Below are 71,663 nucleotides of genomic sequence, written 5' to 3'. Positions count from 1 at the left end.
TGAGGAGAAAATAAGCCTTGATCCTTACATCAAACCATACATAAAAATTAGTTTGAATGTGTCAGAGACCTAAACAAAAAGCCCAAACCATACAATTCTAGAAGAAAATATAGGAGAAAATCTTTGCGATCTCGCCTTAAGATAGGCAAAGATTTTTTAATATAAAAAGCATGAACAGTCAAGGAAATGTTTCAATAAAACTGGATGCTGTGGCAATTGGAAACCTTGTCTCTTTGGAAGGTACCATTAAGAAAATGGAAATACAAGCCATGAGCACCACAAACCCTTCCACGTTGCTGGTGGTAATGTGACTAGTACGACCACCTTGAGAAACAATGTGACAGCCTCCTACAAAATAAAAAAAAAAAAAATAACACCTCCCCATACAATGCATTCCCACCCACTTCCAGGCATTTTACTCAAGAGAAATGAAAACATGTCCACACAAAGAGTTTTATAGGAATGTTGAAGTCAGTTTTACTCACAATGCTCCCAAGCTGGCAACAACCCACATGTCCCCCTGTGGGGTCCTGAGAGGGTACCTCTCAGCCCAGCGTGGCCTCCTTCAGTCCATCCATCAACATCCAAACAGACAACCTGCGGTTTTCCATACACCGGCACACTACTCAACAGTGATCAGGAGGGAACTACTGACACACATTCTAGTGAATTCCTGAAATTTGATCTTGTCTCGGCATCCATTTTGAGTGTAGGGTTAACCGTCTGATACTATAATCGAAGCAGGGCTTAGTCGCTTTTGATGGTTTCCTGCTCTCTGCCTCCTCCCAGTTCCTCAATGCAGCCCATCCGGATGTCCCACCCTCTATCACCTCCTGGTAACCACTTCCCTATGGGACATATACATACAGCCCACCAGATTCACCTCACTGACCCCCATGGACTGCATAGACATGCCACAGTGACCGCTCCTAAGTCATGGCGTGGCCCTATGGAATCCAGTCTGCTTGCTCTAAACGAACCAGTTAGAACCCCCTTGGGCACACTGTTTGAGTAATGCCCTGGGATCCCATAAGGGCCTCAGCCCACAGGCTTCTCTCTCTGGCTCTCCACTGGCCGGCTGGGTACAACGCCCCCAAGTCCTTCTCCATGGCCCTCACTGGTAGTCCTCTGAGGATCTGTAAGTAATACAACATTGCTGTTAGTTTGTGTGTTTAGTCGTGTTGCCTACTCTGTGCCTCACCTGACACACCCAAACCTAACGTTTCCCGGGCCAGGGCTCTCCCAGGGAGTGGCCATCTTGGTGGGAATGAACTGGACACCCGTCAGACAAGAACCACAAGGTCATCTGCCACTATAAATACGTTTCCTGTGAGAGGGACGCCTGCTTATAGTGGGACACTTAGGCATTAGGTAGTCTGCCAGGATGAAGAAGTGCGGGTGAAAGGTGCACTGTAATCACCTGCCCAAACCCCCAAGTGCGGTCAGGGCAAAGCTGGAGTTTATAGCCTGGTCCAGACAGAGACCTCGGTCAGGATCAAATTAGAGAAAATATAACACACACGACCACATGGATGAATCTCAAAGGCATTGTGCTAAGTAAAAGAAGCTGGGCACAAAACATCATATACTGTATGGCTCTGTTCATGTGAAATTCTGGGATGGACAGAGTATAGTGACGGAAATCAGATGGGGAGTGTCTGGAGCCAGAGGAAAGGGGGGCATGAAGGACTGACTGCAAAGGGCCGGGAGGGAACTTTTGGGGGGAGTGAAATTGTGCTTCCTGCATGGGAGCAGTGGTCCGCCTAATTTCATTTGTCAAAAGTCATGGAACTCTGGCTGGGCGCGGTGGCTCACGCATGTAATCCTAGCACTCTGGGAGGCTGAGGCGGGAGGATCGCTCGAGGTCAGGATTCGAGCCCAGCCTGAGCAAGAGCGAGACCCCATCTCTACTAAAAATAGAAAGAAATTATCTGGACAACTAAAAAAATATATATAGAAAAAATTAGCCAGGCATGGTGGCGCATGCCTGTAGTCCCAGCTACTCTGGAGGCTGAGGCAGGAGGATCGCTTGAGCCCAGGAGTTTGAGCTTGCTGTGAGCTAGGCTGACGCCACGGCACTCTAGCCTGGGCAACAGAGGGAGATTCTGTCTCAAAAAAAAAAAAAAAAGTCGTGAAACTCCATACTTCCATGGAGAGTATTTATAACTTCTGGTTATTTATTTGTTAAGTAAATAATATCTCAATAAAGTAGTTTTGTTTTGTTTTCATGTAGAGGTTGCTGTGACGCATGGCGGGCAACACAGGTGCAGGGATTCTGCTCAGGGCTTTATAGAAAAGTATTTGGTTTGGAGGAGGGGGCAGGGCTGTCTTCACGCCAGCGCCGCCTCCCCCGGAGCCCGCCAGGGGGCAGCGTCGGGCCCGCCGGCCACGCGCTAGTCCAAGTCCCAGGCGGGGATCGCCGGAGGAGGGTGCCTGGCCGGGCGGAGGGACTCGGACCCCTGTGTGCGCCGGGCGCCCCGTGGATCGGGCCACCGCTCCCGCCCGGCCCTCCCGGGGCAGGGCCGCGGGCTCCGAACCCCGCCTCCCGCACGCGTCGCCCCGCCGCTCCCCGGGCCTGGCGTCCGAGGAGGGAGCCTGGACTCCAGGGCACTGTGGACAGTGACCTCCCTCCAGCCCTGCGGCCGCCTAGGGCCAGGCGTTCGTCCTACCCGCGGAACGCGGAGAGGGGCGGCAGGACCCCCGCGGGCTGCTTCCAGGATGGAAGGCGCTGTCGCCCGCGGGTGCCCGAGAGAGCAGCGCCCCGGGGGACACAGGAACTGCTCCGGGCGCCACTTCTCAAGGCCCGCAGAGCGAGTTGCCGCAGCGCCTGTCCCCCCACTGCCCTTCCACGCAGTGAAGCCCGTCGTCTCGGCCCTAGGAAATCCCCGCCCACAGGAAGCTCAGAAATGCTCATTTCGAACGACGAAAGAACTATGGCCTAGAAATGTGTTTTAATTGCCCCTCGTGCTAAGAAGGCTGTTCGCCGGGCGTGGCTGGCCAAGGAGGGCGCTGCTGGGGCAGTGAGCGCGAATGCGGGCGGGGCGAGATCGGCCACTGCCCGGCGTTCCACGGCCCGGGGGACACCGGGCGCCTCGTGATCCCTCTGCGGTGGCCACAGCTCGCCGCGGGCTACACAGGGCGGCCCCGCCCGCCCCGGTGCTCGTTCCCATCCCTCTCGGCCCCGCCTAGCGCACAGAGAGGTCTGCCTAATTTTCTGGACACAGCGGAGAGGCGACCGATCCCCTCCGTCTCCTCCCGCCGCCACCGGGGCCGCCTCGGATGCGGGCCGGACGCTGGCGACGCTGCAGGTGCAGCCCAGAGGCGGCGCGCGGGTGAGTCGGCCCCGCCGCTCGAAAATGCTGATGGAGGAGGGGGGAGCAGGGGGGACGGCGATTAGAGACCAGCAGGTGCCAGAGAACGCGAGGAAGGCAGGGGAGCTACGGGGCCGCATTCTCATCCGCAGCTTTGCCTAAACCGGGGTCCGCCGGCTCTGAGCACTGGCCTGCTCCGGGCCCAGGGGAGACTGGAGGGTCGCGCTGACATTTTCCCCGAAAGGGAAGCCGTGGGTATACTCCAATTTTACAGCACTGGCTCTGGGCCCAGACAGAGGCCTGGAGTTGAATTCTCTTCTCCTACAGGCAGGTGTTCTTAGGTGGTTGTATAACCGTGCTGAGTCAGTTTCCCCATCTGTACAGTAAGAGTACAGGCCGGGCGCGGTGGCTCACGCCTGCAATCCTAGCACTCTGGGAGGCCAAGGCGGGTGGATTGTTTGAGCTCAGGAGTTTGAGACCAGCCTGAGCAAGAGTGAGACCCCCGTCTCTACTAAAAATAGAAAAATTAACCGGACATGGTGGCACACGCCTGTAGTGCCAGCTACTAGGGAGGCTGAGGCAGGAGGATTGCTTGAGCCCAGGAGTTTGAGGTTGCTGTGAACCAGGCTGACACCATGGCACTCTAGCCCGGGCTACAGAGTGAGACTCTGTCTCAAACAAACAAACAAAAATCCTATACTGCTACCTCACAGGGTGTGAGGTTGAAACCAAAGATCCTGCAGAGCACTGAGCGGGAAGCCTGTGAGCTTGGATAGATCGGTGTAATTTTAGGCGAGACGAATCTCCGCTTCCAGCCTTGGGGCTGCACTTCAGGCTGCATCCCCAGGATGACAGGATGGCCTTCTGGCCCAGAAGTTGCAAGGGGGCATGGACAAGGCAAAGGTGACCCTGCAGGCAAGCACTGAGCCTGCCGGTTAGTGGCTGTCAGGGCCTTTGCGTGAGACACAGTGTGGCCAGCACAGTTGCTGCTTTTCTTGACGAGGACATTCCTCACCATTCCTTCTCAAACGTCATTCTTCACCCCCAGATACCTTCTCCTCAGAAAACTGGGAACCACTGTTCTAATCATGAACATCTCTAAACTTGCTGCTACAGAGCAGTTTCCATTTTGTAGACGCGAACTTCGAGGTCATGGATGGTTAAATGACGTGCGCCAGTTGAGGAACATACCTTGCCCTCTTCCGCTTTCCTTGGTGTGCGTTTAATGCTGCGTGTTGCAATCTCTGTCCAGCAAAGGATAAACGTATACCTGTTTGTGCAACCAGAGAAAGGAGGCCTCAGATCTTCCAGAGCGTCCTGCAGGGCTTACTGCAGGCCTCAGGGCCAAGGTGAGGATGAAATACGACACCAAACGGGCAAATGGACTTGGGGAGCCCTCTCACCCTCTACTCCTGGGATGGACCCTGAAGACTGGAACAAGATCTTGGCCTTGGGGAACATGGCTCTTGCACGTTTCAGTCCGGAGGAGCAGCCTTTGGTTGTTGGGCCCCCTCCTCTTTTCTCCTCCTGAAGTCTTAAAACCTGCTCCACCTGCCAGATCTGGAGAAGGGGCTGAACCTTGGACCCCCTGCCCTCTGCCATAAGCGCCAACCCCGCATCTTTGTCAGGACTAAGTTTAAATCTGAAGATAAGGACATTCCTTGGAATGAGCCACACCCACTGGCGGCCGTGCTGGACCGTGCTTGTTCACTGCTGTCCCCAGAACAGACACAGTGCTGCGCGCACCTTGAGCGCCGAAGAAACATGGGGCACCAGAAGCCGGCCCGGTGGGCCGGACAAGTGTCTCTGCTCACCCGTGGCTGGCCCGAGCCGTCTCTCTCTTCGTCCCCTCCCCTCCTGTCGCCCCACTGACGTGATCCCTTCCCCAGCGTCCCCGCGCGCCCGGCGCTATGGTTTCTGCTTGGCTGTTCCCTTGTCTCCCTGCTGCCTGCCCTGCACCTTCGCCGGCACACGCGCGGGATGCCTCTATCTCGGTGGTTACCAGCGCCCGCTCCCCTGCCCCGTAGTCTCCGCGACCTGGAGCTGTCTGTCCCTTCATCCTGACGCCTTCCGCTGCCCTGTCTTCCGGAGACCCACACCCGGGGGACTGCAGGGTTCCGACCCGCGCGTGGCCGGCCCCAGGGCAGAGCCCTATTTGCATAAGTGGGCAGGCCCGCATCCTGATTGGGTTTAGGTGTGGATTCGCCCCGCCCGTTAGCGCTGGCTCCTCCCCTAGGATGTGGGGCAAGATGGGGCCACGAGCGCGGCTCCTCCAGCCTGGCCTGGGCCCTAGGAGCCGTGGGGCGGGCGGCCGGCGGGTCTCGCGCCGTAGAACTCCCGCACTTGCTCTGGTCAATGCCCCACTATGTTGCCACCTACTCGGGGGAACCTCCTACTCTGTCCTTGACAGACGGGCTGCAGTGGGCCCGTCCATGCTGGACTCGAGGGCCTCAGATGGACCCGAATGGATCCCAGCCCCCGGGAACCTCAGCCAGGCGGGGCAGAGAAGTAATCAGTGCCCAGCTCTGCACCGAGTCCTTCGGAAACGGGGTTAGGGAAGGCTCCTTGGGGGTCAAGGCAATTGAGCAAAATGGATGATGAAAGCAACCACTTATAATGTCTGCATTATTTTTAATTTTTTTTTTTGCATTTCATCTTCACAACAGCCCGAGATAGGTACTTATTTTACAGATGAAATATAAACTGTGGTTCAAAGAGATTAAACGTTCTTTCACCATGGGCAAATGACAGAGCAAGGACTTGAACCTGCTTTACTGGATGCCCCAGCTGGTTTTAACTCCATGTTATAAGCACAATGGCAAGGGAAACAACGCGAGCAAGGAGGCTGCGGTGAGAAACAGCACAGAATAGAGGAGGAGACTACGGAAAAATTATGATTACAGAAAAATGATGTTTCTGGAGCACAGAGTTCCACTCACAAAGTCTTGAGAGTGGAGGCTGGGGAGGACAGTGGGGCCATGGAGGGCCTTGTCAGCCACAACCAGGCGTTTGGACCTGGCCCTGAGTGTGGTGAGGGGCTAGTCCCCACCCGGAGGTTTTACAAAGGGGAGCGATGCACCCTGTCTGCCGCAGTTAGGAGGAAGGATGCAGGTGGGAAAGGCAGTGCAGAGAGCTGGGTGCAGTCTACTCCAGATCTTGCTTTTTGACATCTTTTTCATCATGCACAATGGGAAAATGATTCCCATTGCCAGGCATGCTGGATAACATAGGAGGGGACTGTTGGTATCCGGCAGCAACCAACCCAAGGACTTCGGCCATCTGAAGTCCCAGCATAGCCATCCCTAGGGCTGAGGAATCCCAGGCACATGTACCCAGTCACAGCATACCCAGACTCAGATAATGACAGCAGAGAATGAAGAACAAGAGCTGGATTCAAGGAATGGCAAGAAAGCAAAGTTGGTATCACATGGTGAAGGGGCAAAGGAGGAGGAAGATGACTCCTGGGTTTCTGGACTAAACAGCTGGACAGACTCTGGGCTTGAGGTAGGTGCAAGAAGCCCAGCAGGCAGTGGAGTTGGGCTCTGGATCAGACAGACTGGGTCCAACTTCCAGTTTCACCAACTTAGTAGCTCTGTTACCTTGAACAAAAAGCCTGTTCATTCATCTGTAATACAGGGATATTAATAGGATTATAGGGTCCTTGTGAGAATGAAATGAGATAATGTGCAATGTCTGGAACATAGTAATGTATCGAATAAATGGCAATGCTAGTACTCTTGTCATATTATTATTTATTATTGTTATCAATAAGTCTGAAGCTCAGCAAAGAAGCAATTTCAGAAGCCATCGAGTGGGAATTGAAACCATGAGAATAAATGAGATGATCCAAAAAAAAGTGTATATGGTGAGAAGGGAGGACGTCGAACACCAGAAACTCTGACACTGACGGGGTGGACAGAGGAAGCAGAGCCTAGGGACAAAGGAACAGAGGAGGAGATAAGCCATGAGACCCTGGTATCACGGAAGCCACATGTAACAGCCACACAGTTGGTCCTCTGCCTCACTTCCTCTTCCTAACAGAACCAGATGTTGCTCGAGGAAGCACCCCCTCTCAGCAGCACTTCAGAGGGGGCAGCCCACAGTCCCAGCTCCAGCCCAGGAGGTGAGTCCTCCTGGTAACTCCATTCCCCTTGCCAATGCTTAGTCTAGGAAGGTGCATCCAATACAGTTCTGTTCAATGGGATTTGATGGAAAATCTGCTGGGGGACTTCTGGAAAAGATGTCCTTGATCTTATAAAGAGATGCACATGCAAATCAAAGTCACAATGAGATACCACTTCACACTCACTAGGATGGCTAGAATTTAAAAAGTCTGAGATAATGGCAAGTATTGCTAAGGATGTGGAGAAATCAGAACCCTCATATACTTCTGGTGGGAATGTAAAATGATACAGCCACTTGACAAACAATCTGGAAGTTTCGTCAAATGATTACACATAGAGTTACCATATGATCCAGCAATTCCACTCCTAAGTATATACCAAGAGAAATGAAAACATATGTTCACACAGAAACTTGTACACAAATGCTTATAGCAGCATTATTCACAATAGCCAAAAAGTGGAAACAACTCAGATGTTCATCAGCAGACAAGTGGATACATAAAAGGTGGTATATCCATACAAGGGAATATTATTTGGTCATAAAAAAGAGAAGTGCTGATACATGCTACGACATGAATGAAACTTGAAGACATTCTGCTAAATGAAAGCAGCAGAAGCAAAAGACCACATACTTTATGGTTCCATTCATACAAAAGTCCAGAAGAGGGAAATCTATAGAAAGAAAGTAAACTAGTGGTTACCAGAGGCTGGGGTGGTGGAGGGGGATGGGAGGTGATAACTAAAGGATACGAGGTTCTTCTTGAGGTGACAAAAATGTTCTAAAATTGACTATGGTGACAGTTGCTCCTATGAATGAATATACTAAAAACCACTGAATTGTACACTTTAAATGAGTGAACTGTATGGCATGTAAGTTATATCTCAATAAAACTGTTTTAAAAACAGATATCCCCCAAATCCAGACACTTCTCAATGTTGTCATGTCTGGATGGGATGGCTGGAACTGCTCCAGCCATCTTGCCACGAGCACAAGGGTGATGTCCTCATGACGACAAACCTGTGATTCCAGAACTTTGGGAGGCTGAGGTGGGAGGATCACTTGAGCCCAGGAGTTTGAGGTTGCTGTGAGCTGTGATGACGCCACTGCACTCCAACCCACTGACAGCAAGACCCTGTTTCTAAAAACTGCAAAAATATGGTTTGTCTCACATCTGCTTTCTAAATTCCGAAAACCTAATTTGAATAACCAACTTCAAGGGAATCCACAAAATGTAACTGTTTCCTAGCTTTTGTACAGTAAGACACTCTAGAAGGAGACAGGAATAGTGGAAGGGAATCCCTGTTGTCAGATGGCGGGCAATGTAGGGGCCTGCAGTGGCCAATGGCTTTGACAGCATGAAAGCCAAGGAGGCTCTTGGGAAGGCTGTGTCGGTGCAGTGGTGGGAAAGGCCGGATTATATTGGGTAGGTGGTAAACAAGAAGTGAGGTGTGGATTCGGTGAGTGCAGATGGTTTGAGGGCTCCTGTGAAGAGGAGAGAGAGAGGCAGAGAGAGAGGGTACATGCAGTTTCAAAGGGAGTTTTGGTTGGTTGTTTTTCTAAGAGTGGTAGAGAATCAAACGTGTTTCTGAGTGGGAGGAGAAGTGTGAGCCCAAGATAACAGAGGGAGGGAGTGGATACACGATGGATGGAGAGCTCGCAGCTGGTGGGAGAGGTGCTTGTGATCTGTGGAAAGATGGTCATGATATTTTGCTAAGTGGCAAAAGCACATTTGAAAGCAAACATTGTATGATCCCTTTCCTGTTTTAAAAATATATCAAATACATTGAAAATGCTCACTGAGTTGCCATCCCTCATAGAGACAAAACTCAACGTCACGGTTGCGAGGCCACACCTCTGAGATGGAGCAGCCCCAGCCAATGGCACCTGCTTGGGCAGGATAAGAGTGGGAGGGGGTGGGGTGGAGGCCAACAGCCCCATACGCAGCCACGTGCCATGAGACTGGCTTGTCCATGGGTCTCATGCCGAAGTCATGATCCCCGCTTGCCCACCCTCCCATACACTGAGGCGCAGCCTGCTGTCAGTTCTTCTGGAACCAAACTTCAGAGACCGAGGCATAGCATCCCCCCACCCCACCCACCCTCAGTAGATGTCTTTAACAATTGTGGAGACATCCAAGTTCGCCATACTCATCTTGGGGCACATCCTAAAAAGCACTGATGTAACTACAACACAGTCCCCTCACGTTTCCTGTTCCCCACATCCTAACCAGAAATATCCACTGACCAAGCTGTCATTTAAGTATACAACTTCCTTAAATTTAACTTGATGTGGCTTATACTAACTAAGCTTTTCTCGATCCCTGTCCAAATCTCTCAACATGGCTATTTCTTATGCCAAGCTTATGTCAAAGTGTATATATATAAGAATAATCAGAAATATAAATCTGTATTTTACAAGAAAATCACATATCAAAATGTTAACAGTGTTTTCCTGAATACTGATTCAGAACTGAGTGCAATTTCTATTTTCTCCTTTTTGCTTATTGTATTTTCTACTTTTTCTACAACAAACTTGTATTACATTTATAAATAGAAAAAAAGCAATGAAGGTTGTTATAATAAAAGGGATACAAGTGGAAAGTTGTGCCTGAATTACAAAAGGAATGAATTGCTGAAAATAACTAAAATGCCGAACAAAATAATATAAACAAAATAACAAAATGCCGAACAAAATAATATGTGAACTGAATAAAAAGTAGGTTAAACTCAGGCATGAAGGCAGGGACTTGGGTATGCAAAGCTCTGAAGCCAGAGTTGGACTCAAGGACATATGAAAACTGAATGACTCTGAGCATCTGTTTTTGTAGCCTCAGGACAAGCAGGACGGAAGATAAAGCCTTCTGCCCACCCAAAAAGAAAGCCCAACCGGAGACTCCCTCAAAGCTGGGACTCAAGAGGGCTGCATTCTCAGTGTAAAGATGGCCTAGAAATAAACTCATCCATCCCCAGAGGAAGGCAAGGAAAACTGCCTTTGTTAGACCCCGATGCTAACCAAATTGGGGTGGGGGATCTCCCTTGAGAATTTGTAACCATAGCCTGCCTTCATATAGGCTTTCAGTCTGAATTCACATGACCAGGCACTATCCCTCTCCCCAGAAGAAAAACAAAAAACAAAACCCTGGAGCCAATAATTCAATTAAAAATGGTCCTAGTCTGCCAGGAATTCCCCAGCAGACAGGGCCGAAAACAGGGTGTCACATAGCAGTAAGAAAAGAGACAGTAGAAAAGAAAGAGTGGGGTCAGGGGACTCAAGACTTCCCAGACCAAGAGTCCGGAGAGTAATTCCTCACTCGTATTTATTCATCCCAAGAACAAAGGATCATCGTAAATCGTTACATCCGCAGAGGTTCTTATGCCGGCAATATCCCTAGGTTGCCCTGACGTTTCTAAGCTACCCCAACACTAGACTTGTAATGCCCAGAGGTGCCTGACAGAAGCAAGTGTAAATCCTTTCCAGTGGAACTCAGAAATGTGCCTTCATCCCTGTCCTCAAAGAATACCCACAAGTAATGTTCCAAAGAGAATGAGAAGCCCCCAAATAAAATAATTCACTAAATATACAAGCAAACAGAGCACTATGAGTGAGAACCAGCAGACACAAGGCAGCAGATTTAGACCCAAACTTTAGATGCTGGAGTTATTAGACCTCGTATATCAAATAAGTATGTGTGATGCAATTTAATAAATAAAAAGAGAGCTCTTGAAAATACCACAAAAGAGCTAGCAGATGTGGAAAAATCAAACAACCTAAGGAAATGAAAAATATGGCCAGGCGAGGTGGCTCACACCTGTAATCCTAGCATTTGGGAAGGCCGAGGCAGGAGGATTGCTTGAGGTCAGGAGTTCAAAACCAGCCTGAGCAAGAGCAAGATGGTCTTTACAAAAAATAGAAAAGTTAGCTGTGCGTGGTGGCGCGTGCCAGTAGTCCCAGTTAATTGGGAGGCTGAGGCAGGAGGATCAGTGATTAGATACAGCTGAAGGAATGATTAGACATGAAAGATAAAATAGAACTTAACTTACCTGAAATATAGCCCAGAGAGATAGAGATATGGAAAATATAAAATAGAAGTTTTAAAGACATAGAAAATAGACTGAGACTATCTACCACACATTTATAATTTGAGAGAGAGTAAATAAAGAAGGGAAAGAGATAACATTTGAAGCAATAATGTAGGATTACTTTCTATAAATGACAAAGGACCCCAATCCACAGGTTCAAGAAGCCAAAAAAAATTTCAACTATGATAAATAAAAAGAAATGTACACCTAGAATCATGATAATGAAAACCTAAACCATAGTATATTAAATATTAAAACATTAAATAATACATTGTATTTTATAACATAATGGAAATCCAGTATGTAACTTTCAAACTGTTCGGAAGAGAAAGGAGTGAGAAAGAAAATCAACCCAAAAGAGGCAAGAAAGGATAGAAAAACAAATATTTAAAAAGCAAGGAAAGGCCGGGCGCGGTGGCTCATGCCTGTAATCCTAGCACTCTGGGAGGCCGAGATGGGTGGATCACTCAAGGTCAGGAGTTCGAGACCAGCCTGAGCAAGAGCGAGACCCCGTCTCTACTAAAAAAAATAGAAAGAAATGATCTGGACAACTGAAAAAAAATATATATAGAAAAAATTAGCCAGGCATGGTGGCGCATGCCCGTAGTCCCAGCTACTCGGGAGGCTGAGGCAGTAGGATTGCTTGAGCCCAGGAGTTTGAGGTTGCTGTGAGCTAGGCTGATGCCACAGCACTCACTCTAGCCAGGGCAACAAAGCAAGACTCTCAAAAAAAAAAAAAAAAAAAAGGGAAAAAAGAAAGAAAATAACATGGTAGAAATTAATATATCAATAATTACACTAAACTTAAATATTTCAAAAGCTGCATGTTTGTCATATGGCCTTTCTTTTCTTTTTTCTGTTTTTTATTTCAAAATATTAAGGGGGTACAAATGGGTTTTTTTACATGCATAGCTTTTATAATGCTTTAGTCAGGGCTGTAAGTGTGCCCATCATCTGAATAGCGTTCATTGTATCTGTTAGGTTTTTACCCCTCCCTCCTTCTTGACTTCCAAAGATTTTTACTTCTTTCTGTGCCCATGTGTGCTCATCAATTAGTTCCAAATTATTAGAGAGTACATGTGGTGTTTGTTTTCCCATTCTTGAGATACTTCACTTAGGATAATGGTTCCATCCAGATTGCTGCAAAAGACATTAATTCATCTCTTTTTATGGCTGAGTAGTATTCCATGGTGTGTGTGTGTATATATACACACACACACACACACACACATTTTGTTAATCCACTCATGAATTGATGGGTACTTGGGTTGATCCCACATTCTTTGCAATTGTGGATTGTGCTGCAATAAATATTCAAGTGCAGGTGCCTTTTTGATAAAATGACCAAAAGCTGCATTTTGAAGACAAATATTGTCAGACTAGATAAGCAAAATCCAGGTATTGGCTCTCTACAAGACATATAAAAGCAGGTCAGGCAAGGTGGCTCACACCTGTAATCCCAGCACTTTGGGAGGCCAACGGGGGGAGGATCGCTTGAGGCCCGAAGTTCGAGACCAGCCTGGGCAACATAGTGAGAACCCTGTCTCTTATTAAAAAAAAGAAAGAAAGAAAGAGACATATAAAAACATAAATATACAGAAAGGTTGAAAGTAGAAGGGTAGAAAATGATCTGCCAGGTAAATCCTAAATTTTTTAAAAGTGCCTATAGCTGTATTAATATTAGAAAAAATATATTTCAGGGCAAAAACATTATTAGAGATGAAAAGGTATATATACCTAGATAATGGCAAGACATTCAATTTTCCAATACAGTATAACAATTGTAAACTTTTACAAATATAATAACATAACTTCAAAAATGAGCAAAAATGGACAGAATTACAAGGAAAATTAGACCAATCCACTATTTCATGAGCTATATCAACACACATTTCTGTGATTGATAAAATAAGCAGTACAGTGCCCACTGATGTATGCAGTGAAACTTTGGAGTGGGAAGTGGGAAAATATTTAAGAATTATTAAATTTTTATTGTGATGTATAGTGTAAGCCCCTCCTCTTCATCCCTGAGAAGCTTTCCATGTGTTCTTTAATGAAAAAAATAAGCATGGAAAATCAATAAGGATATAAAAGATTTGAGCAACACAACTGACCAGTTTGATTTAATCAACATATATCATATTTATATCAACATACATCGAATAAGTATAGAAGACATGGTGTTTTCAAGCATCCAAGGAATACCTTGGATGGATCATTAAAAATTAAATACTTCAACCATAAAGCATTAGTTGAAGAAGAAATTACAATGGGAATTAGAAATATTTAGAATCAAAAGTTGATAAAACTATTAGACAGCAAAACTTGTAAGATGCAGTTAATACTGTAGAGGAAAATGTATAACCTTTAATACTTCTCATAGAAAACAAACAAGGTTCAAAATTAATGAGCTGTGTTCATATCAAAAGATTTGAAATAAAACAGTAAAATAAATCACCAAAAAAGCAAAAAGAAAAAATAAAGATGAGAAAAGAAATTAATTGAAAGAACAAAGCCAGAATTTGATTTTTTGAAGAGATTCATAAAATCAACAAAATTCTGGTGAGAATGATTTAAAAAAAAAGAAGAAGAAGACACAAGTAACCCAACATAAGGAATAAAAATGAGCTAATACAAAGCCACAGTACAAACACACAGTTAGATAGAAGATATAAATTCTAGCCAAGCTCATGCCTGTAGTCCCAACTATGGGGGACTCTGAGGTGGGAGGATTGCTTGAGGTCAGGAGTTAAAGATCAGCCTGGACAATATCGCAAGACCCTGTCTAAAAATAGACAAATTAGCCAGGCATTGTGGCACACACCTATAGTCCCAGCTACTCTGGAGGCTGAGGCAGGAGGATTGCTTGAGCCCAGGAGCTTGAGGTTACAGTGAGCTACATTATGCCATTGCACTTCAACCTGGGTGACAGAGGGAGACCCTGTCTCTAAAAAAAATTTTTTATTTAACCGAGAAAAGGAAGAAGCCTGCCTAATGTTCTATAGCAGAGTAAAGTGACTATAGTTAGCAAAAATATATTGTATATTTCAAAGTAGGTTGAAGAGAGAACTTTAAATGTTCCCCACACATAGAAATGATAAATATTCAAGGTGTTGGATACCCTGAATATCCTGACTTAATCATTACACATTCTATGCATGTGACAAAATATCACTTATATGCCATAAATATGTAAACCATTATGTGTCAACAAAAAAAGAAAGGGAAATGAGAGTTTACCATAAAAAAAGAATACAAGCCACAAATTGGAAAAAGGTATTAGCTATGCAATAAACATAAAGAATTCCTACACATAGTAAGAAGAAGGCAGACAACCCAATAAAAAAGGGCAAAAGGAACTCCATAGAAGAAAGAAAAATGTTCCACAAACATTTGAAAAGGTGTTCAATCCCATTAGTAATCAGAGAAATGCATGCTAATGCCCACAAGATTTACAAAATCAAAATGTCAGCCACTAGCAGGCACAAATGAGCCCATGAAGCGATGGGCGCTGTGACATTGTACATAACCAGCTGGCGGGAACCTCTGGGAAACAGCTTGGCATAGTCCAGTGAAGTTGAAAGTGTGCCTCACCGTGACTCAGGATTTCCACTGCTGAGTTTGTACCTCAGAGAACTCTTGTACAAGAATATTTATAGCAGCATTGTTAGGAACAAAAAAAAATTGTAAATACCTGGAGCTAACCCAGCTGATGTAAAAGGATAAACAAGTTTTAGTCTATTCACGCAATGGAACATGATGGCTACAGCTAACAGAATGTTAAGCTAAAGAAGCAAGTCATTGATGAGTTACATAAAGAATTATTCCATTGATCTAAAATTCAGACACAGTTACAAACACGGAATTATTTAGGGTGTGGTGGTCAGTTTCTTCTGTCAACTTGACTAGGCTATAGTCCCCATGTTCAGTCAACACCAATCGAAGGATTGCTGTGAAGGTATTTTATAGAAGTGATGAAAGTACATAATCGATTGACTTTAAGGGAGATTATCCTACATAATCTGTACAGGCCGATGTAATCAATTAAAAAGTCTGAAGAGCAGAGCTGAGGCGTCCCTGGATAAGAAGATACTATCCCCGTGGACGAAGCTTCATGCCTGCCCAAGCGCACAGCCAGCCCTTCCCGATCGCTTGCCCCACAGACTGCAGACTCGGCAGCACCCCAGCCCCCAGTGCACAGCTAATTCTTTGCAGTAAATCGTATCATACATCTCCTACTAGTTCTCTTTCTCTGGTTTAACCCTGACATATAACAGATTTGGGGACTGGAAGTGGTTCTAGAGGAACTGGATTTTAAGGATGCATTTTCTGAATAGGTTCTGGGTTTTCTGGGATTGGTTCTCTCTCCAGTCCGACTAGATTTAAAGGCACAAATGACTCTATTTCCAGTGGTAAAGAGAACACTGGTAGTCCATGGAGTGACGTGGCATTAGAGGTGCGCAAAATATCGCCATTGGAGACTCCAGACAACGTCCTGGGTAACCGTGTATGTAACACCTGGGAACCTTTTAGTCAAATTCATGAGTAGGACGAGACTAGCTGGTTGCTCCTAAACGTGAACAAAGTAAGAAAAGGAAAAAATGAGCTCAGGGCTTCGAGTTCTTGGTGTAAGTCACAAAATGCTTCTTTGCCTCCTGAGAAGGGACCGCTTAGCTCCTGAAACTTGAGCGCTGAGATTGCTAAAAACCAGACTCCATCTCATCCTGAAAACCAAGTCTCATCCTGCAACGGAATGACAACATAACTGAATTCCCAGCCTGCCAGGGTGTCTACTGTTAACGTGTGGGTCCTGACTGAGAAGGAATGAGGTCCTGAAGGTCACAATGCGGGTGTGTGGCAGACCCCGATGGAACTGGAGACGCTGAGCAAGGGGTGACCCGCCTCTACCAGCCTTTCCCTAGCTCCTCCGATTGCACCGGTGTGAGTCACGTGCCCGACCCTGAGACGATCAGCGTGATCAATGGGATGGGAAAGCTATTTGGCTTAAACCATTCAGAGACTATACTTGGATTTGGGAATGGATCAAATCCCAAGCCATGTGGCTGAACATTGGTGGCAAGGAGTGAAGGATGCAGTTCTCAGGGGAAATTCTGAGCACCGTCACCTGGGAAAGGGGGAATAGATCCTGGTGTCCTCTTGTTGAATTTCTTCCTTTGCTGCAGAGGGAAAACAGCGGACCAGGATCCAGGCTGTGTTCTGTAACTGCTTGCATTAGTGCAGGGCAGCCTGGGTTTCTCAATCGGGTATGATGAATTTGGTATTTTATTCTTTAATCTTAATCATGTAGTAAAAGTTCTGTACTTAGAGAAAAGCTTCAAACATAGCATAAATGTATCTTGACAATTGGACTAAATCAAATCCTGTTTATTGTCATGGCCAGTAGAAGTGCTGATGTTGAGGATCTCCTAGAGTGTCTGGGGTAGCCTGGATTTTATTACTCGTGCCTCAACTGAAAGTATTAATAGTAAGAATGACTTTTCATTGATCACTTAGATGTGCGAGCTCTGTGTACTAAGTGCCTTCCATGCATCACTCTCTAAATCGCCCTTAGCCCTAGGAGGTTGATGCTATCATCTGACTTAACGACGAGGAACCCGAGGTTTAGGGATATAAGCAACTTGTCCAAGGTAACACAGCTAATAATGGCAGACTCCAGATTTGAACCAGGCCTGCAGGACCCCAAAGTTTGTGCCTCTCTGATGGATACTGTGCCTCCCCTCTCCACCCACGCCTGTCTTGTAGTATCATATTGGCTGTTGATGAGGAAAACTATTCTGATTTGACCCTTTGCATCCTGGCACTGTTTGACCTTATCATTTTTTAATTTTAACTTTTACTTGATAAATAGTAATTGCATATATTTATGGGGTACAATGTTATGTTTTGACATGTGTATACATTGTTGGCCTCACCTTCTATCTGAAAACTCTACTCTAAAAGCCAGGATTTTCACTGGCTCTGGAAAAATACAATTCAGTTAGAACATTCGAGCAGAGGCTGCAAAACTTATTAATAACTTTCAAGCTCTGTGAGGTTTTAATGAGCATCCGGAGGCTCCCTGCCACCACCTGCCAGGTTCTGTTCTGTTGCTTTACTTCATCTTGTTGACAAGATGTCTGGTCTTGATGACATTATGACATTACCCCTGAGAGCAATAACTATTCAAGATCAGGGTTTACAATACCAAGGTCAGGAAGTCAGGGCATAGTCACTATTTCTGGAGGAGTGACAAACAGGTTGTCAAACTTGTCCTCCTGTTCACCAGAGATGCTACTCCTGCATTCAATGGGCTCAGATTCTCACTGATCTTTGAGTTGAGGGAGTCGGAATTCTCATCATGGGGAGTTACATAAGTCCCCATCACCTTCCAAAAGACAGGTTCCAGCATATGTGAAAGTTGCACAGACTCTTAGCAAATATGATTAGCAAGTAACCAGATTACTCAACAGAAGCCTCAGTTTTCCCATCTGTAAAATGGGGATAGTAAGTCCCCAGATTGTGGAAATGTTTAAATGAGACATGCATATAAAGTGCCTGGCACTTAGCAGACATTTAATAAAAAGTAGCCATTATTATTATCACCACTTTTATTAAATGTAGATCCATTTTGAGTTTGTTCAGATAGTTGAACATATTGTAATTTACATTATGATAGCTAACAAATCTTATCCCCAACAGATGCAGATCTGTGGATCCAGAGTAGCATCTGTAGCAGCTGGGAAGTCATTCCAGGCTCTTGGCCCAGCGTTTTGGCAACAATTTGACTGGAAGATGGCAGCCAGGGTGCTTTGGAGCGGCCTCAGCCTGCTCCGCGTGCTGTGGTGCCTCCTTCCGCAGACAGGCTACGTGCACCCAGATGAGTTCTTCCAGTCACCTGAGGTCATGGCAGGTAAAGCTCCCCATGTGTGGTTAAGATAAATTGCAGCAGAGTTTGGTTGAGGTGCTGATTGGATATTTCATGGAGAGGGAGAAGCATGTCTGTGCAGATGAGCAGTAAATCCATAAGCAAAGTAGCAGCAGCCTTTCTGGGATAAGAACTTAGAAGTGGGGACTTCATATCTCCTTCCTGACCTTCGGAATGATACTAGTAACAAACCTCTTTGATGTTTTCCTTCTTGGACCAATAGCACAGGTCATTTAGAATGAAAGCTGTGTTGGACATCTCAGTCGAACAGTTTTAGAGTTGGGCTTCTCCAGTGGTTGGGGAAGCTTACACAGGGCTGTGAGCTGAGATAATGAAATGTTTCTTCTGCAGCTTCAAGTGAGGGGTGAGGGAACACAGACCTAGGATGCCTGCTTGTTAGAACTTATCTGCTAGGTGGTATAGGACACATCATGAGGATGGTTGCCGGGAGCCTTGAGGCTTTTCAGATGCTGTGAGCTTGTGGCTTCTTCCTCATGGTTCCAAATGGCTGCTTAAGCTCCAGCTATCAAGTCTAAAAACCACCTTTCCAGCCAACAGAGGAGATGGGCATGCTTACTGTCATTAAGGTCAAATTTGAAAGTCACATACTTTTTGCCCATTTTCATCCCACTGGTGAGAATGTATCATATGACCACACCTAGCTGCAAAGAAAGCTGGGAAATGTAGTCTTTATATCTGACCAAGCACTCAGCTAAAAAGACTAAGGAAGAAGGGGGAAATAGATAAATAGATAATGGGGAGAAATCCAGCTATCTTTGCTCAATAAGTGGATTTGTTTTTTAAGTTGAAAGGTTCAGTCTTCTTTCCCACATTTTTTTTCAAAGCCTGAATCAGGCTGGGCGCAGTGGCTCATGCCTGTAATCCCAGCACTTTGGGAGGCTGAGATGGGAGGATCCTCTGAGGCCAGGAGTTTCAGACCAGCCTGGGCAACACAGCAAGACTCCATCTCTAAAATATTGTTTAAAAAATTAGCTGGGCATGGTGGTGCACACCTGTAGTCCCAGCTACTCCGGAGGCTGAGGTGGGAGAATCTTTTGAGCCCAGGACATTTGAGGCTGCAGTGAGCTATGATCACGCCACTGCACTCTACCCTGGGCAACAGAGCAAGACCTTGTCTCTAAAAAATAATAATAAAAAACAAAAGCTAAGCCAGTAAAGAGCCACCAGATTGATCTGATCCTGGATTTGCTGTTTCCCTTTCACCGTCTGACATAGATACATAACGTGCCAGAGGATTAGGTAGCAGAAGCAAAGAGCCCGAATGACCCCCAGGCCACATAAGCAGCTTTACACAAACAGCAAGGTTATCAAGCATGAAATGCTGTGTACACGGAGTTGGAGTGGAGTTGCAGAGATTAAGAGTTTGATCCCTCACCCCCACCCCTCAGAGCTTTGGGGCATCAGGGCACAGGGTCACACACCAGGCAACAAGTTTTTTTTTTTAACTTTTTAAATTATTTATTTTTTTAGAGATGAGGTCTCACGATATTGCCCAGGCTGGTCTCAAGCTCCTGGGTTTAAGCAATCTTCCCGCCTCAGCCTTCTGAGTAGCTGGGACCACAGGCCAACAACCACCACACTTGAATTATTTTTTTAATAAGTACTACTCGGATATATTCTTCTTATAAAAAATTTAAGTATCATACACAAAATTAAATCACTTTTGACCATAATCCTGATGGCTCATCCCCTCCGCCCATTGCTGCGTCCCCTCCCCTGGAGAACAATCACAGAGACGAGTTTCTCACTGACTTGTGAGATCTTGGAACTCCAAGAAGAGGAAAAAGCCCCTCTCACTGCTCCCCACAACCCTTTCCCAGGGTTCATTGTCACCCCATCTCCCAGGCATGTTCCTTCTGCCCCCTTCACGAGGGGGGGGCCTCCCCTTGAGCTCCCGTTTGTTTCTATTGCTGCATAACAACATTACAAACCCAGCAGCTTAAAAGCGTACCCATTTGTGTTCACAGTTCTGAAGGTCGGAAGTCCTGCATGGTCTGTCTGCTTGGGGTATCATGAGGTTGAAATCAAGGTCTGGACCAAGGTCTGAGATTTTGTCTGGAACTCTCTAATTCCAGCAGAATTTAGTTCATTTCAGCTACGGGACTGTGGTCCCCGTTTTCTTGCTCTCAGCTTCTACAGACTACCCACATTCCTAGCCAGTAGCCGCTTCCATCTTTAAGCCAGCAGCGGCACGTCAGATCCTTCTCGTGCTCTGAACCTCTGACTGCCTCTTCTGCATTCAGCTGGAGGAAACTCTGCTTTTAAAGGGCTGCTGTTACCAGGTTAGGCCCACTCAGCAATCTCCCCATTTTACAGTCAGGCTCCCGTATAACACAACCTAATCACAGGAGTAATCCCAGGGCCAGGGATTATGCAGGCTGTGCACACTAGGGGGTGGGAAATCTTGGGTGCCATCCTAGAATTTTGCCCACCACACCCCTGAGCTTGGAACTGGCTCACCCCTGCCTCTCTCTCTGCAGAGGACATCCTGGGCGTGCAGGCCACCCGGCCCTGGGAGTTTTACCCTAGCAACTCCTGCCGCACGGTGGTCTTCCCTCTGCTCACCTCTGGCTCTACCTTCTGGCTGCTCAGGCTCTGGGAAGAGCTGGGGCTGTGGCCTGGCCTAGTGAGTGGCTACACGCTGCTGGTGGGGCCCCGGCTGCTCGTCACCGCCTTCTCCTTTTCTCTGGATGCAGCTGTGTACCACCTGGCCCCACTGTGGGGGGCGAACCGCTGGAGCGCCCTGGTCCTGCTGTCTGGCTCCTACGTCACCCTGGTCTTCTACACAAGGACCTTCTCCAACAACATCGAGGGACTGCTCTTCGCGTGGCTGCTGGTGCTGGTGTCCCCCCGTGTAATACAGAGCCCCACACCCAATAAGTCTGCTCCAAGGCCATGGTGGCACAGCTGGCTTCTTGGGGGCATCGTGGCTGCTGGCTTCTTCAACCGCCCCACCTTTCTGGCCTTTGCTCTGGTCCCCCTCTTCCTCTGGGGCACTCGTGGAACCACAAACCCTGGTTTCAAGTCCCTTGTCCGAAAGGCCCTGTCACTCCTCCCGGGGGCAGCCTTTGCAGCAGCGGTGTTTGTGGCCACGGACAGCTGGTACTTCTCCAGCCCCTCTAGGTCCAGTTCCCTTGTTCTCACTCCCGTCAACTTCTTACACTACAACCTCAATCCCCAAAACCTGGCACGGCATGGCACACACGCACGGCTCACTCACCTGGCAGTCAATGGCTTTCTGCTCTTCGGGGTGCTGCATGCTCAGGCCTTGCAGGCTGCGTGGCAACAGCTCCGAGTCTGCCTCCAGGCCTTTGCACGCACGGGCTTCCGGAGGGCGCCGGGTGCCTGGAGCCTGCTGTCCAGCCCTAGGTCTTACCTCCTTCTGCTCTACTTCATGCCCCTGGCCTTGCTGTCTGCCTTCAGCCACCAGGAGGCTCGGTTCCTAATTCCCCTCCTGGTCCCCGTAGTCCTGCTTTGCAGCCCACAGACCCACCCTGTGCCCTGGAAGGGCACCCTGTTTCTCTTCAATGTCTTAGGTGCCTTCTTCTTCGGCTGCCTGCACCAGGGGGGCCTGCTGCCAGGCCTGGAGTACCTGGAGCAGGTGGTCCACACGCCGGTGCTCCCAGGCACACCTACCCACTACACACTCCTCTTCACCCACACCTACATGCCCCCCCAGCACCTCCTCCACCTCCCAGGCCTGGGGTCACCTGTGGAGGTGGTGGACATGGGTGGGACTGAGGACTGGGTCCTGTGCCAAGCCCTGAAAAGCTTCACCAAACAACCAGCCTGCCAAGTGGCCGGTGGGCCGTGGCTCTGCCGCCTCTTTGTGGTGACCCCTGGCACCACCAGGCGTGCTGTGGAAAGGTGCCACTTCCACCTCAAAAATGAGACACTCATGTTCCCCCATTTGACCCTGGAGGACCCCCCAGCCCTGTCCTCCCTGCTGAGTGGGGCTTGGAGAGACCACCTCAGTCTTCACATCATGGAGCTTGGGGCTGAAACCTGACAGTATGACAGACCAGCCACTGCCCAAGATTCAGCCATAGAAGGTGCCACTCCACCTTCTACTTGGGTAGCTGGGCTGGGACCCTGGAACAGGGCTCTGGCTCACCTTCAGGATTCCCATTGTGGCCTTTCCTGGGCACAGCTGTTGGCTGTTCTGCCTTCTGGGTGAGCTGGCACCTTCCCTCAGAGACTAAAGATCTGACCTGTCACAGTCCTGGTGCCAAGGTCCCCAAAGAAGCCTGGTGTAACCAATGGCAACTGATGTCTGTTCCTGCCCTATTCCTTCCAGCCACTGTGATGTTTTAAATATATAACAGCACCTGGTTGTGAAAAAAGACAACAAATTGCTAATGACATTCCTCAATGACCTCTCCCAAACTTTCCCTGGTGCCTTACTTCTTGCTGTCATGACAACCCTTTGGCTTCCTAAGGCCAATCTGGCCTTCCAAATACACGCAAGGCAGTGTGGTAGAGGGAACAGGTGGTTCAGATGTCCCCTGTAGTGTTGTAGTTAATGGCAGTTTGGTACCTGCTGTCTCCGCATCTGGTTATTACCCACACAAATCATTCTGGAGATTTTCTCCCCACGCTCTTCTACTCCTGTCCCTGACAGACAGTAGGAAACTCTCCAGCCATTCCTGCACCTTGCCCTTAAGAATCATTCTCTCTGATTAGGGAGGCCAGATGTTCTATCCTCTCAGTAATGCTGTGGGTCTTGGGCCTCCCATCCCACCCCAGTGGGAAAAGAGAACATACAATGCTCAATCACTATCTGGTTACCAGCCTAAAAGCTTCTCCTATGGCTTCAAGCTTCCTAGATTGCATAATTAACTTTGTAGCCTAATTAGAAATGATCAGAAATTTAGCTAGGAGCCTCAAATGACAGGGCATTTCTGTATACAACAGGCTTTTAAATCAAAGGAGCATTAGATGGACCAAAGTCTTCGTTTGTATCCTAGGCCCTCTAAAATGGGGAATAGGAACCCAGGCAGCTTGTTCCATGGTACACAGTAGTCTTTTTTTTTTTTTTTTTTTTTTGAGACAGAGTCTCGCTTTTGTTGCCTGGGCTAGAGTGAGTGCCGTGGGGTCAGCCTAGCTCACAGCAACCTCAAACTCCTGGGCTCAAGCGATCTTTCTGCCTCAGCCTCCCGAGTAGCTGGGACTACAGGCATGCGCCAGCATGCCTGGCTAATTTTTTCTATATATTTTTTAGTTGTCCAATTAATTTCTTTCTAGTTTTAGTAGAGACGGGGTCTCACTCTTGCTCAGGCTGGTTTCGAACTTCTGAGCTCAAACAATCCGCCCACCTCGGCCTCCCAGAGAGCTAGGATTACAGGCGTGAGCCACTGCGCCTGGCCAAATACACAGTAGTCTTAATGCCTGGTGGTGATGGCAGGGGAAGACAGGCATTGAGGGTCAGGGTAAATGCTACAGAGAGCTGTGATTAAAGACTTAGGCCCTGAAGTCAAATGACTCTGCTCACATCCCACTCTGTAAGGCTTTGGACAACTTAAGAAGTAGCTTTCAATTCCTCATATGAATGTGGTTGTGAGTGAGGGGGCCTACATAGAGTGCAATTAGCAAGTGCCAGCACAGAATAACCACTCAATATATGTCAACTATTATTACCATGGGCCTATATCCCCCAAGATCCATCTTGTCTTAAAAGTACCACACTCACGCCTATTAGTCAGCTCACACATTTAATTAGAGGATTTGGGTAGCTGCAGGGTGTCTCTCCATCCATGATCTTCCCTGAAATTAAGTGTCCTGTTATAGCAGTGCAGATGCAGCAGCATCCATCGAGAGTTTTAGTCCCATCTGCGGACGGAAGGCTCTCTTTCTGGCCGTGGTTCGTTCTGTGTCCGGGCCCAGCCTATCTCTCTCTCTGCAGGCTTCGGGATCTTTCTCCACACTATGCCCTGTTCAATCACAGGACTTCAACGGGGATGTCGGTTTGGCCTAGGTTCTTATGCGTGGGACGTCCACGGACCAACAATCTGAGTCGGGATTCGAAGCCGTGCGCACTGCCCGGGATGATTCCTTAACGCCGAGGCCGCTGTAGAACCCAGAAGGAAAAGTAAACGACCTCAGCCACGCCAGGGGTTGGTTAAGTGTTCGTACCAGGGCCCCTCTGGCTACCTGGTGGGGACCCCGGCCGGTCCCGGAGGCCGCGACGTAGCTCCTGGGTGAAGGTATCTTTGAATCTCTCAGCCCGGCGGCTCAGGGATTCCGCGGGCCCGGCCGCGAGACCCCGCAGGCGGCGAGCCGCGTCCTGGCCGCGCAGCTGGGCCTGCAGCAATGCGAAGGCGGTGAGCTGCGCCGCACGTCGGATGGGCCGCGACTCGGACAGACGCTCCACCAGCTGCGGGCTGTGCAGCAGGGCTGCCAGCAGCCGCCGGAGAACCATCTTCCTCCGAGCGCCCCGGAACCGGGAGCACGCCGCTCCCACCTTCTGACCGGCGACGCCCCGCGCCGTCTGATGACGACACTGCCGCACTCGGATTGGGCATGACGAGTCCCACTTTCGGCCGCCGCTTTCGCGCGTTTCCGCTTCCGCCGACGCTACTTGGTTGTTCCAGGAGTCGCTGCGTCCTTGTCCACCTGTCTGCACTATGTCTGGTGGCCTGAAGGCGCTGCGCAGCGACTCCTACGTGGAGCTGAGCCAGTACCGGGACCAGCACTTCCGGGTGAGGGGGGCCGGGCCGCGAGAGGGGAAGGCCCTGGGCTAGAACGCTGAGAAACGTTTTGCGTTTTTCTTTGTGTCGTATCCCATTCTGCTTGTGTCTCCAAAGGCCAAATGGGGCCCCAGTGCCTGCTGGGGAGGCAGGGAATGGATGCTGGAAGGGCGTTTGGATATCACTGACGCCAGTTTCTCTTGAAGAAAGGAAGTTCGAGGCTCGCTTTTGCATTCCCTTGCAGCCGCTCTCTACTTGGCCAATGCAGAGAGGTTTGAGCGGCGGTAGTAGTGGTGGCTCCCATTTTCATGGGCTTTGCCTCGGCGGAGTGACTATGTGATGAGGGGAAGGGTGTCCTTTTCACCTCTGGAATATGTGGAGGTGAGGTGCCTTCCTGACCCAGATACAGGGGCTTTTTTTTCTTAATCAGCCAAACAGTGCCGTTAGGCAATTCAGGTCCTTTCCCTCTCTGATGGGATGGTACTACGAAGTTCTGCGCGGTGGTTACGAGAGGCAGAGTTAAGTCCTGACTCCGCTGTCGGTGAGGCTACGGAGTAGGGAGGTGGACCAGCCAAGCTAAGCACGTTGAAGGTGTTTGGATAGCAAGGTCAGAGAATTGCTGGATTTCAGAAGAGAAATTTTAGTCTAGGCTATGTCACAATGTATTTTGCGGAAAGGGGTAACGCTGCAGATATTCAAGGTGGGCTTTTTAGTATCAAAGGCGGGGGTGGGATAGGGTGAGACACTCATTAGCCCAATTATTTAGTTAACGTTTATTGAGTGCTGTAGCCAAAGCCTTCTCCTAAGCCCTAGAGGGAGAGGGAAGACAGTTTCTGCACCCTAAGGGCTCACAACCCTGTAGTAGGGATTGTAAATGGAGGCAGGTAATCAAAATCTAATGCAGAAATGAGTGGAAAGGGAGGGGCTGTGAAGGTTCAAAAAAGAGGGAAAATCCCCTTGTGACTGGGAAATGAGGGGGCACGTGTAGGAGAGGATGGTCGTGGACAATGTGAAAAGTGTGTTAGTAGGGTAGGGAAAAAGAAATTTTTTTTGAGGCCAAATTGAGGAAGCTCTTAAATTCATTCACTCAGTCAACAGTTTTTCAACGTTTAAGCGCTAGGCATGGTTTTCACTTACACCACTTTTACAGTTCTCATTACCCCAGACAGTTCCACGTCATAACCAGCTTGAATTTAAGGCATCTCGCAAGATAAAAACTGTGGAAGAATTCAGCTTTTGCTATATTCGTTTCTGCAGTCTAAAGCCTATAGCTTTATTTAGACAGTAATAAGATACTGTCATGCAGAATTTCTAGTGTTCCCTGAGTGGACTCCATATTAATATCACACCTTAAGTACCTTACACCACAATGTCTTAAGCTGCAGGCTGTTTGGACATTACTTATATGTGTGAGAAAAGAAAGAAAAAAAGAAAGAAACTGCCTCCTGTCCCTAATTTTACAACTTTTTCTGTCTCATTGCAAAGTTCTGAAAACCTGTTTTTAACATAAAATGACTATTGTCCTCTGGGTTTTTAAAGGCAGTATGGGATTGGGAATAAGAAATTTCAGCTACAACTACTGAGTAGTTGTGTGACCTTAGACATGTTACTTAACTGTCTTTCCTAATGTGTAAAATGGGGATAAATTATGACCTACCTCATATAGTTGTTACGGGAATTAAATAAGACAGCATACGTGTAAGTCTTTGACCTGCATTCCCTTGATTCCCCCCCCCCAGAGCAGACATACTTGCCATTTTCTTATGTGTGGTATCTGTGTATGTTCATGCTTTTAAAAAATGTAATTTGGAGCATACCCGTCCATACTGTTCTGTACCTTCCTTTTTTCACTTTGCACTCCATCTCGGAGATGTTTCATATCACTGCATGTAGATGTACATTTTTCTAGGGGCTGCATAGTTTTACACTTTTAGATGTACCATAATTCATTTTGGTTTCCTTTTCATGTGAGTTTATAAGGTTTCCCTATTTCTATAATCTACCCCTGAAGGTGATGACATGAGACCTATTACTGTGAACACTGTGCTACAGAGCAGTCAGACAAAGAATACAAAGTCATATTCTCAGAGTGAAGGAAACTGGAACAGCATTACATATGGAGTAGAAAATGACAAAGGGAGGACTCTTGGAAAAATGCCTGGGGGGGCTGAGTAAGGATCTACTCTGCTACTCTGCAGGTTGGAATACCACTGTACGGTTAATGCCAGAGCCCCAACCCGGGGCAGAAGGGCCTGAGAACAGGCCATCTCATAGGCCTTCAATCACATTTGTCGTCCCTCATGTGGAGGCTAGGTCTAGTGACAGCTATACTTGTTTTTGTGAGGGTGTCTCAAATACTACGTCTAGCCTATGATGAGCCATTTTATCCCCAGGGATTACCAGGTGTGTTGGCTGAAGCCCAGTTATAGTCCTGCCTCTGGCTTCATCCTGTCTCCCAAATTAGGAAACCCATTAGGAAAGTGAGATCTTTTATGTTTTAGTGATCACTACATTTTCCCCTAAACTCAGAGGAAAATATATGAGCATGTAAATAATCTAAGCAGTTATTGCTTTGAATGGTCTCTATGGGAGTATTACAAGGAAAACTCTCTTTGAAAATCCATTTATTTTTCACTACAGAGAATAAAAGTACTCTATCTAATATATTGGGTCAAGGTCAGGAACTTAAACTTGGGCCATTAGAGAAGGATCCAGTGTTGAGGATACAGCGTGTGCAGGGAAAAGATGTTCCACTTACGTGGCAGTCTGGTGTAGAAGTTACACTGTTGCATGCAGTATAACTTTTGAGCCCTGTCCCTCTACTAAGAGCAGTCTGGACCTTGCATAAGTGCTTCATAGAATGTGAACCACCTCTTTTTCTTTTTTGGCAAGGGATTTGTGGGGGATTGGGATGCAGATTTGATTTCCAAATCAGAATTAATATTTTGCCATACTTAGAAATATTATTTAAGCAAGGCTCTTCTTAAGTTGTATTGCTTAACTTTGTCTCTATTTGAAATTCTAGGGTGACAATGAAGAACAGGAAAAGTTACTGAAGAAAAGCTGTACATTGTATGTTGGAAATCTTTCCTTTTACACAACTGAAGAACAAATCTATGAACTCTTCAGCAAAAGCGGTGACATAAAGAAAATCATTATGGGTCTGGATAAAATGAAAAAAACAGCATGTGGATTCTGTTTTGTGGAGTATCCTTCTTGAATGTCTAATGTAGCTGTTGAACCAGGGGAGAGCTGAGATTCGTTGCCTGTTCAAAAAAAATGAAGGTATTAGCTTATTAGCATCCCTACACTTCTTCCTTTTTCTACCTCCTACCTTCTGTCCAATGTGCCTACACTCTTATAATGTGAAAACTGGTAATATGTACATTCTGTTCTGAAATCTGTGCTTTGTTTATGGTTGATGCTTAAAAAAAAAAAACAATTGTTCGAGAGTACGTGCCCTTGGTGTTAGAAAAAAGTCTAAAGGGTATAGTGAAAATGAATTCCCTGTACCATTCTAAACCCCCAGTTCCCTTCCCCACAGTCAGTCAGTTACAGGCTCCTTGGGTGTCTTTCCAAAAATAGTCTTGTGGCTGTGTGGTAGCATACTGTATGTGTAATTTTTTAAACCTATCTTAGAGATTGTTCCATATTAGCACATGTAGGTCTACCTATTTTTAAAATGGCTGTATAGTATTTCATTATGTAGATATGGATTGATTTTGTAGGTAAAAATCAAAACTGTATTTACTTGTGATGATTTATTATCCGCTTGGAAACTATAATTATTGTACTTCCTGGATTTAGCCTTTGGGTCTTTTTACTAATATTTTATTTTTTTGCCATTTTAGATTCTGAGAAATTTCCCAGACCTGATCTAATGTGTCTTTTGAATTTTTTTTCTGTGCCCTGAATTATGTTTGTTTTGGTTGTATTTATGTTGTAAATTTTCCTCAAATGTCTGATGAGCCCTGTGTTTCCATTCATAATTAAGGAAAAGAATACTTACTCACTGGAGCCAGAGCTGCTTTCTCAAATTGCTGTCTTGCCTTTGGGATGTGTGGGTTTCTCAGATGCCAGAATGAAGAGAGATTTTATTTTGGCCTGCTAGCATCAAAGACACTAGTTCCTCCAGACAGTTCATTCAGAACCCTATTATTTTATTTTTATTTGCCTGGGATATACGCCTTCCTGCTTGTGGGTCTTCCCAGATAAACCTTTAATTAAACCATATTTGCAGCCTCCCTTCTTATTCAACTTTGAATTAAAACCCTCTTGTAGATTGTTATCTCCTTCAAGAATATTTCCATGGGTGACTTTTGTTTCATCCATTAGCATTCTTCCATGAGCTTTTGTTCAATCTCTAGTCCACTGCTAGGCTCTATATGTTTCTTTCCTGACCTTTTAATGTGGCCTTGAGCAAGAAGGTAGAAATATGTTTACTCTTACCAACTTGAACCAAAAGCCCTGCTTGTGAACCTATTCTCCACTTGTGATTTTGGTATCTGATTTCTGGGCTCAGCAAGTTTCTTCCATTCTCCCATCAGACACAAGGGACCAGGTTGCCCAAGTTTTGCTTTTGCCGCCGATAGCAATGGCATAAAATAGTTCACAGGGGACAGGGAGAACAATGAAAATTCAAGTCAAAGAAAATCTATCCAGTAGATAATGAGTCTCTGAGAACCAGAGTGTTTTTGCATTTGCTTTGTAGGTCAAAGACCAACAGACATAAATAGCAAATACCCAAAGAGAAGTTGCTATTACCAGCAGTTTTTCTCAGTTTGTCCATCTAGCATTCATTTTATTCATTCAGCATAAAACTACTGAATGCCTACTATGTGCTAGGCATTGTCTAGGTGCTGGATACTGGAATTCCACCAAGTGTTTCCCTACCTGTGTAATTAAAGACAAGAAAAAAGTCTAAAGTAGCATTTCCCAAACCCTGCTAATCATCTTTGCTTATAGAGATTTTTAAAAATATTAATACTATCCTAAGATCTGCTTAAATGGGTTTGGGAACTACTAACCTGGGTGATACTTTGAGCCTTTCCTTCTAGTGAAATGCAGTGGCAATTCCACATGCACTGTGACCTCCTCTTTTTATCACAGTTGTTTTTGAATACATAGTGCCCGATTTGGATATCACTGTTTCTTTGATAAGAAGTATACAGTTTGTGGTCTAAAACCTACACTGAATATATTTTATATTTTGCAAGCCAAAATACGGAGACAATGGGACCAAAGAATTATTAACAGGAATGTCCAGGAAATCATCATCAATGTAGCTGTGGAAAAGTATCATGTTTGACTCCCAGAATGCTTCTGGACCAGCCTCAAACAGCCCTGTGCAAGCTAAGTTATCATCTTTGAACTCAATCTGGTTGGATTAGCTTCTGTACTTTTTCCTAACAACTCAGGTTTATTTATGTGTTGCTTCCTGTATTTCCAAAGCATTTAGAGAAATGCTAGTGTTCCTTAATACTTATCCTTAAGATACTATTCAAGAGCAGATGCAGAAAATGCCATGCGGTACATAAATGGAACTCGTCTGGATGACCGGATCATTCGCACAGATTGGGATGCAGGCTTTAAGGAGGGCAGGCAGTATGGACGTGGGCGATCTGGGGGCCAGGTATGTAGGATCGATCTCTGGGCTCAGCCTTTGCCTGAGATTCCAGTCGTGATGACAGGTGTTTTGTCAATTTGTATTTACTATTTTATAAATAACTTTGTGCCTGTAAGCTTGGCTTGAAGTAAATCTGAAAACCACCCATTGGTTTTGGTAAATTAGTTTAAACCTTGAAACAGTATATTCTGTACATTTCTACAAGGAACCATTATTGAACTTCTGCTAGGGGCTAGACATATTCTACATGTAGGAGTGTCTAGAATGAAAACAAAACACTGAAACAGGTTTAGGTGTGTACATCCTACTTGAATGTCCTATGGCACCTGAAAAGATTTAGCAGACTGTTTGTCTGACATGTTTGTGGGAAGCAGATTTGTTATACCAATCTTCTCTATAACTTTGTGTTCTTTTCAATTAAGGTACGAGATGAGTATCGGCAAGACTATGATGCTGGGAGAGGAGGCTATGGAAAACTGGCACAAAACCAGTGAGTGGTGAGAGCTCCATCGGTGAAAAACTCACTCCTTTGGCCTGTTGAATTTATTGAACCTTACCGAAGGTCTTCAAACCAGCTCATTTTTATAAAGCTTTGATCAATATCTCTACTGAGCTGGAAGCCTCTTGATGGTTTTCCTCTGAAAATTATTAAAGGACAGAATCCAAAAGAATGCCTTTAATTCTAGTCTTAGAATCTTGGCCATGTGTCAGGTCACCGGAATGATTTTCTGTTACCAGGTCAAAAACTATGTTCTTTGGCAGCAGATTTGATCTGCACTTCTTTTGGGAAGACTGGAAAAATTTAAAAATTTGTTTTACCATGTTTGAGTCTAAGTAGATTCATGATCTATATTGGGGCCTGGAATTATTTTTTTAAGTTTGCATGAGATAAAGTTTAATAAATGGAGTTTTGCTATGTTGTATAGCTTTGCTCTAAATTAGTAACAGGTGTTTCACAACTGAAATTTTTTTTTTTTTTTATGAATTCTGATCTCTAAAGGAAAACTTAGACATCAAGGAGCCTTCTTAAATATTAATAGTTGGTGCAAAAGTAAACCTTAGTCCCAGGAGACTAAAGCTTCTATGTTTTACATATCAGGAAATTAGGTGCAGGACTTGAAGAGTGTTTACTAAACACATTTTTTTCAAAAAAATGTAAATGTTATACCTGAAGGTAAAAAAAAAAAAAAAAAAAAGGAAGCAAGGGTCTGTAATATGGAGAACCTCAAATACTCCAAGAGGTGAGGGAGACACTGTCAGTAGGAAATGAGGGATGAAGAATCAGAGACACGAGTTAAAACATTGCCTTGACGTGAAGGTTGCTGTCAGGGCCATCTGATTTATTCTTTTCATTTTCAGTGATCTTGGGAATGGAGTGGGTTTTAAAGAGCTTGAAGATTGAGAGAATGCTTAACAAAAACAATCAAAGAAGCTTCCTGCAGGAGATGTCTATTCTAACCAATTCTCATATTAAAGTGTGTTTTCATTCCCAAATTGTGCTTACTGAGGTTCAAGCTTTGATAGGGAGCTGATAGTCTCTACAGAGAGGGGAGTCTAGAGAATTTATTTTGCATTTGTGAGGCAAGAGGTGATTTCTCTCCAATGTTGTGAGCTATTATTGCTCATTTAAAACTGTTAAGTCTAGTTCAATTTTGCCTGATGTGAAAAAATGTGATTTTTTTTTCATTTAGCAACAAAGTATCTTCTAACTTGCAATAGTTTGTGAAAGTTGGGGCCGAAGTGCCTAACATGAACACGTTTTCTCATTAAATTCAAACTGGTTATCTGCATTTTTAAAAGAGCTGTAACTAGTTGTAAGTGCTTAGAAAGAAATTATTTGCAAACATTTTATGAGGATACACTGTTCATTTTTAAAATTTCTTTTTACACTGTAGTTTGAACTAATGTATTTTATATTCTTTTGTAGTAAAACATAACTACAGGCCTTAAAACCACAAACTGATTATTTGAACTGTGTCTCCTGTAACAGGTTTTAATAAAGTTGGACCAACTTATCATTGTCTCTGCCTCTTTCCTACCCTATAAAGAAGGAGTGAGTTTTGGGGGTTATCTATGAATAATGTGCAGAATTTGCATCCATTTTGATTTGACAGTTGCAACTAGCTATGGCTTCATATGAAGAGAGAGCTTGTTCTTGTGAAAATAATAAAAGATGCATCAAGCAAACTTCTCTATTGATGAAGAATAGGTTCATTTTCCCGAAAACATGCTCTGGATGATTGGCAGGGTTTCTTGGGCTTGGGAACACTAAATATGACAGTCTTTTCATTGCACCCTTCTTTGCTGTTTCAGGAACAGCATCTGACCTTTTTCTCACTTTAACCAGAGAAAGTGGAAGTTCAGATGTGTATACTAAGATTAGGGAATATGATATGTGGGTTAGGTGTCAGATCTAGCCAGGCTGGATCTGCAGACTGTCTTGTCCCTACACATTATTAGCCAACATGCCAAACTTGAAACTCAATTTCTCATTCTAAACACATATTAATGATCAGTAGCCACATGTGGCTAGTGGCTGTTGTAGTGGATGAAAGTATAGAATGTTTCCATCGTTGCAGAAAATTCTATTGGATAATGCTGCTCTAAGGGTAGGCTGGTGAGGGTATACACTGGTCCCTGTTCTTAAATGAGTCTTGTCATGAATGGAATGTCACTGGGAAAGATTACTACTCAAACAATGTATGTTATTCAACACAAGAGGACACAAGTTTATAAAGGCATTTAGTTTATTTTTAAAAAAAATATTTTGCTAGAAGGGTTGAGTACTGTAACTTTACATGATCATAATCTTTAAATAAATTCTTTTTCTGACCAACAGGTACCATTTAAGTGGACAGCTTGTCTAGATCTGCTTTTGTAACACCCAAATAACATAGCACATCTCTGATGGTATTCCCTAGGTCTTAATTATCTACAGGCCAGGAGGCAAAGCCTAGCACATAACAAAGTATGTGCTTTATAATTTCTGATTAATTCAGTTTCTCCACATGATTAAGCAGAGCAGGTAATTAGTATATATATAATCCACACTATTAATACATTGTTTCTTGCCTGAAGGGTCTGACCCACCCAGACACCCCAGTTACTTCTTCTAACCCAGGGAAGCAGTGTACCACGACTGCAAAGAATAAGGGCAGCTCAGATTAGGCTAATGCTGACTGTGTCCCAGTTAGGTCTGTTATTGTTTTATTCCAACTATAAACTGAGGATGACCATGTTACTTATATTCAATGCTAAGTAGAAAATAGAATACAAAGGCAAAAATGTGCTTTGGGGATTATTGGCAGCAACTGCTTTTCCCTTTCTTAAGAGGCTAACTGAAAGTTGATTCTCTTATGATTCTTGAGAGAACTAAAAGTTGAATTAAATCTATATTCATTGCTATAGATTTAACAAAAGGAAAGACCACTAGAAAGAAGCAACTACAGCCTGATAAGTTTGCTGATGGAGAGGACCAGGCAGCTTGTGGAAAGTTCATCAGAAGTAGCTTTTAGGCGGGGCATGGTGGCTCACGCCTGTAATCCTAGCATTCTGGGGGGCTGAGGCAGGAGGACTGCTTGAGGCCAGGAATTCAAGACCAGCCTGAGCAAGAGCGAGACCCTGTCTCTACAAAAAAATAAAAAATTAGTCAGGCATGGTGGTGCAAACCTGTAGTCCCAGGAGTTTGAGGCTGCAGTGAGCTATGATGATACCACTGCACTCTAGCCCAGGGAAGAGAGTGAGACCCTGTCTCCAAAAAAAAAAGTAGCTTTTAGTTTGATAAGGCCTGTGCTTGACCCCAAAAACATAAGGTTTCTCCACTTTGTGGGCACCCGAACCGTTTAGTGCCAAGCTAATGACAGTAAAGCAATGCCTGTCTCTTTCACCAAGAGCCCAGGGTATATTTCAAAAATGCCTTTCTTACTAAGGAAGCAATTATTGCAAACATCAGGACAAAGGACATTCTAATCTAGGATTTGAGTTAAATAGAGGTTTATATACCTAATCACAAGAAGAAAGGGAAAAGCAACTATATGTGCCGAAACCAAGTTTCATAAATGGCAGAAACATTTAAAAACAGACTTTTAAAATGCAACATTTAAGCTAAACCATGCTGGGCAGTGCACCTCAAGATGCCCTATTAAGCTGGAAGTGAAGGAGTAACTGGATTTGGACAGCTCACCTAAGGGTCCCTATACTGGTCCCTGTATGCCTCAGTGCTGACACGATGACCATTTCCCAGATTGGAAGAAATGGCAACTCAAACTCTGGGCATTAGGATTCTTGCAGGAACACAAATCTTTTTGTCTCTTCTCCATGCCTGGTTCTGTCATTGAGGAAATCAGATACTTCCTCACACTGAAGTACAAGACATTTTGAATCGATAGCCTAGTTACTGGCTACTTTGGTATACCACCGCTCTCCCCCCCCAAAAATCAGAGGCAAATGTCTCGCATACAAATTTTGAAAAACCTCACATTTGTATATCTATGTCTGAAAACCTTAAGAAACATCTTCCCACTCTTGTTATCTTTCCTAATGCTGACACAACCCTACTTGTAGCAGCATAAAGTGCCTCTACTCTCAGTCTTTTTAACGACTTGAAGCACAATAAGAAATACTGACCTGGTTTTACACTCAGGAGTTTGAGTCTGGAGGACTCAGGAGAGGAAAGTGCTGGGGCTGCTTCCCAGTGTCAACACTGGCGTTGGGAACCCCACATGTAAACATGGTCTGACTCAGCCCTCAAATGCTGGCAGTCAGCCTTTTCTCAGCCATACCTTATAGCCAAGTTAAACTAAACATTTTAGCTTTTTCTTTTCAACACTCCAAACCCAACCAGGTATAAATTCAAGTATCTTTTGCCATTTAGTTGATATTTTTCAATACAGTCTTGTGAGTTTCTCACACATACATTTTTTGTTTTTCCTCCCCTGGTTTACAAAGAATGATTAGGTAGGTTTAACATACATCTTTCCTTATTTCTTTCCCTTTCAAATATGTCACAAAAGGCCAAATTAAAGATGTAAGATCCATTACTTTAATCCTAACGTGGCTAAGCATAAGGACAGGGCCACTTTGGCCTTTCCCGCAGAAGATGAGGTTCAATAGAAATGAAAAAAAGAACTATGCTAGAGTGTCAGGATTGCTCATGCAGAAGCCAAATGAGCCCTGCATGTTGCTGAGATCACCAAAGAGATAGGAGAAAAAAAAAACCCTAATATATTTGCTGCACTCCCATGGAATCAAGTTGTCTTTATAACCTTCCCTCTTCTCCCCATCCACCCTGCAAAAGACCTAAAGTCAGTCTTTGACTTTGAATGTTTAAATTTCAGATACCCTTGAAAGAGAAATGTATTTGGTAAATCTTAATCTCTTCCATATGGGAGGCAACACAAGGGAAATAACAACTTGCAAATTACTCTTAGAAAGGCTGAATTCTCATTTGGTTGACCATTAGTTTGACGGATGTTAAGTTTTTTAACAGGTCAAACCAGAAAAATCCAAGGAATTCAGTGTCCCAGCAAAAACCTTTATGAGATGTAGGCCATGTATTATAATCCTTAAAGCCACGATTGATATCTCTCATTTGTTAAGATAATTGGCCCCCAAGGTTGCTGTCTTTTTCTCACATCCTCACCAACTATTCCCAAAGCAGGTGCTGTGCTTACAAGTGGGCCTCCATAAACAGAACACGCCAGTCTGTTTATAGCCACTCCCATCTCACCCTTCAAAAGGAATGCATGTCTCCCTCTAAGACTCATTTGGAGAGGGAAGTCAGTGAAAGGTGTTGCTGGTAAATGTAAAACAGGACCGGCTTTATCAAAGCCACTCCCAGCTACCCTTTATGTCCCAGGGAATATCTACTATTCTCAGAGTTATGCTGTATCAAAAACATCTTGCATTTTTTTAGATTCTGGGATTAAATTTGAAACTTGTATTCAGTTCATGTCTAACTAAGTTTCAAAAGCTGCACCAAATCTACTAAGCTTTTTTAATACTCTTCACTGCATGCTCTGTCTATATGCATGCGTTTGGATAATAAATATTAAATATGGGGGATGCACAGAATCCATAAAATTAAAAATGAAACCAAACTGAACATTAAACGAAAGTACATGGTAGCTGGAGAAATGAGTAAGGGCAAAAAATAAATTTGAGGTAACAATAGTGGCCCAACACCACTGATCTGAAATATCTGTAAAAATTCAAATAAGTGTTTGGAGATTCAAGTAACAAACCATCTGCTCCAACTTGGTCAGACTTCTCAGAGTCCCTGCTGAGTTTCAGTCCATGAGCCGGCACTCACACAGCTCCTTGTAAATCCTCTTCCGCACTCGGGGCATGTCTTCTTGTGAAAACTGGAAAGGCTGCTCTAAGGCGAGGCACTTGCAGTACTGCAAAGGTCCCAGAAACACTTAAGTGGCATGGAGAGCTGAATACCCATCCATTATATCTTACCAGAGGCAGACCTAACAGGGTCTAAGGCAGCACCTTAAAGTTTGTTTAAACTTGTTGTAAAACACATTGTTTTAAAATATTTACCTACAAATTATACTCAACTTTCCAGGCAAGTGTATGGCTAGGGATCTTCCCTCCATCCTGACCCAATACTGTGAAAAGCAGCGACTGACACAGGCCTCAATTCCTCCCAAAGTGCACCCTGCTGACAGTGCAGCTAGACCTGACATGGCCTTAAAGTAGGAACTTGAATTTGTTTACAAACCCCAAACATTCATGAGATACACGAATGAACACATCTTCCAAGATCTTTGCAAATCTCTAAATTTATGGATTATACACTATAATTTCTTTCATAAATATATGCCTAACTGAAATTCTTCCATAGCCTTTTTAGACCTCTAAGAAGATCAAAACATAAGATGGCAGTTTTTAAATTTATTTAAAATCTAATTACTCTATGTCAGAGACCTGCAAGTTGCTCGCCAATGGTTAAGGAAAAAAAAAAGGTAACTCTGCAAAAGCCAGTGGCCTCTGATATGGACATGTTTTAGTCAGTGTCCAACGTGGTTTCCTAATAACCTCCAATAAGACACAGGTGATGCCCATTGCTCGTTCTTGGCCCTGGAAGGCGGTTCTTTCTAATGTTAACATCTGAAAAGGCAAGAACTACTGCTTCTCAACAAAAAGGGGGACGAGGGAGGGAAAGTACTAGATACTAGGTACTCTCTTGCTTGTACCTAGTATCATGTGCACATACAGAGACTGCCATCTCTCCTCTCTACACCCAACAAATTTAATTCACACCCTGTACATTCTGAAAAAACAGTATTTCTTTACCTGGAGCACAAAGACTCCACAGTCACTGTCATTTTTCTGTTGTGGAATACACTGAGGGGAAAAACAAAATGGTCATTAAAATAAGATCACGTACTCCTCCTTCAGGTAAGAAAAATTCTATTATGAAAAATGAGCAAAAGACAGGAAACTTGTCTCCATCCAGGACAGCTGGTATATACCTCTAGTATCTTGCATGTCTAATTGTATGGAGGCATCTAGCCACATAAAAAGAGCTATCAAGTGGCAACCACAATTTATAGGATAAACATTTTGCCCAAATATGAGAAATGGGAAAAAAATAACCTATTTTAAAAACATCCATCTGGATAATTGGTTTTGCTATCAATTCACTGATAATCGAGTCAAATGAAACTGTGGATCACAAAACAGAACACATGCCTGGACTCTGAATACTTAGATGGTAACAACTCTGCTTATCAGTCTACACTTTTTATCTCATATTACTCAACTGCATCCTATTCTTTGAAAGAAATCATGAAGGTAAACAGTATATTTTCAAAGAATTGGTTACTGTATTCAGCCTAAAGTGGGAATATCAAAGATCCTAAATTTAGAATGCCCAGATATTCTAGTTGGGTAAATTCAGAAAATTTACCAGCTCTGCTTTGAACTGGTATACTAGCTTATTCAAAACACAAAACTTATGGTAATTTTAAAATTTAGCATTTGGTTCAGTATAAGGATGAACTAATAAATCTTGTTGCTTTGGATTTGGGTTAAAGGTCTGTTTCAAGACCCTGCCTATAACATTGTGTCAATGACCCAGTGAGCCGTCTGGATCACTACCTGAGTTAAGGACCTGACTCTATTGATAGTTTAGATGTCCTTTTGGGGAAGGTCATACCTATGCATCCGTTTTTTCATCTATAGGATAAAAGATGATGTTCATCCCTAAATGACTCACCTACCTCACAGGTTGTAAGATCAAATGAGATCACAGACACAAAAACACTCTGGAAATAAAGCATTGATGACACAAGGTAAGACACTGGCAGTCATGACTGGATGAAGAGACTATGCCTAGGCAGTCTGTCCCACAAACAGCTTTAATGTCTATGGGCCAAACGTGTTGTGCATCCAGGTTGTGTTCAGCCTGAAGCACTCAGGCGACTGTCTTCCTCATATGCCTGGCAAGCAGCCCAGTGCACTTTCTCCCTGAGAGCATCGAAACAGTCATTTCAGCATTTCTCAAGGTCTATATGGGTCATCTGGAAATAAGAACCACAAGTCATGAGGCAGGTGCCACCCCCACCAAAATTTATTCTTTCAGTAGAGCAACCACATCATTAGCAACTGCCTCAGGGATGAAATGACTGAAGTTATTTGCTCCCAGCAAACACTGGGAAATCGAGCAGCTAGATGAATGCTAAACTGAGGTTTATTTTGAGCTGCCTCCCTAAAGCCTCCAGGCTCTTGGTGTCTCTGTCACCAGTCTTCAAATGCTCTTAAAGGCACCCACCCCTTAGATCATTCCATCCCCTGGACATGCCTGGGTTTCATTTTTATCACATACTTACCTTCGTAACAGCAGTCTGCCAACCCTGAAGAAATTCAGGTCTATTTTTTTCTCTGGCTTCAGTCAGCAAATACTTTCTTATATTCTGGTTAAAAAGAAACCACAACACAGATGCTGTGTTCCATCAGTCGGTGAAAAATGGAACATGCCCACAGCAGACAGAAGCAAAGGAAGAGGCTATGCCCCCATAATTGGGCAGAGAATGTATGCAATGAAGAGTTTAAAGCTGGAACTTTATTTCAGATCTTTCATTTCACGCTGTTAAGGAGGACTCAAACCTTCTGTACTCAAGGTATGCACTTAGACTGTGAACACTGGTATTTGTTTACTTAAAATGGTTTTATGAGATTGTTAGCCGTTTCCAGCAGTAAGTCAACTTGTTGCCTTTGAAACTTACATACTAGCAAGTCAAAAAGAAAGTCTTAATCACTGCCAATGTTCAATACAGGGAAGGAAACCAGGGCAGAACTCATTAATAACTAAAACTAAATGAAAAACATTCCAGGCCAGGGACAGTGGCTTACACCTGTAATCCCAGCACTTTGGGAAGGTGAGAGAGGAGGATCACTTGAGGCCAGGAGTTCAAGACCAGCCTAAGAGTGAGACCCTGTCTCTACTAAAAACAGAAAAATTAGCCAGATGTGGTGGTAGCATGCCTGTAGTCCCAGCTACTCTGGAGGCTGAGGCAGGAGAATCGCTTGAGTCCAGGAATTTGAGGTTGCAGTGAGCTATGATGCCACTGCACTCTAGCCTGGGTGACAGAATGAGACCCTGTCTCAAAACGAAACAAAAACATTCCAGCCTTAGATATACACTCCTTATTTTCGAGGGCTGCAGGGAAGGTAACATTTAGTTTCTGAAGAGTTATACTCAAACCCATTCTGAATACTCAATATGGTCAAGTCTACCAAGATGAAGCCTGCTGGAGTTTCAAAATGTCCCTAATTCACTCAACCTCTTTGTGCATCTTTCTCTCTCTACATCAAGGGTGAAGTCAGAGGTTATGTGAATTAAATACAAGCCCCTGAAGGTGGAATAGAAGTAGAAGCTACCTCCTTGAAGAAAACACATTTGGTGAAAGCAGATACTTAATATTTAACAAAGTCTGACTGCACGCTGCTCTTCTCCCTCCAAACAAGTAACTTCAAGTTCTCAGAATAAGCAGTATATGTAAATTCATAAATAAAATACAGGCAAAAAATATACGCAAAAAAGACATCCTTAAAAATGGTCACCTACTCAATACTTACTGAGCATCTACAATGTGTCAAGTGCTGGGGACACAGTAGTACATACAGCTGTTGAAGTCCCTGCTCTCATGTCTCACAGAATCTACACATTTGGTGATTGTTTAAAACATTTCCCATCAAACCTTTGGAAATACAGCACCCCTCCAACTCTCATGTAGAGCCACCCCTATGACCCCATATCCTCTTAACACAAAAAACAGCCTACCCACCTGCCTTGATGACTAAACTTGGTTCTAAATGACTTTTAGGTATCATCAAAAACAAGTCTGCTCTTAGGATCTTTTTGCAAATGTGCAAAATGATCAGGCCAATTGTAATTTTGCTAAAAAGGATAGAACTCTGCAGGAGGGCTTGGTCAAAAATTCAGATGAATATTTCCATAACTATGCAGAATCAGGCTCCAATAATCCAGAATCAACTTAGAAATCAACTGCCTGTTTTATAAACAAAATTCTGTTTAACCATCATTTACTCCATGAAGGTAAATGTCTATCTGGCCCTTCCCTGACTCCCCAGCATCAGTGCCTGGCACAAAGTAGAGGCAGGTAAGTATTAATATATCCTAGACAAAATGATCCTGACACCCCTGCCCTCCTCTGCCTGTCAGAATCTGACTCTTAAAGGCACTGTTATGGCTACATTTTTGTTTATATGTTTTCAAGTTTTTCTATGGAAACGATAATATACACAGGCTCTGGCAAGTACAGCGATGTGTTGGTTGAGACAGGCAAGCAATTAGGGAAGGGAACTGGAAAACACACTCACACCTGATATTGTACCAACTCTTCTGGGATGGAGTTTGAGAACTCTGGGCCAAGAGGGATTCCTCATTTTTTTTCCCCTCTGTATTTCTTAGTAACAAAAACCTGAATTTTGAAAACTTGATTTTTCTTGTAGTTTGTTTTCTTTATATTTAGTTTTTTAAATTACATTTTAATTAAACAATATAAGAATACATTCTCCTTGTAAAAAAATTAAAACAAGACCAAATCCCTTTAACTATTAGTCCTATTCCTTTCTACATTTACTCAAAGATAATCACTGATATCAAAAATGGTAAGCATCTTTTCATTTACAAATACATGTACACATATATACATATTGGTGTATTTGTATATATACACACATACATGTATGTGTGCATGTATTTTTTTTCTATAAACATATCACACTTTATCATTCTGTAACTGGCATTTTTAAATTTAATTATGTCTCGGACATCTTTCCATGTTAGGACATGAAGATCTACTGTATTTTCTGGAACTTCTACAGTCACTTTAACAGTAAGGATATACTGTACTATATTGTATTTAGCTATTCTCTTGGTAGAGCTAAATTTAGGTTGTTTTATTTTTCACTACTAGAAATAATGCTGCAAAAAACATACATCCTGGTACATACTCCATCTTTGTGTGCACATACAGGCATTTTTTTCCTAGTAGATACCAAGAAATAGAAATGATACGCAATAGGACATGCATCTTTTTAATTTATAAGGCACTTAGAACTGATTAGAATTGCAGTTGCCCTCAAGCAGCCATATCAATTTATACATCCCATAGAAAATATAAGAATGTCTATTTCTTTACACCCACATAAACACTTGAATATCAAATGGGCAAAAATAACCCTGATGTAGTTTTAATCTGCATTTCTCTTAGTTCTGGTTAGGCTGAACATCTCCCCATAAGTTCAATGGTTATTTGCATCTTTTCCTAAAATTTACTGTATTGTCACTTGTCCATTTCTATTAGGTCTTTTTCCCTTATTCATTTGGAGGAGTTCTTTATATATTCTGGATAAGCACTGTCCATGATATATATGTCACAAACATTTTCTCCAAGTCTGTCGCCTGTCTTTTAACTTTATGACATACCAGAAATTTTAAATTATGAGATGGTTAAATTTTTCAAAATGTTTCTTGTGTCTTTTTTGGGTTCTGTGTAAGAAAGCTTTCTCTACACCAAGAATACAACATCTTTTATATTTTATTCAAATACTTTTTACAGTTTCATATTTTGTAGTTAGGTCTTTATTCCACCTGGAATTTGTTTTTATAAGTAGTATGAAGGAAGGTTCTATTTCACTTTTCCAATTAGACAGCTAATTCTCCCACTGCCGTAACTGAATAGGTTTTCCTTTCCCAAGTTTATCATATACTAAATTCCCATATATCCATGAGTTATTTCTGGACTTTTTATGCTGTTCCACCAATCTACTTGTCTATTCCTAAGCCAATATAAACATAGCTTTAATTACAAAAATTTTGAAACATGGCTTGACATCTAGTAGAGCAAGTATTCCTTCCTTCACTATTCTAGTTCAAAATTGGTCTAGCTACTCATGCATATGAATTCTGCAATATGAATTCTAGGGGCAGCTTTTTAGGTTTCATTCAAAATCCTGTTGGGAAATTGATTAGGACAAAAATTGGCATATATTATTTTGGAGAGAACCGGTCTCTTTCCAATATTGAGTTTGCCTATCTCTCCATCATTCAGATTTCTTTAAAATATTTAAATAAGCCTTAGAGTTTTCATCATAAAGAACGTCCACATTTCTTGCTAGGGTATATTCCCAAGTTACTTATGTTTTGTTGCTTTTGTACATGGAATCTTTTGTTTTCAGCTACATTTTCTAACTGGTTCTTGACAGTGCAGGAAATTAGGAAATCTACTGATTTTTCTTGCTTTTGTATCCCATCATCTTACTGAACTGTTATTAGCTAAACTCTAACGTTTTGTCAGTTGATTCTCTTGGGTTATAAATTATTCTAAAGAAGTTATTTTGAAGATATGAGCCAATTTTAGCTCTAAGAGAAACCAAGGAAAGCATAAAACAATCTGACAAAATCCAAATAGGGTATGTCAGAGGGGAATCTGGACCTTACAAAGCTACCTCTCCCTAGCTGAAGAGTCCTCTCATAGTCCTTTTGTCTGCCAACATTTCAGAGGGTTTTCATGACAGAAACTGTTCCTCCGTGGTTCTGACTTCTACTGTTCTGTCTAGAGCTAAGATAAGGTGCTATTTGGCCAATCACAAGAAAAATGAAAAAAAAAAAACAAAAAAAAAAACCACGCAATATATTAACTTACCTCTACACAAAACTTAAAATGAATGCCTTGGGAATCATAAAATGAAATAATTCGATTAGAGAGTGTCACAGTAATGAGAGACCAGTGGACTTCCAGGTGAATAGGAATCAACAGAAGACTCTTTTTAAACAAATCCACCTGATCAAGAAAAGAGAAAGAAATGCAGACATCACCACAGGCTATCCAAACAAACAACAAACAGCAGCTTCCACTTACAGACCTCTGACCTGCCCAAGGTTATAAAAACTAGGAAGCAGTGAACCAGAATTTGAACCCAGGTCTTACTCTAAGCCCATGCTTGTAACTAAGCCATAATACATAACAATAATAAGAAAAATGAAGATATAGAAAGTACTATTTTCCACTTAACCTACCTAAACCTGTGCTTAGCAACTGCCTGATATGCCTTGGCTCCTTATTTTTATGCTTACTTTTCTTGTGGTACCCATTTGACCTAGATTTAACTCCTGTTTAGGAAAGAATCATGGTATTAGAAAATAGTATAAGGTATAAGTCTTCCATCTTTCTACAGACTTGGTATAGTAGTTAAGATCAGGGGCTCTGAAGCAAGTCTGCTCAAATTCAAATTGTGGCTCTTCCACTTATTGGCCAGATGACTTTGGCAATCTTCTTAGCCTCTTTGTGCCTTGACTTCCTCACCTATAAAATGCATAAAACAATAGTACCTACCTTATGAAGTTGTTGAGAGTAATAAGAGAATACATGTAAAATGCATAAAACTATGCTTAGTACATTATGAGTAGCCAATAAATCTTAGTTATTATCATTATTACTCCCTTGGGTCTCTCAGATGTTGAAATTGAGAAAAACACCCTTGATGATACTTTATACACCCTTTATATCCAAATACATCCTTTACAATCCTAATGGATATCCTTTACAATCTAGAAATATTTGGCATTCTACTCAAAATTCCAGTTGTAGATCAGATGACAAAGTAGTAGGTGCTCAATAAGCATTTGTAAAAGGTAAATGAATTTCTCATTCAGGTATTTTTTGAGAGTATTTTAGTGATTCCTTGGGTTAAAACATTTTAAACTGTATCAGATTCTCAGAGGCCAACTGCAGTGGCTCACGCCTGTAATCCCAACACTCTGGGATGCCAAGGCGGGAGGACTACTTGAGGCCAGGAGCTTGAGACTGGCCTGGGCAACATAGTGTGAGACTCTGTCTCTACAAAAAACTTAAAAAACAAAATTCTCGGAAACTAATTTCTCATGCCTTCCTTCTTGCTTTCTATTTCATACCCAGATAATGTCTTGCTCTAAAGGAATCTTTTACTAGTCTCCATGACCTTGGAGCAAAGCACTTCTGCTTTTCAGTTCCTCCATCCATAAACCTGGGAGTAAGGTAGGCAGCAGAAAATAGTAGACAGACTAGATAACTGGTCCTTTCCAGCTCAAAAATTTTGAGCCTCTAAAACAAGGAATCACATTTAAAATATAGTCTTAAACAAGACCAAATTTACTTCCTTCTCAAAAAGAAACTTGTTCCTCTTAATCATAAAATATATTTTTATATAAAAATTAGAAAACACAGATAATCAGGTATACTTCATATATTTTTCCAAATCTTCTAACACATTAATTTTCTTACACACACACAACTGTATACAGGTTAAGCATCCCTACTCCGAAAATCTGAAATCCAAAATGCTCCAAAATCTAAAACTTTTTTAAGCACTGACATGATGCCACTGATTGTCCAGATTGGTGGCTGAGATAGTGACATCTTTGCTTTGTAATGGTTCAATGTACACGCACTTTGCCTCACATGCAAAATTATTAAAAATATTGTATGAAATTACCTTCAGGCTATGTATCTAAGGTGTATATGAAACATAAATAAATTTTGTATTTATACTTGAATCTCCTATGCCCAAGATACCTCATCATATATATGCAAATAATCCAAAATTTGAAAAAATCCAAAATCCAAAACACTTCTGGTCCCAAACATTTTGAATAAGGGATATTCGACCAATATATATAATTAAGAATGATGTGTATAGTAGATTGTATTATCGATCCCAATTATTTGTTGCCCTCCCTATAAGATTATACAGACCGGCCTATTGCCATGTGACTTCTCTGCCTCTCCCAGAGACAGAAGTGTAGTCCTGTCATGTGATTTGCTTTAACCAATTGGATGTAATAAGTAGAAGTGAAGTTATGTCATGATCAAACTGAAGCTTCAAGAGCTACCATGTGAAACTGGTGTGTCTCAAGATAGGTGCTGCTCATTCAGTTTGGGTCCCATTAACAAAATAAAGAATAAAAACCATAAAATCATCTTCTTAGCTGTAGGAAAAGCATTTGATTAAAATTCAATATTTTTGTATGATTAAAAACTCTCAGCAAAATAGGAGAATAGCAGGGAACTTAACCTGATAAAGGGCATCTACAAAAAAAAGTACAGCTGACATCATACATAATAGTGAAAAACTGATTGTTTTCCTCTCAAGATTGAGAACAAGGCAAAGATGTCCTCTCTCATTACTCCTATTCAACATTGTACTAGAAGTCTTAGCTAGTGCAATAAGACAAGAAAAAAATGGCATACAGACTAGAAAGGAAGAAATAAAATTGTCACTACTTACAGACATGATTGTCTATGAAATCTCACAGAATCTACAAAAAGGCTCCTAGAACTCATGAGTGAATTTAGCAAGGTCACAGGATAGAAAGGTAAATATACAGATCAACTGTATTTTCACATACTAACAGCAAACAATTGGAAGATAACATTTTAAAAATTCTGTTCATAGCAGTTTCAGAAATATGAAATACTTAGGCATATATTTAACAAAAAAATGAATAAGACATGTACACCAAGAATTACAAAATATTGATGATAAGAATTAAAGACCTAAATAAATGGAAAGATATACCATGTTCGTTGGTTATGCAACATTGTGAATACATTTAACACTATATTAAACTGTACACTTAAAAATGGTTAAGATGCATATTATATGTAAAAAAATACTCAGTACAGCATATGGCTGTAGGAAGCACTTGATATCATAATAATATATGTAACAATATAATTCTTAAAAAGATGATATATAAATAGCCAATAAGCACATGAAAATGTGCTTAATATCTTTAGTTACCAAGGAATAAAAATTAAAACCACAATGAGACAATCAATACTACATATATACATTAAAATGATACAATTAAAAAGAATGACACCACCAAATGTGAGGATATGGAGAAAAGGAACTCTCATACATCGCTAGTCAGATGGTAAAGCAGTACATCACTTTGGAAAACAATTTGACAGTTTCTTGAAAAGTTAAATATGCACTCACCATATGATCTAGCAATTCTACTTCCAGGTATTTACCCAGAAAATTTTAAATATACATCCACACAAAGATTTGTACACAAATGTTACATAGCAACTTTATTCGCAATAGTCAAAATGGAACACAACACAAATATCCATCAGCCAGTGCATGGATGAACAAAATGTAAATACTAATGGAATACTACTCAGCAACTAAAAGAAATACTGACACACATATAATAGTAATATGGGTGGATCTCAAAACCATTATGCTGAATGAAAGAAACCAAACACAAAATAGTACATAGGATGATTCTACTCATATAACTCTAGAAAATGCAAAATAATTTATAGTGACAAAAAACATACTAGTGGGTGGTTGGTGTGGGGTTAGAAGACAAATTCTGCAAAGGGTTATGAAGAATCTTTTGGTAGTGATGGATTGTTCTATATCTTGACTGTGGTGGTAGTTTCACAGATGCATTCAACTGTTAAAACTCACTGAATTATACACTTTGAATGGATGCGGTTTACTGTACATAAATTATACCTCAAAAAAGTTGACAAAAATAATTAAGTAGGGGTAGGGAGTGGATAGAGATAAACATAAAACAAGAATGGCAGAATGTTAATTCTTGAGGTTGGATGACATATTGTGGGGATTCATTATGCTATTCTGTTTATTTTTATTTTTAATTTTTAGAGGCAGGGTCTCATTCTGTCTCCTGGGCTGGAGTACGGTGGCATCATCATAGCTCACTGCAGGCTCCAACTCTGGGACTCAAGCCATCCTCCCACCTCAGTCTCCCAAGTAGCTGGGACCACAGGCGCGTGCCATCAAGCCCAGCTAATAGCACCTGGATTTTAGACTGGAATTCCCAACTCTGAGATTATTTTTTATAAATTCTCTTACAGATTCTGTTAGTATTTTTATTGTTTCTCTTTTTACGCATTCAAATCTTCTGGTCATTCTGTAATTTATCTACCATAATCTAATCTGATGAATATTTAATTATTCTATTTTTTTTCTTTAATAATAAAGGCATTTAAGGCCATTAACTTTTTCCCTAAAACAGCTTTATTTTCCATGATAGTTGGTAAGATGTATTTCCCTTTACATCCCTTTCTAAACAGTCTGTGTATGTAAGTTATTTTCTTTTAGATCCAAACGTTATATCCAATAACATGTGTCTGTAAAATTTCCAAATTGTTAAGAGGTTTTAGCCACCTTTTTATTACTTGTTTTTAATTTAATTGAATTGTGATCAAGGAATAATGTCTATAATAATTTTCTTTGTGGTCAAGTACATGATCAATTTTTACAAACGTTCCTTAGATATAACAATAAAGCATATTCTCTTTCTGAGAGGTATAAAGATCTAGTAGTATATGTCTATTAAATCAAATATATTGATTGTTACTTAATTTGTTTATGATCTTATTTTGTCTACTAGATTTACCCAATTATGAAAAAGGTCTCCTTGGTTCTGTTATAATTGCATTATATATATTCAGCAACTGTGTTCTTTGGTCCATAAAGACTGATCATTGTTTTATCTTCTACATGTTGAAATCTGATCATCACACAAATTCTACTTCATCTGCTCTTAATATTGTAATTCCTTCATTTTGTTTTCGTTTGTATTTGCCTAATACCTCGTTAAGTGTTACTTTACTTTTAATCTTTCTTTCTCATATTATTTTATGTTTATTTCTTATATTCAGTATATAGCTGGGAAAGACCAAGGCAGAATTAGAGGATTGGGACCTTTGACTTCACCCCCTAACCTCAGGGGAGGAAAGAGGGACTAAAGGTTAAATTGTTTATCAATGGCAGTGGTTTAATCAATCATGCCTACATAATGAAGCCTTCATAAAAACCCAAAAGGACGAGGTTTGGAGAGCTTCCACATAGCTGAACACATAGAGGTTCCTGGAGGGTGGTGTGTCTAGTCATGGAATTTCCACACCTCCTCCCCCATACCTGGGCTGATGCATCTCTTCATTTGTATCCTTTGTAATAGCCTTTATAATAAATTGGCAAATGTAAGTAAGTGCTTCCCTGAGTTCCGTGAGCTGCTCTAGCAAATTACTGAACCCAAAGAAGGGTTGTGGGAACCCCAACTTGAAGCCAGTAGGTCAGAAGTTTCAGAGCCCTAGACTTGCAATTGGTAAGATGTGTTCCCCTTTACATTCCTTTCTAAATAGTTTGGGTGGGCAGTCTTGGTGACTGAGCCCTCAACCTGTGGGATCTGATGCTATCTCCAAGTAGATAGTGTCAGAATTTAATCAGCAGACACCCAGCTGGTGTCTGCTACAGGACTGTTTGCTTGCTTGGTGTGTGGGGAAAAGCCCTGCACATTTAGCCACAGAAGCCTTCTGTGTTGATTGTTGTTGTGGTATGACAGCAGAGGAAAAAAACTGCTGTGAAGTTTTTCTATGTAGGCACATAGGTACTCAATAAATAGCTGTTGAATGAACAAATGAATGCCAAGGTCAACTTTATCTATCACACATACACAAACCCCGCCCCACCTGTGCTTAAACTCTCCAATGGCTTCTAGCTGCACTCAAGAGCCAAGCTCTTTACCATGGCCTACATGCCCCGCATGACTTGATCCCTACCCACCACCCTGATCTCATTTGCGTAACTTCTCCAACACCCCGGACTCACTTCGGCTCCAGGGCCTTTACATTCACTGTTCCATCTACCTAGAATGCTCTTCTCCTGATTATCACATAGTTGGTCCTTCTCACCACTGAGTTTTCAGTGAAATGTGGCCTCTTCAAAGAGGCCTTTCCCTAGAGCCTATCTAAAAGAGACAGCCTATCTTCCTCCTCCTCCTGCTACCCTACCCCCATTACTCTGTATTCCCATACTCTGTTCTAATGACTCCACAGCAAACAGCACTTATCACTCCCTAGATTTTATTTATTGGCTTACTTGTGAATCCCATGAAAGCAAGGGCTTTATCTTTCTTGTCTACTAATGTATCCCCAGTGACTAGAAAAGTGGCGTATATTAAGAGCTCAATAAATATTTGTTGAAAGACAGAATATTTGCAGCTAAAGCTTCTTATATGCTCATAAATATCTCAGAAATCTCCCTCCCTCTTCTCTCTCTTACTCCACAGCATTATTATTTGCTTCCTCTATCCCAGGATCAGGTCACATCAGTCCAGGCCCAGTACATCATTAGCAACCAAACAAAACATGTTTCTCAACCTTTATTAATCTATGTCCAGCAGGCTGAAGTTTTACCTAATTTTATTTTTTACAGTTTATATTATATTATAAAAACTTCTCTGTACTATTTTCCAAAGTCAAAATTATAATATTAAATATGTTTTTCACAGTGTCCTTTCCCTCAATTTTAATTTTCTACCCTGGTTGAGGGATGTAAAATTGGGATTTACATTAAGAACTACCCATTTATAACCCTGGAGGTAGACAGTTCCTATAATCCTGGGACCCTATGGGCCACTTTCCAACTTTCCCTTTCCTGTATTCATTTGATCCCAGACTATCACTGTTGATGCAGATTCCTCAAACCTTTCCCCTACAATTAGTTGATCCATTATTAACATCCCCCCATAGGATTTGATATCAGCTTTATTAGTATTTGTCTTATTTTGGCACTGTTTCATTGTAAGTTTCTCTACTTTTTAGACTAGCATTTGTCCAACAAAACTTTCCGTGTTGGAAATATTCTGTATCTGTGCCATCAAATATGGTTGACAGTACTCACACATGGCTACTTAACACTTGAAATGTGACTAGAGTTAAAACTGAAAACTGAATTTTAAATTTTATTCTATTAATTTAAATAGCCGTATGTGGCTACCAGTTACCATACTGGACAGTCAATAAAACCTTATCTTAGACAGCTTAATATTTTCAGCCCTCTACCAATGACATAACATATAATAAACATTTAATAAATAAGCTATAAAATAGAAAATAGAGTATATCATATATATTAATAGTAAATTAGGTACATGGTTTTTAGGAATTCTTTCAGTTATGTGTATGATTTTATGTATAGACCGTGATTTTGTATACAGATTTCTCCTGATGGATCAAATTTTTTTTTTTTTTTTTTTTAGAGACAGGGTCTCACTATGTTGTCCAGGTTGGCTTGAACTCGGACTCGAGCGATATTACCGCCTTAGCCTCCCAAATAGCTGGGACTACAGGCATGAGCCACCATGCCAGCAAAAAATTTTTGAAAGTCTCTGCTGACAAGCCTACCAAATGTCAGCTCTTTGTTCTATCACCCCACTGTTCTATCACTGTAACTGAGACCAGTAGGCAATTAAGGTCTTTCAAACAATAAGATTTAAAAGATTAACATCACATTGGTATTAAAGTTCTTATCCTTTCATCCAAAGTGGCCTTTCATCTGCATTTGAAATTTACAATAAAAAAGAAATAAAGATAATACCTTTTTAGTCCATCTTTTTACTCCATTATATCCTTTGGTTACCAGCTGTCTATGAAAAAAGCTGTTGAAGAAGTGAACCTAGAACAGACACCAAATACAAGCAACCAGATTATATTAGGGCTTGCTACAATTTAACTTCAAAAGAAAAAGAAAATTTAAAAATGCTTGAACATAAAATAGACAAAAGGGGAGGAAAAGCTTCTTCTCAAAAAATAATGATCAAAATATAGAAAATATATTACATGGTTTACAGAAGATTCTGTTCCAAATTTTTATTTGAATGACCTTATAGCTGTAGTCTACAGACAGAGCTGAACAGATTATCTGAATCCAGACCAGAAGCAACCTGACAAATCTCTCCAAATCAGGTGATAAAGCTGAAAGAGGCTATGAAAAAAGGAGGTAATGATTACCTAAACTCAAGGGATATGGATTACAAAACTAATCCCGTCTGAAGGATCTAGATATGGAGACTCTTGTTGTAACAACCATGAAAAAGCCTTAGTGCGATTATTTCTAGTACCAAAAGAAACACCCTGGCCATCTGGAGCATCAGGACCTGCATTACTGGCTTCAAATTTCTGACTTATAAGTGGTATCAGCTTATCTGAGATGTAAACATATTGTGGTATATTACAGTGTTCACTCAGTAAACTTGAGACGATAAAACTGTTCCCTTAGTGCTGTGGTTCTCCAGGTGTGGTCACCAAGAGACCAGTAATATCGGCATCACCTGGGAACTTGTTAAAAATCCAAATTCTCAGGCCCCACCCCAGACCCACTAAAGCAGAAACCCGGAAGGGCCCAGTATTCTACTTTTATGAAACTTCCAGATGATTCTGATGCACATTCTTTTGATAAATACTTGGCTTAACATACACATAAAAAGAGCTTATAGTAGCTATCTCTGGAACAGTGATTCTCAAATTTGGTGTCCATCAGAACCATCTGGAGAGCTTGTCAAAACACTGATTGCTGGGCCCCACCTCCAGTTTCTGATTCAACAGGCCTGGACTGGGGTCTGAGAATGTGCATCTCTAGTAAGTCCCCAGGTGATGCTGATACTGCTGGTCTTGGGACCACACTTTGAGACTCACTGCCTTAGTAAGTGTTCTGTTAACCCCACGAAGGTTTAGAATTAAATGTAGAGACAAGGCCAGGCTCACGCCTGTAATCCTAGTCCTGGGAGTCCCAAGTGGGAGGATTGCTTGAGGCCAGGAGTTCAAGACCAGCCTGAGCAAGAGCAAGACCCCCATCTCTACAAAAAATACAAAAATTAGCCAGGCATGGTGGCATGTGCCTGTAGTCCTAGATACTTGGGAGGCTAAGAGGGGAGGACTGCTTGAGCCTAGGAGTTTATGGTTACAGTGAGATATGATGACACCATCGCACTCTAGCCTGGGCAACAGTGAGACTGTGTCTCAAAAAGAAGAAAAAACTGGCTGGGTGTGGTGACTCACGCCTGTAATCCTAGCACTCTGGGAGGCTGAGGTGGGCGGATCATTTGAGCTCAGGAGTTAGAGACCAGCCTGACAAGAGTGAGACCCCATCTCTACTAAAAAAAAAAAAGATAGAAAGAAATTAGCTGGACAACTAAAAATACATGTATATAAAAAAAAATTAGCCAGGCATGGTGGTGCATGCCTGTAGTCCCAGCTACTTGGGAGGCTGAGGCAGTAGGATTGCTTGAGCCCAGGAGTTTGAGGTTGCTGTGAGCTAGGTGCCATGGCACTCTACTCAGGGCAGTAGAGTGAGACTCTGTCTCGGAAAAAAAAAAAAAGAAAAGAAAAAATGTAGAGACAGCGAAGGTAAATTAAACTCTTGAAATCAATACTTTAATGTTAAAAAATAATCTGAATATGTTTAGATTTAAACTTTCTGATGATTAAGAGAATTTGACACAATAAAGAATCTGGCAGATTAGCCTCATGATTCCAATTTATCATGTATAACACATTTGTGATTTTGAGTGGAAAGTTAAAATCATTTTTCTATATTCATAAACAGTATCAGAATCTGAGATTTTTAAATATTTATCTGCTTATTTTTTAGTTTATAAAAGTTGTATAAAGTACTTGAAAAGTTTTGTAGCCCATCCATCAGGCATTTAAGTATCGCTAAAGAAAAATTAATACATTAAGTTAAAAATAGTTTTAATATGTAACTTACCTCTTAAGAGAATTTAAGGCTGATGGAGGTTGAGTTTGTATTTGAACTGAGAATTAAAGATTTATCCAAGAAAAAATGAAGATGAATACTGTTTTACATTTTCAAAGAGAGTAAGATTTCAAGTTAAATTTAAGAGCTTAAATAATCCCTTTTGAGTGTCTCTCCACCAAAAACAAAACAAAAAAAACCCCAAGGTATCAACAAACACACCCACTCTGACACAAGTAAGTAGGAAAACAATTGCACTGTGACTTTCTTATGCAAAAGTAGTTTGCTGGAACTTATGCTCAACCCTAGCACATGATCAAGACAAAATTCAACCCTTTTTTAAAAATTTAAGGAATATCAAACAATCACATAAAGTTTAAAAACAAAATACTACTACTTACAATACACAAGGATTCTCTCTTCTAAAGAAGAGGAAGTTTTCACTTACTTTGTCTGGAACTGCATCCATTATCAGCTCACCATACATATTAATGACCTAAAAAGTCAACATAAAACCAGCTTACTAACTATACAATTCAGAACATCCCAATCAGAATGACTAATATGTTGATATTGCTAACAGTAATCAAACCTTTTAAATCTTGGGGTTAATGAGTCACTTTAGTAGGAATAAAGAATCCTTGATTCTAAAAGATAACTGTGAGGCCAACCCAGAGGTTATAATAATATTTTATTGACCAACATCCTCTGCACCTTTTCCATGCTGAGAACCTACAATACACTAACCTGGTCATTCAGCCAATTCTGACCATCCAGGGTTGCCAGGTCATCCATATCCAGCATGTGCTTATTGTAGAAGATGCGGAAGTTGCATTTTTGATGTCTGGCCCGATAGTTTGTTATTTCCCTATTGATAAATGGTTTTCTGAAACAGAAAGATTTTGAAAGAAAAGGTAAAAAACATGAGTTCTACTCAATGTATTGCTAAGTATCTTTTCTCCCCTAAATCAAGAGAAAAGTCATATAGGTCAACGATTTTATTTTCAAGGGCTTAACTTTAGCATCACTTACATACCTATTAGAAAAGTCTTCATTAAAGACATCTTTTAATCTTCCAAGAACATCTTTTTCACTGAGTGGAACCAAACTGCCATACTTCTTCATAACCTCATCTAGGAATCCTTAAACATAGGAAGAAAGAAAAACTAAGATGGAAAAACAATCCCTTTTCAGCAAAGCCATTCTCCCAGTACTTAACCTATACATAACACTTAACACATACAGTACTTAACCTATATTACTACATAGTATTATATTACACTACAAAGAAATCTCTTAAAAGTTATGTCTTTTGTAAAAAAATAAAATAAAATATACTAGGCCCTCATCATTCCAATCTAGAGAAAAATACTCAGGCATCATTTCATCACATCAGATTTTTAGGCTACTAACGTAGAGAATATTAATAGATAGCCAAAATTAAATACTGACATTTTTCCACAGCATAACCTTGGAAAAGAATCCTATCTCCTAAAGAGTGAAATATAAAGGGTTTAGTCACCTAGTCACATACGTCTATCCTTTTGGTAATTGAAGGAATTATTTTTTTAACATCACAATTAGAGGGAATTAATTGGTGAGATCGTTGTCATTCTATTATTTGGTAAATAGGTATGTAATTGAATATCAGCAAGTGACAAATACAATTTGCTAGTTATTATACTCACGACACTGAATAACTCTGTGCATTTAACTTGATAATAGCTAGTGAGGCACATTTTAAGATGGGAAATAGAATTTAAACAGTGACTTTTTGGCCAGATTATAGGACAGTCTTCAGGTCAACTTAAATTATATATACATATATATATATATATGTTTAATGACTTCAAGGAGGATCCACTGAAGAAACATACCTTAAAAGACCCTAGGAAATAAAACCGGGACATTATTTCTAAGTAAATACAATATAGAAAAGCTGAGGAAAGGCTTAGAAGCTAATTAAAGTACAGACATGACTTAGGCTATTCACTGATGCTGGATAGGGAAAGCAATAGCCTAGCTAACCATCAGTCTGACAGTTAAGTCTATTGAGTTAAGATGGGAAAAATGAAGACTGTTAGCCACAGGTTACTCAGCTCCCTTTCTAACTCCAAGAATGGCCTCTGCTATGAATCAACACAAAATGGACAGGAAAGATCACAACAGAGTGTTCTGGGAATTTTTTCTTCTGTTAATCTCCCACCAGAGTAGCTCTCAATTTGAAAGTCTTAAGACAAGAGCAACAATCAGGGTCCAGTGAACAGGAAAGAGGTGCTCGCTTATGCCTGGTTCTGGTCGAAACTTTAGGCCAACACAGAAGACAGGAAGGTAGGTCCATGTTCCAACTTAATCAGGGTAGGAGATAAAGATTTGTGGCTTCTAAACTAGGAATAGAACATATATTTGCCTCTAGTATTTACTGTATCACATTTTATAGTTATCTAAGCATAGCCTTGTGTTTATAGTGGAGAACGGGCCAAATGGAAGACAAGGAATCCCAACAGTTGAGAAAATGCATTTAAGGAACAAATTTTATAGAAAAATAATGCCCCTAACAACAACAAAAAATTAATTAAACTTCAGGCCCCACAACCTTGATTGAGATTCCTCAAATAAGAAAGCAGTCTGCTCTATCAATGGAATACGGACCCCAATTTCAAAATACTGTAATGAAAAAGCAGTGTTCTTGTTAACAATGTTCTTTCTGGGTGGTAGTATTAGAGATTTTAAATTGTTATATATTTTTCTCTTGTCTAAAGAGATGTGGTCTTGATATATTGCCCAGGCAGGTCTAGAACTCCTGGGCCCAAGTGTTCCTCCCACCTCAGCTGGAGCATATGGATGTTTTTGCTTTCAGATGATAAACACGGATTCCTTATTCAGCAGAAAGACCCTTCTAGGATCTTCAAGGAGAACCCTAGATGACAATGTCTCACTGATACACACCATTATCTCAGTGGGACCAGAAGTAAAACAACAACAGTTAAAGAACACTTACATAAGACAAGCACTAGCATATCTCAATTAATCCTTATAGCTACTGTATGTGTTAAGATTCCCGCTTTACAAATGGAGACACTGAAAGTTTAGGGAGATTAAGTAACCTCCCCAAAGACACTTAACTAGCATATGGCTGAACTAAGATTCTGATTATAGTCATGTGACTGTAAAAACTGGACTATTAACTATTATGCTACTATGCCACATCCAAAGCATGAGATATCTATTATCTTTTCTCTACAAAAAACGTGGTTCTTCATTTCATCTTTCATTTTTTTTTAGTTGTCACTTTACACCTGTATCACCTTTCCCTTTTAATACCCCCATGAGCCAAGAATTATCCAGAAAGAGATTTCTTAAAGTAACAGTTAAATCCATTATTCTTTACCCACTTGCTTTTACTAGTCAACTAAAAGGAAAAATATATCTTCAAAGAAGTACATATAAAAAATAAAAAGGAAAAACGTACTTGGAATACACTATTTTTCTTCAAAAGTACTAAAATTTCAAAGTGACTCAAGAAATCATGGAGAAAATATTAGGAAAAACATCAAACAAAAACTAGTTTGATGTTTTTCCTGCATCCTGCAGTATAAAATTTTAATAATATGAAAAACAAAACCTAAGGTGTTATTTCAGAAGTTAAATTACCCACAATGGTAAACTAACTGCACTGGACAGTTTTTCTTTGATACAACTGATCTGGGTCACATCCCATCCTGAATGTGGAATGGGGTTCATTGTGCTATGCACATAAGAACTGCAACCATTTGGTTCTCCAACAAAAAACAATACACACCTCAGAAATGTCTCATCAACAACAAAGAAGGTATAAAATGTCTAAGAATAAACTTAAGGAATGCGCAAAGCCTAAGTGAAAAGCTGCAAAATACTACTAAGGGAGATAAATCAATAATTCTTTATTTTTTAGATAGGAAAACTCAATATTGTAATAAATGCAATTTTCCCTAAATTTATGAATATAATGCAATATACCAAGCAAAAATCACATTTTAAAAAAATTTACAAAACAATTAAAAATTCATCTTGTGACAAAAATGTGAGAAAATCCTAGAAATTTTTTTTTTTTTTGAGACAGAGTCTTGCTCTGTTGCCTAGGCTAGAGTGCCATGGCATCAGCCTAGCTCACAGCAACCTCAAACTCCTGGGCTCCAGCGATGCTCCTGCCTCAGCCTCCTGAGTAGCTGGGACTACAGGCATGTGCCACCATGCCCGGCTAATTTTTTCTATATATTTTTAGTTGTCCAGATAATTTCTTTCTATTTTTAGTAGAGACAGGGTCTCACTCTTGCTCAGGCTGGTCTCGAACTCCTGAGCTCAAACGATCCGCCCGCCTTGGCCTCCCAGAGTGCTAGGATTACAGGTGTGAGCCACCATGCCTGGCCAGAAATTTTTGAAAAGGATTAAAGGAAAGGGAGGTGTGATAAGAGGCAGGAGAAGAGGAAAAGGAGGACCTAGTTCCATTGTCAGGGTGGTAGTCTGCCCTTAGTTCTTGGTGTGCTCTTGGCCAAAGAATGACCAGACACATCAAAGTGTCAAGTCCAGACTATTATCTTGGAAAAAATCACCAGCAGGGCCAATATGATGGAGGAACCCCAGGCAAGAAGCAGTTGCACACGAACTCTTTATTGTAGAACAAAACAGGCCTGTCTTCACGAGTGGAGAGAGACAGACTGACTCACTGACTAACTGACCCACTCTCTGAATTCGGGGACTGTTTCCTTTTATAGCCCAGTCTGGGGGCAGGCTCTCGGGAGGTGTGGGATGTCATCAAATGATCAACATTTATCCTCAAAATTCCATGTACCTATAAGAGCTCCCTCTCCCGAAGCCCACCTGGGGGAGGAGGGGTGAACCACAATGCAGATTCAAGCTAACGGCATAATAATTACCCTTAGGTTACTCTAGGTCACTTTCTAAATCCTATCATGCCAGGGCGAGGGAATTCCCACATTTATAATGCATTCCCTCCTTCCCCAGGTGTAGCAGTTGCTTGGGATAGGATTAAGGGGAGGCACCACAAAAATGGAGTGCCCGCCCTTACCTTCTTCCCAGGTGGAGCAATTGCTCAAGACAGCACCAAAGCAGGTTCCAAACCCTTGTCCAAAGAAGAGCTGGAGATCCTATCTACCTAACACCAGCAAATTATAAAACTATAATAATTAAAGCAAAATAGTGTTAGCATAGAAATAGAGATCGAGTCCAGAAAGAGACCCAATGGCAGGTAGCATTTCTTAACCACAGAAAAAAGAATGAATTACTCAATAAATAGTATTAGAACTACTAAATCTTTTTTCCACAGTTAAAATTCATTTTGGTGTATTAAGACTGAGGTAAGGATCCATCTTCACTTGTTTAAAAAGAGCTAAATTTAAAAATAATACATTAATAGTCTAGAAGAAAGAGTTGAGCACATTTTCATAAACATTTTATAAATGAAAATTAGCTTTTAAGTAGGAATTTTTTCCCTAATACATGACCATAAACATTTTAAAATAAAGTGGTAGTCACCCCATAATTCCTTTTGAATTTTCATACCCTTTAACACGTATTTCTTAAACATGTAAGTGGCACATTATACTTACACTCTTTATGCTTTTTCCATTCAATATACCATGGACAGCTTTTTATTACTAAGTCAAATAAAAATGATCTAGTAGCCTATTTAAATGGGCATGCCATATTTTAACCAATTCTCTACTGATGGCCATTTGTTAATTTTTAGCTCTCTAAATAATTCGACAATTAAAACCCTTGATCTAATCCTTGTTCTACTGTTTTTCTAGGACATACTTGCTAAAAGTCAAATTCTTGGGTCACGGGGTATATGTATCTAAACTTCTAAATTTTCGTTTATGAATTTTGCTATATATATTTACAAAATTTTAATGTTTATAGAGTCAATTGGTATATTTTTATTACTTCTGAGCTTCTTATCATACATAAAAAATGTCTTATCAATATAAGATTATAAAAATGGTCTGCTCAAAAAACAATAGCAATAACATAAAGCAATTTAAAAACAGGCAAAGACCAGGCCCAGTGACTCACACCCACAATCCCAGAACTTTGGGAGGCCAAGGCAGGAGGATAACTTGAGGCCAGGAGTTCAGGATCAGCCTGGGCAACACAGCAAGATCCCATCTCTACAGAAACTTTTTAACAATTAGCCAGGTATGGTGGTATGTGCCTGTAGTCCCAGCTACTGGTGAAGCTAAGTCAGGAGAATCACTTGAGTCCAGGAGTTTGAGGCTACAGTGAGCTATGACTAATGCTACTACACCTAGCCCAGCAACAGAGTGAGACCCTGTCTCAAAAAAAAAAAAAAATAGGCAAAGGACCCAAACAGACACTTCTCAAAAATAGACATACAAATGGCCGACAGGTAAATGAAAAAATGCTCAACATCACTCATCATCAGGAAAATGCAAATTAAGACCACAATGAAATATCACATCACATCTGTTAGAATGGCTTTTATCAAAAAGACAAAAGATAAGTATTGACAAAGATGTGGAGAAAAGGGAACCCTTATACACTATTGATGGGAATGTAAATTAATACAACCATTACGAAAAACGGTATGGCAGTTTCTCAAAAAATTAAAAACAGAACTATAGTGTGATTCAGCAATTTTACTTCTGGGTATACATGTAAAGGAAATGAGCTCAGCATGTCTAAGAGATATCTGCACTCCCATGTTCACTGCAGCACTATTCACAATAGCCAAGATACAGAATCAACCTAAATGCCCATTAATAGATAAATGAAGAAAATGTTAGCATGTACACAATGGAATACTATTCAGCCATTAAAAATCCTGTCATTTGCAACAACATGGATGAACCTGGAGGACATTATGCTAAGTGAAATAAGCCAGACACAGAAAGAAAAATACTGCATCTCTCTCATGTGTGAAATCTAAAGAAGTCAAAATCAGCTGGGCGTGGTAGCTCCCGCCTGTAATCCCAGCACTTTGGGAGGCCAAGACAGGAGGATCATTTAAGGCCAGGAGTACAAGACCAGCCTGAGCAATACAGCAAGACCTCATCTCTACAAAAAATAGAAAAATTAGCTGATCATAGTAATATATGCCTATAGTCCCAGCTTCTCAGGAGGCTAAGAGGCAGGAGGATCACTTGAGCCCAGGAGTCGGAGTATGCAGTGAGCTATGACCACTATTCTCTAGCCTGGGGAACAAAGCGAGACCCTGTCTCCACTATCAAACAAAAAACAAACCCCAAAAAGCCGAAGTCATAGAAGTAGAGAATAGAAAGGTGGTTACGAGGGGCTAGGAGAGACATAGAATGGGAAGATGTTGGTGAAAAGGCACAAACTTTCAGTTAGACAGGGGGAGTAAGTTCTGAAGATTTATCGCACAGTCTGGGAATTATAGTTAATGTACTGTGTACTTAAAAACTGATGAGAATAGATTTTAAATATTTTCAAGAGAAAATAATGCCAGTGTGATGGCTCATGCCTGTAATGCTAGCACTCTGGAAAGCCAAGGCAGGAGAATCACTTAAGCCCAGGAGTTCGAGACCAACCTGAGCAACACGGCAAGACTCCATCTCTACAAAAAATAGAAAAATTAGCCAGGTATGGTGGCGCGCACCTAGAGTCTGAGCTACTCAGGAGGTTGAGGCAAGAGAATCGCTTGAGCCCAGGAGTTTGAGGCTGCAGAGAGCTATGACGACACCACTGCACTCCAGCCCAGGCAACAGAGCGAGACTCTGTCTCAAAAAAAAAAAAAGAAAAAAAACAAAAAAAAAATGGAAAAGAAAAGAAGTATGTGAGCAATGAATGTGTTGATTAGCTTGATTTAATCACTTCATAATGTATACTACGCATATCAAAATGTCATTGTACCCCACAAATATACACAATTTGTCAACCAGAAATAATCTTTAATTTTTTAAGAGATGAAGTCTCACTCTGTCACCCAGGCTGGGGTGCAGTGGTATGATCACAGCTCACTGCAGCCTCCAAATCCTGGTCTCAAGCGATCCTCCCACCTCAGCTTCCCAAGTAGCTAATATTATAGGTGCCTACCATACACCCACCTTTTTTTTTTTTTTTTTCCCCCTAAGAGATGGGGTCTCAAACTCCTGGTCTCAAGTGATCCTCCCACCTTGGTCTCCCATAGTGCTAAGAATACAGGCATGAACCACCAAGTCTAGCCTAGAAATAATTTCAACGGTCTCTTGTATTTCTTTTTAACAACTCTGAGATATTCACATACCATAAAGTTTACCCTCTTAAAGAGTACAATTCAAGCCAGGGCAATAGTGAAACCCTATCACTACAAAAAATTAAAAATTAGCCAGGCGTGGTGGCATGTGCCTGTAGTCCCAGCTACTCGGGAGGCTGAGGCAAGAGGATCTCTTAAGCCCAGGAGTTTGAAGTTGCAGTGAGCTACGAAGACACCGGTGCACCCTAACCCAGGAAACAAAGCGAGACCCTGTCTCAAAAAAAAAAAAAAAAAAAAAGTATAATTGAGTGTTTTTCAGAGTTGTACAACCATCACTACTATCTAATTCCAGACATGTGCATTATCCAAAAAAGAAACCCTGTACCCATTAGCAGTCAACTTCCTATTCTCCTTCTTCTCAGCTCCTGGCAACCATTAACCTATTAATACTTTATATCTCTCTCTGTGTTTGTCTCTTCTGGACATTTCAAATAAATGGAATCATATATTATATGGCCTTTTGTGTCTGGCTTTTCACTTAGCATGTTTCCAAGGTGCATCCACATTGAAGCATGTATCAGTACTTCATTCCTTTTATGATATTCTGTTTTGTAGATATACCAAATTTTACCCATTCATCAGCTGATGGACATTTAGATTATTTCTACTTTTTGGGTATTAGGAATAATGTTGTTATTGCATTCATGTACAAATTTTTATGTATGTTTCTAGTTAGCTAAATTTTTAACGTACCTGGAATGTTACGGCACAGGAATCTATTCCATTTCCTTCAAAAACAGACAGCTAACTGTCCAAGTTCTTTCTTTTAATCTTTTAATGTGCTGTAATTTTATCACACAAAATTTAGTGTGGGCTTGTGTTTGTATACGTGTATATATGTATTAATCCTAGCACTTACTAAGCTTTTCTAATTTAAGACTCATACGTTTCCCTTCAGTTCTGGAAAATATCCTTTATTTTTTCAGTTTCCCTTCCATTATTTCCTGGCACACCCATGAAATGGAGGTTAGAACCTTCAGTTCTTTAAAGTAAAGCAAGAACTTCAAGATACTTGCAAAGTAATCTCTGTATAGAATCCTAGATTTTCATATACTTTTTCAAATCTTTCACAGTTGTCTTGAATAAGCGTAACTCAGTATTAATTTTTTTTGCAGTAACTCACTGCTATCATTACAACACATGCAACTTGGTTTTCAAGGATGTAACTTCCTTCTTATGCTATTTCATCAGTTCATACAACACTGAATAAACATATGAAATGGCAATAAGGAAATTTCCCATACATACAACTCTTAAATATATAAATCAAGTGGAAGGAGCATAATGTACAGTTTTAGAGATGAGCAAGCATTCAGCATAACATGGAACTCAAAATTGTCTAATGCTCTAAAAGTCAAGTTAAAGCAGCATCTACTGTACCGATTGCCTATACTGATTACTATTCTGATTGCTCTATTAATCCCGATTACTCAGGTTTAGTTCTTTTATTTGTTGAATTTGTCTCATGGGATTGGCTTTTCTCAGATGATGATGACAGACTGAGAGTTCATCTTTACTACTGCTGGGGACAGAAGGGAAGGGTTGTCATGGGCAGTAGCTGTTGCTCTGCTGTGAACTATTTTTGGTGGAGTAGCGATGCTAAGAACCTCAGCAACTGTTCTGGAAATGGATGTTCCTCATTCTTGCCAGGTGATATGGGGTACATGGGGTTAGGGGATGGGGTGAAAGGTGTCCTGTCTCCTGTTCTCAGAATTTCAGCTCAATAGCAGGTATCTTTTTTGCTGATATATGGCACAGGCAGAGAGAGATTCCCCAACTACTCAGGCTTTTACCATGGATCTCCCCTTTCCTCCCTACTTCTACCATCTCCAGAAATGGGCACCCTCAATGTCACACCATCTCCCTGCGCTAATCTTCCTTCTGCCCCTCTGGATGGTCCCTCTATTTTCTGCCTTGTGGGAACTTCTCAGTTTCAGATCCACCAAAAAAAACTCTCTCCTCCTTGTTTTTGAGCATAGAGATACATATGTGTTTTTAATATATTTTTCACAATTTCTACGGATTTGGTGGGAGGAGGAAGAAATTTCAAGTCCTTACTTCATCCTCTTAAACCTGAAAATACTATTGGTTTCTGATAGACATTCTTTAGTAAATGAGGTTAGTTTCCTTTATTACCAGTTTTCTCAAAGATTTTAACACAAGGGGAGGCAAAGTTTTATTAACAGGCTTTCCAGCACTTGCTGAGATGCCATGATTTTTCTCCTTTAGCCTATTACAATAATGAATTACATTACAGATCACTAAATGTGAATTTTGTAAGAATTCCTACTTCTTCAGGCCATGCTATAGTTTTACTAAGTGCCATATTCAATTTACCAGTTGTATTTGGAAGTGTTATATCTATAAAAGTTAATTGATATTTGTGGGTAAATATTAATTTTTTTTCCGGTTTAAGTATCACGGTTCTGCTAACCTCTTATTAGGAAAATTTATATTTATTCTAAGACAGTATCGATAGTAACGACAACTGTCCTAGAATACATTTTTTTAAAGATTTGCTAGGACTCCTGCTTTGTGTATTTTTGTGGGAAGAACTTGTTACGCATAATAGTTGGAAAGATAAAGTCCTCAGAATTGTTTAAACTATCAAGAAGTAACCCTTCTAACTCCCTCAAAAAAGCCATTTATAACAATTTGATATATCTGTTCAGATATGACCTATATAAATGTACATGCACATGTATATACACATATTCATCCTATCTATATACATATATCAAAATGGTATGCCATTTTGCAGCTTGTTTTGGCTTTACACAGACATCTTCCAGTATCAAAATATAGATCTAATTTATTCTTTAACAGCTGCATAGTATACCATTGCCTGAATGTTCCCTAATTTATGCTTCAATAGAAACACTTGTTTTGGTTGTTTGCATTTTTTTTTTTTTTACTAAAATAATACAAGTAATTCCCCTATACAAACATATTTGTACTCTTTTATATCTAGGATAAATTCCAAGGAGGGGAACGGATCAAAGACTGATATTGGCATACTGTCTTCCAAAAACATTTACACTAATTTACTTCAAGGGGTAGATTTTGATGAGAAAGGGCTTTTTAAAGCATGACATTAAAAACTAGAAGCATTAAGTCAAAGATATAAATTTTACAATGTAAGAGCTGAAAATTTCTGTTAAGCCTAAATACCACAAACAATTTTGGAGTACTAAAAGCTTTTCATGAGGAACAATTCTTACAATATTTGTAATTAGTAATCAGTTTGACAACTTTACAACTAGAATGATGCTGAGGTCCCTGATGACAGTATATGCTGTTTGTTGCTACATTCTTAGGAACCAGCACAGTGCCTGGTACATAGGAGTTTTGCATGTATTAAATAAATAAAATAGAAACAATCCAATTGAAAAATAAATAAAGGAAAATCATGCACACAAAAAATGCCCAATAAACACAGAAAAAGATGTTCAAACTTAAAAGCGCAAATTAAAATAAAACTCTCAAAGCTTAACAAGTGTAAACTGGTTCAACTTTTTAGAGGGTGATTCAACAATTCACTTAAAATTTTAAGTGGGAATATTCTTTCACCAGCAATTTCAATAGTGAGAATTTAGCTTACAAGCACAATTGCGTAAGTGTAAATACTTTCATTGCACCACTAGTCTACAGAAGAAACAACCGGAATCAATGTAAATGCCCATCAACCAAGAATTAAATTATGGAATATCTACATAATGTAGCAATATAAAAAAATCCAAGAAGAATGTCTAACTGTTTTAAGGGAAATCTATGTGTGGGAGAAAAAAATAGGACTCTTCTAGAAAGGACAATGGTCAGCAAGTGTGGGCTGGAGTTTGGGGGAGAATAAAGGAAGAATGCATACCAGAAAGACAGATTGACAGCTGTTCATCATCCACTGGAGATGCTTTCTGACTGTTCTTTCCATCTCCCACTTGATTTTCTAGTTTGAGTCCACTGCACACCAGGGGAGCCTCCAGTGGACTTTTACAGTAAGGGTGATCCAGCAACTTAGAACTAAGAATGTTCTGCTTGAGAGATCCATCCTCCTCCATCTGGTATGAGTTCTCATATTGAACAGTCTCTTCAGACATAGGCCCATCTACACTACTCACAGATTTATCTGCTCCAGACTCTGACAGTTTTACTCTGTCATCACTGACAGTACTTGTCCGATTTTCCTGACCCAGAGTCATAATTTCTCTCTCTGTTTCCGAGATGAACAAGTTACTAGAATGATGTTCTGATAAGGGGATGTCATGAATCAGCTCTGTACACTCCCACTTAGGAGAAGAACAGGGTGACTGGTCCCAGGTGTACGTGGCACTGCCATTCTGTTGGTCAGGGAATGCTCCATCTAAACTAAGCTCCTTGTCCAAGAAAGGGCTTCCTTTAGTGTGGCTGTCAGGCTTATGAGAGTTCTTTCCCTTCACCACAGCATTGTTGTCCATATCTGGAAAGTACGGCTGATGCCGACAAGGCTCTTTAGGTTCTGGGGAAGGAAATGGGCTGCAACTGCCACCCTCGCCGTTCTCCCTAAGTGTCTCTTGATGGTCCCCAGTGACCTTCTGCACCCAGCTTCGCTGGGCTTTTCTTAGCTTACAAACTTTGCTCTTTGTTCTGAAGTGCTGGGATCTGAGAATCCTATACCGAAATCTAATCATGGATAATTTCTCATACATCATAAGAGGAGATACTTTTATTCTTCTATGTTGGTTAAGTTGGAACTTTTTTGGAATCAGAGGTCCCCCATTCCTGTGGTGCTCTGGCCCCTGGTAGCAGCCATAATAAAAGCGCTTTCTCTTATGGTTGCTCAAGGTAACCACAATTGTGCCGCTCTCACCTGGACTTTGGTTCTCCCCATTGAACTTCATGGGAAAGTCAGAAGTTTGCGGCTCTGTCCTAGGTCTGTGACCATTGGCCTGTCCTAAAACACTATTTGCTGGAAAGTCGGCAACTGCCTTCAAGAGACTTTTCTCTCTACAGTATTCATGGTCAGAGTTCTTCGCTGATGACAGAAACTTCTCTGCTTGGAGTTTCAGGAGAGTCCTTGAAGAGGAAATGAAGTGTTTAGTGTCCTTTCTTTTTACTTTAGAGGACAAAGTACAAACATTCTGAGTAGCCACATTGGACTTGGTCTTAGCACAAAGAGGTTCATTCTGGATCCACGTTTTCTGGATCTGAAGGGCCTTTTTTCTACAGTGGAAATGTCTCAATTGTCTATTGCAGGTAATTGGCCTTCCCAATTTAGCTTTCAGAATGCACAAGTGTTGGTGAAAATAAAACTTCTTAAAGCCTCCAAATCCAGTATTCCATTTCTCAGAAAAAGCTAAGTGGATTCCTTTCCTCCATAGAATTTTCCTCTGTTTTTTCATTTTTCTGATGCATAATGAGATCTGGATGTAGCTGTTAAGAGAAAGAAAAGTTACATTTTGACCTAAAAATAAGGTCATGAAGACATATTCACAGAAATTCAGGTAGAAAATTGAAAAAAGAATATATATACTTCAATTCAGACTATCAGACATAATGAAATCCTACCTCATCAAGGTTTTCATCACAATGAACACTGGGGAAAGGGGAAGACATGAGTACTCTAAAACACCCTGATTGCTATACACCTGCCTCTGATAGAAGTTTCAAGAATCATTTTCCCATATGCAGTCTGTGATGGAACAGGGCTGAGAGTCAAGAAAATTTCTTAGCATTGGCCCTGCTTCTCATTAGCTAAGTGATTTTTAAAAAGTAATCCAAATTCTGTGTTCTCATTTGTAAAATAGAAGATGGAGAAGGGAGAAGAGACAAGATACCACTTAAGACTGATTCCATATTCATTGATTTATAAATTTCTCATAGAAAAATGATTTATTTCATATAGCAAATTTTTAAAGGGGCAGGTACTTTTTCTCTGTATAGTCATCCACAGGTAGACAATCAATAAATACATGTGGTATCAGTACCTCAAGAGGGATACCACCAGCCTCCTGTGTTGCCAATCAAAGACTCTCTGAGTAACTACTGAGAGACAGGACTGTATCAGGTGCTCTCATCAGTTATGGTTCCAGATCTTAAGTGAATATAAGAAAGAAGAACCAACACAAGCACACACATGAACTTCAGGAACACACTGATAGAGATGGTAGATGGAAATGAATGACAAAACCAAACATGACTTCCCTTCAGGATTTACTAAGACCTTATATTACTGAAGGGTCTTTAGCATAGAAAGAAAGGCACCAGCCACAGCAGGTAGAGTGGAATAAATACTAGACTATGACTCAGAAATCAATATTCTAATTTCAGCTTGCTAACAACTAAGAAAGCTGTATTACCTTTCTGTGTATCAATTTTCTCTGAAAAGAAATGGAAGACTGAACACACGTTTACCTCAGTTTCTTCTCCAAATCCCCTTAAGATGACAAATCAGATTTTTTAAACTGCAAAAACAATTAAAAGGACAAAGACAATGAAAGAGGAGACAGAAGCAGTAACATTTTTGAAAGAGGCAAGCAGATGAATGAGGATAACAGACTTAGCAGGCCAAAAGTGCTGAAATCTAAGCCAACAGTATGGGAGGCCCAGAAGCAAGCAACAGGACCTCAGAAAGGCTCAGAACTGGGGACAACGAATAACCCATGAAGGTCAGGAATACAGGGGGAGTTGAAAAGGGAAGGATTGGCTCAAAGTCTGAATAAAAAATTCTCCTACCATGACAGATAACCAAAGTTTTATTTTCTGGGGAAGCTGAACCAGGACAGCTAGGTACATTGTGTGCAGCTGAGGGCAGGGATATGCTAGGAGAACAAATGAGTTTACAGTGAATTCCCTCCTCGACCCCTCCCCACTCAGCTTCCAGTAGACTGGCAGCCAGGTATGTATCTCCAAGGAGAAGAGCAGTCCCTTGGAGAGAACAAAGAGAAAAGACCAACAGGTAGTGAAGTGACATTTGGGGATGCCTCAACAAAGCAGGCCTGAACAATTACTCTACTGTGTATCCTGACGTTTAAGAAGCAATTAGACTATAGATCTCTCCCTAACTACACATAACAGGAAACTACCACTCTCCTATCCAAAATTGGAAGTTTATCCTTCAGAAAGGGTAAAATGGACAGAGGGACTCTAGGCATAGTTTGAAGATGGAATTACATGTTGAATATGAAATTCCAAACGTTTTTTCCCAATTCATCTTTCAGAACCCTGGCAATCTGTCTTATCCATCCAAGCAGAAGATTGGAAGATTCGTCTCTGGAGAATATGATAAGTCCAAAAGAAAATCCATAAAGATACAGATATTCTCCACAAAATGGCTCAGCAAGGCCCACAATGCACCCCAAAGCTGACATGTCCCACCATGTGTTCAGTTTCCAAGCAGCTTCTTAGCAGTCATTCCTAAAAACAACTGGATGACCAAAAATCACCAGACCTCTAGAGATAAAAAACAGACCAAAACAAGCAGATAAAAGCAAAAACTATATATATATTCGTCAACTTTTAAAAACTAATAGGGAGGGGGAGAAAAAGGAGTTATTGCTCAATGGGTGCAGAATTTTGGTTTGGGAAGATGAAGTTTCTGGAGACAAATAGTGGTGATGGTTCCACAACAATGTGAATGTACTTAATGTCACTGAATTGTATGCCTAAAAATGGTTAAAATGTAAATCATCTTTTTTTTTTTTTTTTTTGGAAACAGAATCTTGCTCTGTTGCCCGGGCTAGAATGACAGCCTAGCTCACAGCAACCTCAAACTCCTGGGCTCAAGCAATCCTCCTGCCTCAGCCTCCCAAGTAGCTAGGACTACAAGTACGTGCCACCACAGCCAGCCAATTTTTCTATTTTTAGTAGAGATAGGGTCTTGCTCTTTCTCAGGCTGGCCTCGAACTCCTGAGCTCAAGCGATCCTCCTCCCTCGGCCTCCCAGAGTGCTAGGATTACAGGTGTGAGTGAGCCACCATGCCCAGCCAAAATGTTAAATCTTACGTATATTTTACCACAATAAAATGATAGAGAAGGAAAAACAGCAACACTGTCTTTAAAGAGGCAAAAGAAAATATTATATTCATTAGAAAAAAAGAAGATGGGCTAGGTGTGGTGGCTCACTTTGGGAGGCTGAGGCAGGAGGAGAATCACTTGAGGTCAAGAGTTTGAGACCAGCCTGAGCAAGAGCTAGACGCCATCTCTACCAAAAAAAAAAAGAAAGAAAAAATTAGCCAGGCATGGTGACACACACCTGCAGTCCCAGCTAGTGGGGAGGCTGAGGCAGGAGGATCACTTGAACCCAGGAGTTTGAGGTTGCTGGTTGCTGTGAGCTATGATGATGATGCTATACTCCAGCCTGGACAACAGAGTGGAGACTGTCTCTAAAAAAAAAAAAAAAAAAAAAAAAGAAGAAGATGGAAGAAGTTATTTCTTCCAAAAGGATCAAAAACAAGGAAGGGTCCTTGAAATTGAAAATAACAACAGAAATGAAAACTCAATAGAACGCTTAGAAGTTAAAAAAAAAAAAATTGAGGTTGCAGTGAGCTATAATGATGCCACTGCACTCTAGCCTGGGTGACAGAGCAAGATTCTGTCTTAAAAAAAGGCAAATAAAATAAAAGACAACTGATAAACCAGAATAGAAGACAAAAAGCCTGATGGAAAAATGGGAAAGAGATATAAAGAAACAATTCACAAAGATTTTTAAATGGCCCTTAAACTTAAGATGTTCAACTTCTCTCATAAAATTGGGAATAATTATAACACATTCCGTTGGTGGGGAAAAAGGCATTTTCACACTTTGTTAGTGGGAACACAAATTGATAAAATCCTTTTGGAGAGGAATTTGGTAATATCTAATCAAACTACAAAAGCATTTACCTTTTAATCCAGCAACACCACTTTATGGAATTTACCCTGAACACTAATAATAGATTAGTGACTGTGAGAGGCGGGGGGTGGGAGGAGAAATTGACTACACAGGGGCACGCAGCAGATAATGTTTTTGGATGATGGAACTGTTCTGTATTCTTGATTGTGGTGGTGGTTACATGACTCTATGCATGTGTTGCAACTCAGAACCATACACCAAAGAAAGTGAATTTTACTGTAGACAAAAAAATATATAAGAAAGGAGAGTGGCTTCCCTTGGGGTAGGAGTAGTGACTGGGAGGAAGGGGTGCTGGTCATGCTCTATTTTTTGAGCTTCATGCTGGCTACATAAGATAATGTTGGTTTGTAAAAATTTATTGAGGTACATGCACATTTATGTATATTTATGCAGTTCATATATATATGTTACACTTAAATAAAAAGTTAAAATATAGAAGAAATAATGGAAATAGAAAACTTACATTTTGCAACTCTCTCAGAAATAACTGACTCAGGCAAGAATCATCAATAGATGCTAAAATTAGAGGATGAAAGTAGAATGACAAACAAGATATATACATAGTCTCAAAGTATCTCCCACAAAACACTTCCTATTACAAAGGGAAAAATAGTAACTTTGAATGGAAAAACCTGTTAAAGGTCACCTCA

General features: G+C 41.3%; 3 protein-coding genes across 5 annotated transcripts; 2 read left to right on the top strand and 1 right to left on the bottom strand.

Annotated features, from left to right (window-relative positions):
- Positions 1-3,280: 3,280 nt before the first annotated feature.
- PIGZ (phosphatidylinositol glycan anchor biosynthesis, class Z) lies at positions 3,281-22,961 on the top strand. Its single transcript, XM_012640655.1, has 3 exons — positions 3,281-3,332; positions 18,215-18,425; positions 20,942-22,961. The coding sequence occupies exons 2-3, from the start codon at positions 18,215-18,217 to the stop codon at positions 22,468-22,470; spliced, it is 1,740 nt and encodes a 579-aa protein (XP_012496109.1). The 5' UTR covers positions 3,281-3,332; the 3' UTR covers positions 22,471-22,961.
- A 2,049-nt stretch (positions 22,962-25,010) lies between these two features.
- Positions 25,011-32,586, top strand: NCBP2 (nuclear cap binding protein subunit 2, 20kDa). 2 transcript variants are annotated; one of them, XM_012641361.1, is made up of 5 exons: positions 25,011-25,159; positions 28,173-28,354; positions 30,641-30,779; positions 31,196-31,263; positions 32,133-32,586. In XM_012641361.1, exons 1-5 carry the CDS (start codon positions 25,085-25,087, stop codon positions 32,173-32,175), a joined length of 507 nt encoding a protein of 168 aa, XP_012496815.1. In that variant the 5' UTR covers positions 25,011-25,084; the 3' UTR covers positions 32,176-32,586. The 2 variants fall into 2 exon arrangements, with proteins under 2 accessions (XP_012496815.1, XP_012496824.1); XM_012641370.1 differs by lacking the exon at positions 32,133-32,586 and having other exon boundaries at positions 31,196-31,441.
- Positions 32,587-36,285: 3,699 nt separating this feature from the next.
- Positions 36,286-67,523, bottom strand: SENP5 (SUMO1/sentrin specific peptidase 5). Of its 2 annotated transcripts, XM_012641342.1 has the most exons (9): positions 66,014-67,523; positions 54,910-55,015; positions 54,621-54,759; positions 54,322-54,369; positions 51,717-51,794; positions 43,958-44,095; positions 39,614-39,697; positions 38,076-38,126; positions 36,286-37,171 (listed from the first exon to the last, which is right to left on the bottom strand). In XM_012641342.1, the coding sequence occupies exons 1-9, from the start codon at positions 67,521-67,523 to the stop codon at positions 37,061-37,063; spliced, it is 2,265 nt and encodes a 754-aa protein (XP_012496796.1). In that variant the 3' UTR covers positions 36,286-37,060. The 2 variants fall into 2 exon arrangements, with proteins under 2 accessions (XP_012496796.1, XP_012496803.1); XM_012641349.1 differs by lacking the exon at positions 43,958-44,095.
- Positions 67,524-71,663: the final 4,140 nt, after the last annotated feature.

The sequence above is a fragment of the Propithecus coquereli genome, unplaced genomic scaffold (genome assembly GCF_000956105.1).
Source record: "Propithecus coquereli isolate 6110/MARCELLA unplaced genomic scaffold, Pcoq_1.0 Scaffold10, whole genome shotgun sequence".
NCBI classification, from domain to species: domain Eukaryota; kingdom Metazoa; phylum Chordata; class Mammalia; order Primates; family Indriidae; genus Propithecus; species Propithecus coquereli.
Note: the sequence above shows the minus strand (reverse complement) of the source record. Positions and strands in the feature narration are given on the sequence as shown.

What these genes read in the sequence shown, in the direction of transcription:
- PIGZ (XM_012640655.1), top strand. Translation starts at nt 18,215, where the DNA reads ATGCAGATCTGTGGATCCAGAGTAGCATCTGTAGCAGCTGGGAAGTCA. An exon ending in GTCACCTGAGGTCATGGCAG is followed by an intron (nt 18,426 to 20,941) that starts GTAAAGCTCCCC and finishes CTCTCTCTGCAG; the next exon opens with AGGACATCCTGGGCGTGCAG.
- SENP5 (XM_012641342.1), bottom strand. Translation starts at nt 67,523, where the DNA reads ATGAAAAAACAGAGGAAAATTCTATGGAGGAAAGGAATCCACTTAGCT. An exon ending in GCTGTCAATCTGTCTTTCTG is followed by an intron (nt 55,016 to 66,013) that starts GTATGCATTCTT and finishes CCTATGTTTAAG; the next exon opens with GATTCCTAGATGAGGTTATG. An exon ending in TGGATGCAGTTCCAGACAAA is followed by an intron (nt 51,795 to 54,321) that starts GTAAGTGAAAAC and finishes TGTCTGTTCTAG; the next exon opens with GTTCACTTCTTCAACAGCTT.
- NCBP2 (XM_012641361.1), top strand. Translation starts at nt 25,085, where the DNA reads ATGTCTGGTGGCCTGAAGGCGCTGCGCAGCGACTCCTACGTGGAGCTG. An exon ending in ACCGGGACCAGCACTTCCGG is followed by an intron (nt 25,160 to 28,172) that starts GTGAGGGGGGCC and finishes TTGAAATTCTAG; the next exon opens with GGTGACAATGAAGAACAGGA. An exon ending in TGTGGATTCTGTTTTGTGGA is followed by an intron (nt 28,355 to 30,640) that starts GTATCCTTCTTG and finishes CTTATCCTTAAG; the next exon opens with ATACTATTCAAGAGCAGATG.